At 38.7% G+C, this 72,089-nt stretch overlaps 1 long non-coding RNA gene across 1 annotated transcript; it reads left to right on the forward strand.

Moving 5' to 3' along the window:
* The first annotated feature begins 26,244 nt into the window (after positions 1–26,244).
* Positions 26,245–54,263, forward strand: LOC127216514 (uncharacterized). Its single transcript, XR_007834031.1, has 2 exons — positions 26,245–26,309; positions 54,142–54,263. It is a non-coding gene; the product is annotated as an uncharacterized LOC127216514 (long non-coding RNA).
* The last annotated feature ends 17,826 nt before the right edge of the window (positions 54,264–72,089 follow it).

The raw sequence follows: 72,089 nt of genomic DNA on the forward strand, positions 1-72,089 counted from the left end.
CACTGCATATCAAATATTTATATTGTGATTCTTATAACAGCAGCAAAATTACAGTCATGAAGTAGCAAGGAGAATAATCTTATGGTTGGGGTCACCACAACATGAGGAACTGTATTAAAGAACTGCAGTATTAGCAAGGTTGAGAACCACTCACTGTCATAGAAGGTGGGTGCCTCTCCGCCTGTATTCTCCACATTTTCCTACTGGTGTTTAGAACATTAGGAATATTAAAAAGGAGCTTTCTTGAACACTGACCTAAAGGGATTCTACTACCACTTAGCAAAACTCTAAATAAAAATCAAGTTAGTCAGCCATGCCTTTAGTCCCAGCACTTGGGAGGCAGAGGCAGGTGGATCTCTGTGATTTCAAAGCCAGCCTGGTCTAAAGAACTAGTTCCAGGAGAGGCTCCAAAGCAATTCTGAGAAACCCTGTCTCAAAAAAAAAATCAACTTATTTCATTAAGCAAATAATTTCTCACTGAAATATTATTGAAAGGATCAGATCAAATGATTCCTGTTAAGCATTCATACATAATATAATAATATACAGTACTTGATAGCACCAATAAATTCCATAAATTGCAACTAATTTTACTACTTTTGTGTTGGAAGTTAACGGGGGGGGGCAGCAGTAATGAAGCATAAAATCTTGGAGAATATATAGGACAAGTCTTGTGATAAGAACACACGTAATACTTGATAAAGTTAAATGCTGGGGTTTTTTCCAATATGTACAACTCTCAGTAAGAAATACCTCTCTATAATATACCTACTTTCCACTATGATCTTTCTATAAATATTAAAATATATTTGAGCACCTACACACATTTTTGCCAAACGTATCCCAATGTACTCAATCTTACATGTCTCTCCCTGTAAGTATACAGTGAGCCTCTATAGAGGAAACTAAGACCCTAGCTCTTTCCTTATTACTCAGTCAATATTAGATAAATGAAAATACATATTATAAAGTTCAAATGGAGAATTATAGTAAACAAAATAAATAACAATGCCCCATATCTCTCTTAACACTGAGTTATATAAAATGTGATAAGGGATATAGCAATAAGATCTGAAAAGTCTCCATTTCTGTTACTTTCTTTAGTATCCTACCAATTTTTATGGTAGTTATTACAAACATGGTCTCGGTCACCTTCATTTGAATAAATGCTATGTCTAATGAGAGTTTTAAATATCACTTCTAAATAATTTTGAGAGTTTTGGGTTCTGTCTCAATGAGAAGAAATTTTATCTAGGTCTTAAACAAAAAAGCATCTTTGGAAGTAACCTCCATGACAGTGTTTGCAAAGATAAACCAAGAAAACTAAATCTCCCATGACATTGTTACTGACTGCATGGCTTTGTAAAATGTTACAAAGCATATCATCAATAGTATTAATCTGATTTTAATAGCACACTGTACCCATACAGGGGAAAAATACTAAGCAGTGTAGCTAAACCCTAAGTGCCTTTCTCAGTCTTCATTGAACATGTCCTTTTCTAGTAGCTGACTTAGGACAACAAAAGGGGGCAGCTGTATCAGATTTTTCATTTTCCCATCATCCATGACCCAGCACTCTTAAAAATGGTTGACATGTGTGGCCCCAAGACCATAACAGTGCCTAAATAGGAATAATTAATTAGTGAGGAAAGTGGCAACTAAGTTGTTAATGTCAGAGAAGGCCACACTCTTTGTGTGGGGTTACTCTTCAGGAAAGGCATTGTCCATTCATAGTGTCCCCAGGGTAACAAAGCACCTAATGGCTGGTTCTGGAAGAACAATGGTAAGATGCACTTCTTTTCTTCAGTGCCCTCACCATAAGGGACACAGAAGCAGATGGTCAAAGCACATTGCACAGAGCTCGACAGCAATCCCTTACTGCCATGGTGTATGACTCTTTGTCCTTCCTTTGCTCATTTTCTTTGTTTCTGTAGTGTCAGTTTCAGCCTGTCTGTGGCAGCTGGTCCTATTGAGTTTTACTGCTTGCCTTCTGGAACTTCTAAATCACAGTGTATTTGAAACTTTCTGATTTTATCTCCACTAGGTTGTCAAGTAAAATCTTTCAATGGCATTAATGCTGATAAAGTTTGTCACGGTGATTATGAAATTCAGATTTTTATCCGTTTTTTGAAGTATTATTTTGAATGAAAATATGATCAACCTTTCAGCAAAATTAGGTTTCTTTTTGAAATCACTGACAGTTTTTCTAGTGTGGCAGGCAGCATGTGCCTATAATCCCAACACCTAGGCTAGCTGAAGCCATGTTTGCATGGGGAACCCCTCTCCAAAAACAAACAGAAAGGGTTCTAAGAGAAAATATTTATTTCGTCAAACTAAAGGTTATCTTCTAATGAAAATATCAATATTGTCTATTTTATTATGGTTTGTGTTGTTGAAAAAGACCCTCATTGTCTAGGCCAAGCTGATCTTTCTCGCAATCCTCCTGCTTCAGCTTCCCAGATGCTAGGGTTATGGGTGTGTACAATTATGCCCAGTGACTGTGAAATATACATATATTATTGCTATGAAAGCCACATTTGTATCACTGGGATGGTTCTGATTTGTGAACTAAATGAATGTTTTACTGCTTGTTATTTTGTTTTGTAATAAAGAGCTCAGCCATACATAAGACAGAAAATAATAATTAGGCATAACTGTATTTCCTGGTGGTTGCGTTTGTGGATTCCAGTTACAGTGTCTTCCTTACCATCCAGGTCACCTCTTTTCTTTCCAAAGCCAAATGGTTGTCTCCTTATACTGCTTTTGTTAGGCCAGGTATCCATAGGAAGAGAATAAAAGATTCCTCCTACTTAATAACTTCCACACTCTGTATTATTAGTTCTTTTTTCACATATAAGAAAGCTCCAGTAAACATTTTTCCTTCTGTAATTATGAGGCAGATATAATAGGAATTTTATCTGCCACACTTGATTATGACAGGTACAAGTTCTTTCATCATTCTCTACTTCATCAGGTACTAACTTTAAAGGGCTGCTGCTGCTGATAATGATGATGAAGATGATAATGATGATGAAGATGATGATGAAGATTTCTAGTAACAATAGTAGAACTTACAATAACACTTAGCATGCATTGTGTCAAGTATATCAGACACTATCTTTCTATCTTACGTTATGCAGAATAACTAAGCTGGAGCTCTCAAGGAAAGCTAACATTCAAATATTTGACATCAAAGCCTATAACATTTTTGTCAGATATGTTGACTTCAACAATTGGCTTTTATTTAATGCTAATGTGACTGGGTTGCTATTTGCAAATCATTGCTCAGATATAGGAAAATATTATTTTAATTTATGTAACTAATGTCATCTTGCTTTGCTGTCTTTATTACTATTGATGGGATATGAAAATAATCTAATGAGGCTTTAAGGATTTTGTCTGTCACTTTAAGGATAAAACAGGTTCAAAGAGTGATGTCCTTAGCTCTGCTTCACTGGCTTTCTCCAGTGAGCCTGCCATCTCCCCTTTCCTTACCACTGTTGTCAAGCAGTAAGAAGAATGAATATCTCTTGATCATGAGGATGGGTCTGTGCTCGGTATCTGCCTCTGTCTTTTGTCTTTGCTGGTAGGCTACAACATGACTTATGCTTGATCAATTGCGTGTGTTACCTTAGCCCATTGTTGTAAGGACTCCACATGCTACATCCTCTCTCCTAGTGCTTTGCACCTCCAAGATTTTCTCCCGAAAATGTACAAGGATGATATACATCTCTTTCTGTTTCTCTGTATTTATAGCCCCTCTGCAACAATCCAAAGACAGAGGAGCGTAGGTAAAAGAAATGCTATCCATAAAGTTTGACAAAATAAACTATGTTGACGTGCCATGTCTGTATCCAGATGAACTTCAAAGTTGCAAACTCTTAAGAGATTATAGTCTGAGTCTTCAACCTAATGAGTTTAGCAGTTTAGCTGGCAAAGGCCTTACATAAATCAGTATTTTCCATACTTTATGCTTCTAAAAGCTGTCACAGAGCAAGCTTAATCAATTTTACTCAGTTACATATATTAGACCACATGACCCGATAGAACTCTGTTTTCTTTGACTGATATCACATGATTTATATGCTCTCAAATTGTTACCATAGGAACAAATACAACTCCACTCAAGCCCTCAGCATTTCCTGGGGTCTGCCATGTAAGTTAGACAGGCCTGTAGGATGGCTGTATTGTAGAACTGGGTGGTGGCATACATGCCAGGAACAAGGTTCACCACTGACTCGTGGCCTTCTGTCTACATAATGTTTCTTGTGGGATGAGTTGCTCTCCAAGAATTTCCCCAGTGCTCTTAGGCATCAAGGAACCTTGCAGGCACAGCAGGCATTGTGTTTTCTATTCTGAGTCCTTTTGTATCTTGTAGATTTACTTCCTGTGGGGAATATTCTGAAATCTCATCTATGCCTTTTCTGCTAACTACAAAGCAAAGCTGTTAATGCTGTAGTACCATTAATACCAAATCCTTCCATTTCCCCACAGCACTCTATAATTGCTTACTACTGGGTTCCATAATTTTATCAAAAGAATTTATTTCTCTAGGGAAAAGGTCCCATTTCTCTATCCCTATTATCTAACCTGGTCCTTCTGCTGAGAACCCACAGAAGTGGGATGGAGCTACATAGGCAAGGGTTCCTGTCCACCTTCAATGTCCAGGACATTTGGGATAGGAACACTGCCCTCTGCTTGTGTTAAGTGCTGCATATTGGAAGTGGGTGGTCTGCCTATGTGCACATCATGGCGTTCAGAGATATATAACTTTCTGCTATGAACAAAGTACTCTATTTAAGTAAGTACTCACACAAAGACAGGTGCCAATACTGTGTGTTAATAATTTATTGCTTCTTATGTAACTCATACAATGAGATTCAACATTGATGTAGCCTAATGGAAAGTACACTTGTAACACTGTCAACATGCACATGCCTGACTTGAAAGTGGGTGATGTCCGTTAAAGCCCGCATTGACTATATACTTACTGAATTGTCAAGATGTAGACATTCAGAATTTCCATGGGGAGACATGCCTAAAATAATCTGGGAAGCACCATGGCCATATAGATTTAGTTTTCATTGTTGGTTTTGATCACAGCTGGTGTTAAAGTTTAACAGGCAGCAGTGCTTCAGATTAATATGGAATAGTGAGTCAGAAATCTCACTGTTAACAGTTGCACACTTAACAGTAAGCCTACTGAAGTGTGTTTCTGTTGCCTCCCACAGCTCTCATTACCTTAACACAGTGATCTGTCAGTGACAGGAGCTGATGAAAATTATATAGCCTCCCCGCGTGCGCTAAGCACATGACAGGCCTATGACTGCATGACTGGTTGGTGTTCAAAAGCATTGCACAGAGTCAACAGTATGGAGGCTTTTCTCTTCACTATCCAACCATTGTTGACAAATAAAATTTCACTGATTTTTCCCTTTTAAGTCTGTCTTTACAAAACAAAAATAACCACACACAAAAAAGAAACATAGGTATAACCTCTTTGTTTCTTTGTTTTAATAGAAATCTGTAGAGACAAGGAAGAAAATGTTGAGTGATCAACTTGCCTATCATACAATACTCCTCAGAATCCCTGGTTTTGTGGCAAAAGGTCTATTGTTACGATGTAGTGGAACGTAGTATTCATATAAGGCTGCTGCCTGGAAGCATTAGTTGTGGGAATGGCCACACCATCATCTATTTGTCCAACCTATCTGCAAATTTTGGCTAGCAGCCATAAGTTTGTGTCTAGAATGATTAATTTCTTTAGCAGAAGTGATGTTTTAGCTCCACAGTACTAGAGGCTGTATATTAAATAGAAAATGAAATAGAACAATTTCTGAATTTTAATATAGATTATCTAACAAGTAAACAAATGTATACTTTACATTTTATGTTTATGTACCTTACTAGACATTTGGTTGACTGGGATTCTAAAAAAGGAGTTTCTTGAAAAAATAGTAATTTTTATTAAATTCAAAAAGACTATTATAATACTAAAATGATAACCATAGTGTGAATTTACCTATAATGCCCAATCAGCAAGCTTATTACTGACTTGGGGCTTTGGGGTTATTTAAATCAATTATAATGAAATGAATTAAACCTCTGAAATATTAATAAAATTCCAAGATCTTCAAACATTACCTGAAGCTTGAAATAAAGAACAGTATACTTGCACCTTTACTAATGTCATTTATCATAAATTGTAACTTCAAAATTCTTAATGTCTGGCTTTACTTGAAACCATCCAATCTGTGCCTGTAGTAGATTGTTACTGTAGCCTCAGAACAGTACACTGTGCCTACATCAAAGTGGGCTATGTATAGACCCTTCTTATAGAATCTAAAACAGTTGATATCATAGTATTTAAGAGAAGAATTGTAGTTGCTAAGAGACTGAGAAGCCTAGGTGAAGGGAAGGCATTGGAGGGTTTTCTCATGAACATGACAACATGGCTCCAGGAAAGCAGCCCCCATGTTCTGTGCCACAGTAGGTGACTACAAATATCAATGATGCACTCACATTTTAAATTGTATGTGTATGAGTGTTTTGCCTACATTTATGTCTGTGTGCTTTGCATGCAGTGCCTGCAGAGGTCAAAAGAGGGCATCGGAGTCCCCTTGGAACTGGAGTAACAGAAGGTTGTAAGAGAAACAGAATCTTAGTCTCTGGAAAAGCTGTCAGTGCTCTTAATTGCTGAGCCATCTCCATCTCTCAAACACCCTCCAATCCCTCCATTGCCAAGTTAATGAAGTGATGTTGTCACAATAGGAAATGATGAATGTTTGAGGAGATGTGTTTATCTTCTTTCAATATAATCATATATTGTACAATGTTCACCTCATCATATGACCTGCCATTGTTATGTACTATTTTTCTCAGTTTAAAGTAACTAACATCTTCAAAATACAAAAATTGTCTCATAAACTCTGGCATTCTGAGAGATATATTAAATGATGTTATCAGTAATGAATGGCAAGTTTTACTAGAGTGATATAGACTAGGACATTTTGAACTATGAAACCATATATTATAGTTAATCAAAAGCTAATAATTTTGTGGGGGAGTCATAAAACCAAAGCACTCATAACAGTCACCATCAAAAGCAATGTATAACTGTATTCCTCAGCTGTTTGTCCTAAACCTTAAGGTCTTCTATTAATAAGGCAAAGTAAGAGATTAGGGGAAAATGTTTTTCTTGAATAGATCCTCATTTGGACTTGCTAGTTGGTAGATGAGCTCTTTAAGCTGTCTTTATCAATTTGTATGAGATAATTAAACAATATTTCAACTAGAGCCACAATTCCAGTATCAGGAGTGGGGTTCAAGCATTCTTCACATGCTTCCTCAGTTGTTGTTGCTTCATCCACTGGGCACTTACACTGACTTCCAAACAGAGGAAAATAACACAGTGTACAAAGGGAAAAGGCTTTGGATGTTCAGCACTCCACTCTAGTCCTGATGTTTTCTCCAGACTTTCCCTCTCATGAGCCTCCAGCCTAAGATTCACATACCATTCCAATTCCATATGTACGCAAAGCCTTGTTGACATCTTGTTGCTTACTAAAGTGCAGTGATGCTCTGATGAGTCCTCAGGGGCTCTGGCAAAGCTTGTTTTCCACCACAATCACTACAGGTATATGGCAGAAATGCCTTTATGCCTTATGCTCCATGGATGTGTAGTAGGACTGGGGTTGTGCTGTTATGGTCTAAAATAAAATGGCACATTCCTAAAATGAAAGAGCTCTACCTCTTCAGCCCTATGATGCTGGAAAATCACAGTAACATTACACAGCAGCTCTTTATGGTGGCTATCATTACAAGAGCAGGTATTACCTGGGGTGGGGGTGAGGGCAGGGGTTCCAAGGAACTGTGCCTTGACCTTTGCAGTATTAGATCCAGTCTTAGGTCTTAACAACTAAATTCAGTGTTTTCCCACACTGCCCTGCTTATGTTTTGTAAACATGACACAAACTTGGGTCACTGGGGAAAAGGAACCTCAACTGAGGAAAAAAATCTCCATCAGGTTGGCATTTGGACATGTCTGTGGGCAATTTTCTTATTAATGATTGATATGGAAGGACCCAGTCCACTGAGGGTAGTATCACCTCTACACAGGTCCTGGTTTGTATAAAATAAGCTAAGCAAACTGCTGAAAGCAAACAACAAAGTAGCATTTCTCCACAGCATCTCTTTCAGTTCCTGCCCAAAGGTTAACCTATAAGCAAAATGATCCAAGTTACTTTTTGGTCATGGTGTTTATCACAACAATGGAGAAATAGCTAGGATACCAACTTTGGGCTCTTTGACCTTTATTCTGCTCTTCTGTGGGGATCCAAAGGGAGTGCTGCAGACCTAAGTATTATTGTAATTTAACCCCCAAATCCAGAACCCAGCACCCTGACAGTCACTGTGCTTTCTTTATACCTAACAAACTGTGCGGCAACTTAAACACTCCCTCTCCTACTTTGAACCACACTGACTGCTTTGAAATGCTCTTGCAGGTTTCTGAACAATGAGGTCCTAGTCTTAGAATCTGTGGTTGATTCTGCAGTGGACTTAATTTTTATGGGTAGTTGGCAGCTTTATATGTCATTGAGGTCTTTGGCCTTTTTTCAAAAGGGTTTTTTTTTTCCTCTTTTGTTTAGTTTTTTAATAAGAAAATGTGCACACTAAAGTAATATAAAGAAACATTCATTCACTTTTCACCACCACTTACATTTAAGTAGCTTGTTTTGCTTCTAGCCATTTCTCCTTGTGACTCTTCTTTCACAAATGAGCACAATGTCTCTGTGTAACAGTATATCCAATAATAACAGTATGTCAGGTCACAGAGGTTTCCCTCATAAATTTTAAAGCTGTACAGAATTCCACTGCATGCACACAGCATGTTTATTCAGCCAGACACCCCTGGTTGGCTCTGTAGATTGAGTCCATGGTTTGCTATAAACTAACAGTGCAATGAATAACTTTCTGCATTTGCGATTTTACTGTTGAAGAGGAAACTTTAGGGAACTATCTTACAAGGGAGCTTGCCGAGTCAGGCTGTCTGTTCATATGAGCTCTGCTCTCTTCCCATCTGTAGAGTTTGTATGCACCAGTGTTTGAATGGTCAGTTTCCACACAGGTTTTTTTCTCAAAGTTAAGCTTTTGGAGTCCAATAGACATAGAGTTGTTTCAGTATGGTATTAATTTACATGTATCGCATGATGAGGACACTGAACATGTTTAGGCATTATTCCTGTATACCTTAATAAACTTGTGGTTCCTGGCTGTGATAATATATTTGAACCCCCTGGCTCATCACTCCACTCCTAAGGAAAGTTATAGAATTTGATAGAAGAGCATAAAACTCTTGCTTCAAAAGGGCTCCTTCCCACTACATGCTGTGAAGAAATGCAGCATAGTAGTAGTAGAAGCCAACAAGAACCTAAACAGGCAGGCCCTGACTGGCTTCTCATCTGTTAATGTTAGCCAGTCCCCTGTATCAATCTCAGTTTTCTATGTCACATTTAGTAGTGCCTATGTAATGAGCTCTTATAGAGCCCAAATGTACAGGGTTTGGGAAGCAAATAGATAGCAATTCTTGTGGGATGACTTGTCCTAAGAGTGCACAAAGGCCTGTGTCCCTTCTCACAGGCATCACCCTCTGCATCTCCTCATGTGTATATCCAATAATGTCCTTATAGAATAGGCACCTAACTGAGATATCCCTTATCAGCCCTGTAATCAACCAGTAAAAGTCTTTCCCTAGGTTTTTTGAGCCTCCTTGTCAATTATCAAATATGAGGACAGGTCCTTCAAATTCCAGTTTATGAGTTTATGTGTGTAGGTCAAAAGAAGGGGTAAAGTAACCCAGGGCTTGTTCCTGAAATAAGGTGGGAGGAGAACTTCATGCCAGAGCCCTCCAGCTCTGAGGTGAGACATTAACTTCTGCAGGGTACAATTGAATTAGAGGCTAGCAAACAGTGTCCACTGCTGCAGAATTCTTTACTATCCCAGTGTGTGTGTGTATCAGGGTAGGGACACGCACACATACCTCATGTAGCAATGATCAGTGGCATCTGAGTAGAGTAAGATAAACTAAGCTTGAGGTTTCCTTCCAGTTTAACATATATTTTATCTTTTTGATTACTTTTTTTTACCTTTATGTACTCAAATTTTTCAAGTTTGATTCATAAGTAAGTCCTTCCTTTGAGAGCACATTCCCCATGGAGGGACACTCCCTTAACCTAAAGGCAGGAGGGAGGGCCTAGTCCCTACTCCAAATGACTTGATAGATTTAGATGACCCCCTCCTAGAAGGCACCACCCTCCCTGTAGAGTGGGGGGGAATGGGATGAAAGGGTGGTCAGGGGTAGGTGGAAAGGAGGGAGGGGGAACTGGGATCTATATGTAAAATAAGAAAAAATAAAACAAACAAAAAAACAAAAATAATAAAAATACAAAGTCCTTCTTCATACCCAGGTTATAAAGGATTTTGTGTCTAACACTTAGGGTTTAATATGATACATTAACTGAAAGCACAGCCATTTAAGCTTTATGCTTTCACTGGAGCTCATTTCCATTAATTTTCTAAGACACTGTCCATCTCATTCATGTTTTAAATTTTATTAACATAAATTTATGCAAATTAATCTTTGATTATTGCCTATGCTCTCACATGTCATTTGCAATTGCTTCCCTATTGCCACTGTTATTTCTCTGCATGTGACATTCTTCTTTGTGACTTTCAGCTAGTTTGCTTGTGTTGTTTTGCTGATACTTAAAAAAAGAAATAGCACTTTTATTAGTATGACTTTTTCTATTTCCCACAATGTAAATTTTTGCCTTCATCATTTGTGAACCCCCCTCCCCATTTCATGTTCATGTGTATATAAATTTATAACTTACAGGGTCCCATTGCTACACATTTCATAGCTCTTAAAATTTTGACTGGTAACATATATATTTCCCAGATAGAACATATGCTTGAAACACATGTTCAATGTGATCTAGTTAAATCTAGCCAATGGACAAGTGCATCTTTTCATATTTGTGCTGAGAACACAAAATACCCTGTACCTCACACACTTCAACAGGCAGGACAAACTTCATGAGGGCAATTCTGTGGAAAATGATTAGCTGGTTATTTCTTTAAGACTTACTTATTTTTATTTTATGTGTATGAATGCTTTGCCTGTGTGCGGGTGTGTACTTCGTACAAACCTGATACTCATGAAGACCACAAGAGGGCACCAGATCCCTTAAACTGGAGTTGAAGATGGTGGTGAGCCACTATATGGGTGCTGCAAATTGAACCCAGGTCCTCTAGAAGAGTGACAACTGCTCCTAACGACTAAGCTTTGTCTCCATCTCCACTGATATGTATGGGTTTTAAAATTAGGAATTAACTTCCGTTTTTCCTCTAGTCACAGGTTTCATTGCAACTATTTACAGTTACTGTCTCCATTCTCATTGCTTATAGAAAGTCTTCAACGTCATCTTACTTTTTCTCTTTGTTGTTGTTGTTTTTAGCTTTTAATTTCTAGGTAAAAGTTCCTTTAATTATTATTTTTAATTAAAACAATCTTTTTATTTTACCTACCAATCCCAGTTCCCTCTCTCTCCCCTCCTCCCTTTTCTCCCACTACCACCCCCACTCCATCCCCATAGACTCCCATGGGGGTCAACCAAGTCTATCATATCCCTTTGCAGCAGGACCAAGTCCCTCCCCCCTGCTTTCCCCCAGTCCCCACGCCCATAGGCTAAGCAAGGTATCCCTCCATAGGGAATGGACTCCAAAAAGCCAGTACATATACTAGGGATAAATACTTTTCCCTCTGCCAGTGACTCCACAAACTTCCCAAGCCATACTACTGTCACTCACATTCAGAGGGCCTAGTTTGGTCCTATGCAGGTACCCCAACTGTCAGTATGGAGTCATTGAGCTCCCACTAGCTGGGTTCAGCTGTTTCTGTGAGTCTTCCCATCATGAATTTGACCTCTTTACTCATTGCTCCTCCCTCTTCAACTGGACTCTGGGAGCTTGGTCCAGTGGTAGTTGTGAATCTCTGCATCTGCCTCCATTAGTTACTGGATGAAGGTTTCAGGGGATCATGTCTATTTCTCTTTCTTGGTAGGGTCCGTGTATGTCTCTTTTAGGGTTCTCTTTGTTTCTTGACTTCTATGGGGTTGTGAATTATAGGCTGGTTGTCCCTTTCTTTATGTCTAATATCCACTTATGATTGTATATACCATATTTATCTTTCTGGGTCTGAGTTACCTCACTCAGGATGTTTTGTTGTTTTGTTTTGTTTTTGTTTGTTTGTTTCCAGTTCTGTCCATTTACCTGCAAATTTCAAGATGTCGTTGTTTTTCCACGGACTAGTACTCCATTGTGTAAATGTACCACATTATTTAGTTGATGGGCATCTAGGTTGTGTTCAGGTTATGGATTTTACAAATAATGCTGCTATGAACATTGTGGAGCAAATGTCATTGTGGTATTAGCATGCATCCTAATTAGGATTTGATAACAATATCTAGTTCTTATGTTACATAATGAGAATGTTGATTGCATTATTTTGCTTTGTACCATTAAAGACTTATTGGAATATAATCTGAAGGAAAATTTGAATGTTCCATGTACGCTTGAGAAAAATATATATTCCATATTTTTGGAGCATAAAACTTGACATGGATAGACAGGAGAGAGGGAGAAAGTCACTCAGAGCTCCTAAAGTCTGCCATACATCTTACAAAGAATAGTTGAGTTCTCCTATATATGTAATTTTGTCAATTTTATCTGTGTTTGAAGGAAAGAAAATGGCTTTTTATAAGTTACCATGGTAGGTCTTATTTTATGATAGTCACTTGTGTTGAATCTTGAATATATAGATATTGATAGCTTGTTTTGACATGAAATGAAACCCTTTTGTTATAAGAGATCTTTCATGTTTAACATTTATAATTTTATCCAGTCTATTTTTGTTTTTGTTTTTTTATTTGTCTATGTCTTTGCCCAGCCCTTCATTTCTACCATTTCTAAAACCCTTTGTTTAAATGCAAAACATGTAGTCATGTTTTCTTTTTGAGTCAATTAGAAATTCTAACAAGAAAGGTAAATGGCACACAATCCTGTTAGTTTCAAGTCTATCATATTTTATGATTACCAATCATATTATGTGAAACATTATTTTTCTGTGCAACTTGTTTCCTTTGTTTTTTTCTTTCTCCTTCTATTGGTTTTCTTTTACAAGCCCTCATCATTCATATATCAACTGTTTTAATATGCTAAGTCTCCCACCAGGTGCTGAAGCATGGACCAGTGAAGGCATTGGCCAGTCATCTTTGTTCCTCACTTTTCCTTTTCCATTGCATTAGCTCTGTCTAAACACAAGCCATTTATATAATTTTTTTATAATTTTATATAATTTTTTTGCCATTGTTCTTACAGTCATTATAAAGTTAGATCCACAATTAAATGTATAGGATGGTTGCCTTTAGTGTTTTCCTTGGGTCATGTTTTGGTTGAAGTAGATTCTTTCAATTAAGTATGTATCTGGGAAGTAATCTTGAAAACCAAAAAATTATGGAGCTGAGGGAGACACAGGAGGGAGGTGGGTAAGGACAGAAATAGTGAGATTTTTTAATTTATTGGAAAAGTTTTAAGTATTCTTATATTTTTTCTTCATGGTGTGTCCCCATTTTTCATACTGAATTGTCTTTGCTTGTCTTATACATTGGCATCTTAGCAATCCTTTTCACCTTTTGATTTCTTTTCATAATTTGTGTTTTCTTGACTTTTGCACATCCCTGTGGTCTTTATTGTATTTCAGTTGAAGCTATTCTGTCTTAGGCACTTTGTAACTTTCTTTCAGAGATCATTTTTAAAATGACATTTTGGAGCTAGAAAAATATCTTAGCTGATAAAGGCTAGGCTTACAACCAAAACCTCAAAAACAACATTTTGACAAATTCATCACCATCAGTCTATCCTTCATCTATTTGTGCTCAGATGCTTTAAATATCTGATTAAACACCTTATTTTGCATTGTTATGTGCTTGTTTCCAAATACCTTGGGTCTTATTACAATTCATGCTTTTAGTTTTTGTCTTCATGTGAGGGAGAATAATAAAGTCTCATTACTTATATCCTTTTGACTCTCAGTTCTGGTCTTTTACAGAAACTATATGAATACTATCTGCTATTTTCTGTTTGTTTTCAACTGTCTTTTATTCCTAGACCAGCAAATAGATTATATTTTTTTCCCAGGAATGCCTTCTTCTGTTTCTTCAGTGAAGTGTAGTTTTCATATCAGGGTCTTCTGATCTTATGGCTATCTTTTATTTCAGCAGACAGTTAATAGAAGTCACGTGGTCACAATCCCCATCCTAAGTCTCCAAGGCCATCAACATCGCCTCCCTCCAACATTGCCTTCCAATTCTTCCTCTGCTCATTTCCGGGACTTCCAAACACCTTTCTTCCAGTTCCCTGGGAGCTGTGGTGCGACCCACCAAATCTGTCAGTTGTGTTTCCCTGACACGAGGATGGGAACTTATCTCTTGTGACTGAGGTCCTCCATCTTCTCATTTTCATCCTCACCAAACTCCTGGTCTGGCTCTTATTTATAATATTCTCCCTGTTCTGATACAAAGAAGCTTTAGTGTTAGGGCATTGTTCTTTCCAAACTGGTAGGGGCCACTGTCATGGGGGATCCGAAGGAGATGCAGAAATCCTGGCTGTATTTGTTGCCTTGTCCCAACTGTTTTGAATGTTGGATCACATAGGGACTTTGTTTCAGGGGGTCTTGCTTGATCAAACCATATTAGTCTAGAAGGAACCCTCAGCTTTTCATTTTCTGTGGAAACAAGCTTGGTTATACCATTAATTGTTTAGCTGTAAATTGCAGCAGGAGAGATAGCCCTGAGCTGGTTAGCTACTCTTTAGCTGGCTGTTAAACTGCAGCAGAAGAGAGAGCCCTGAGCTATTCTTTAACTGGCTGTGAGACCACAAACCTGTACCTTGGAATTTTCTGCTGAACATTCTGTTTATTTCTTTAAGAGGCAGTTATTTTCTGTCTGAGAGACCTGAGGTTGTGAGGATGGTGATGGTCCCCAACAGTACTAGGCATGGCATGACTCACTGTGACACTGGTGTCCACTTGCTGTGGGTGAAACTATTCTTCCCAGGCTGCTCTATATGAGACACTGACTTCTAGACTAAAAACCTTTAGACTAATATTCAAATACCTTTAGACTAATATTCAAATATTCTCTACCTGTAATTGCATTGATTTTTATCTGTCTATTCTACCTTACCCCTAAAAAGGAGTTAAGACTATTGTACTCTAATATAATTGCATGAAAAGGGAGCTTATTATTTTAAAGAGATTTTGGTATTTTAACCTGTGGATGCTGACATGTGGAATAATATATTTAATTAGTAAAGAAAAACGGTGTGCTTAAGGAAATGCAGGCAAATGGGAAATATGGTTGGTATTTCAGTGCTTTACAGATTTGTATGTGAGCCTCAATATATCATTTATTTCTCTGGCTTACTTTGTTGATTTGTAAAATGAACTATTCTGTCATAAAATTTGAAATATGTCAGTGTATCTGTCTGAACATGATGTACTAAAACTTAAATTCAACAGAAAGCAAATCTATAGTGATTAAACCGGTCTGAATCTGATTGAACTAGCTTGAACAGGATAAAACCTTCTGAACTGGATAGAATGGATTAAACCGGTCTGAATCAGTCTCAAACTGATCAAACCGGTCTGAACCAATATGAACCGGATCCAACCGGTCTAAACCAGATAGAGCAGGATAAAACAGGTTTGAACTGGTCTGAACTGGATTGAACCACTCTGAATTGGATCAAGAAAGTCTGAACCGGTCTAAACAGGATCAACCCAGTATGAACAAGATCGAACTTGTCTAAACCAGTCTAAACCAGTCGGAACTGGATAGAACCTGTCTGAACCTTGATTTGAGCCTGAAAAAAAATGCCTGAACCAGATCCGAACCAGTCTAAACCTATCTAAATCGTCTGAATTGGGTTGAACCGGATAGAACCGGTATGAGCCGGTCTAAACCAGTTTGAACGGGATTGAACCGATCTGAACCAGATTTTTAATATATAAACTGAATTAATCCAGCAGTATTTCTTTTAACAGTTGTTATTTCCTCAGCAATGAAACAATTTAAAAATAGCAGAACAGCATATAGTATCCAAAGATCCTCTGTGCTTTCCATCTTTACATGACTTCTTTATTACTCTATTTCTTCTACTTCTATATTTTAACCTTTTAAGACATGGTTTAACTGTGTTATCTATCCTGGAATTAACTCTGTATACCAGGTTTATATTGCTTGCCTCTGTCTCCCAAGTACTGGAATTAAAGGCATGTGCTACCACACCCAGTTACTCTACTTCCTTTTTTTTTTTTTTTTTTTTTTTTTTTGGCCTTTACAAGCATGTTTTATTTATTGTTTAGAATAAAACTTCTAATCATTTCACTTTGCTGTCCTGTTTCAAATATTTATTTTGTTTCAATTAATTATTTTTTATTTTACATGTCAATCCCAGTTCTCTCTCCCTCCCTCCACCCTCCTTCCCTCTTACCCTCACTGCCCCCTCACATGTACCCTGACCACCATCCCCTCCCATCCCCCCCACCCCAATTCCACATGTAGTGCAATGCCATCCAGGTGGGGTCATGTAAATCTGTCAAGTCATTTGAAGTAGGGACTAGGACTTCTCTCCTGTCTCTAGGTTAAGGCAGTTATCCCTCCATGGGATACACCAGGAATACATCCTGGTTCCACTGTCTGAGGTCCCTTAGACTGCTCAGTCCTTCTAGCTGAGACCCATATTCAGGGAGTCCTGAGTCAGTCCCATGCTGGATTCCGAGCTATCATTCTGGGGGCCTGTTAGCTCCTCCTTGTTCAGGTCAGCTGTCTCTATATGTTTCTGCAACCTGGTCTTGTCTTCTCCCTCTGCATCTGAATTCTAGTTCGACTCAGTGTTTAGTTATGGGTGTTTGCTTTTGTTCCCAACAGGTACTAGATGAGGGCTCCATGATGGTGTATAAGTTAGTTGTTGATCTCACTATCCAGGAAGAGCATTTATGGTAGCCTTTCCAAAGTTGCTCAAATTGTTAGATGGCAACAGTTTTGTAGGTCTCTAGACCTTTCTTTAGGTTCAGTTTTCTCTTCACATAATGGCTCCATCTTTTATGTTATCTCTCTCTCTTTCTCTCTCTCTCTCTCTCTCTCTCTCTCTCTCTCTCTCTCTCTCTCTCATCTTCTATTCCTAACCTGACTCAATCTTCCTAGTCACACGTGCTTTCCTCTCCTCCCCTTCCCTCTCCATTCACTGTCCCACCCCACTTCCCATGTGCTCTGGGGGACTTCTCCCTTCCCCTTCTGTGATGGATTTTTGTTAATCTCTTAGAATACACCTAGTATCCTAGTTCCTCTGGTGGTGTGAATTATAGGCTGGTGATCTTTGTTCTAGGTCTAAAACCCATAGATGAGGGAGTACATATCATGTTCCTCTTTTTGTGACTGGGTTACCTCATTCCGGATGGTTTCTTCAAGCATCATCCACTCGCCTGTGAATTTCAAGATTCCATTTTTTTTTCCTGCAGAGTAGTATTCCATTGTGTAGATGTGCCATATCTTCTTTATCCATTCTTCAGTTGAGGGGCATCTAGGTTGCTTCTAGGTTCTTGTATTACAAATAATTCTGCTATGAACATAGTTGAGCACATGTCTTTGTTGCATGGATGTGGATCATTTGGGTATATTCCTAAGAGGTGGATTGCCGGGTCCTGTGGTAAACTAATTTCCATTTTCCTGTTCTCCATTCTGATCTCCAAAATGGCTGTACGAGTTTGCACTCGCACCAGCAGTGGAGGAGTGTTCCCCTTTCTCCACATCCTCTCCAGCATAAGATGTCATTGGTGTTTCTAATTTTAGCCATTCTGGCAGGAGTGAGATGGGATCTCAAAGTTGTTTTGACTTGCATTTCCTTGATAGCTAAGGACACTTTCTTAATGTCTTTCAGCCTTTTTAATTTCCTCTATTGAGAATTCTTTTTTCAGTTCTGTACCCCATTTTTTCATAGGGTTATTTGGTGTTTTGTTGACTAGTTTCTAGAGTTCTTTGTGTATTTTGGAGATCAGCCCTTTGTCAGATTGTCAGATTTGTCAGATTGGTGAAAATCTTTTCCCAGTCTGCCATTTAGTCTTGTCCACTTTGTTCTTTGCCTTACAAAAGCTTCTAACTTTGAAGAGGTCCCATATATTAATTGTTGATCTCAGTGTCTGTGCTCCTAGAATTTTGTTCAGGGAAGCCATCTCCTATACCAATTTGTTCTAGGGTACCTCCTGCTTTCTCTTCTAAGAGGTTCAGTGTGGCTGGATTGATGTTGCGGTCTTTTACCATTTAGACTTGAGTTTTGTGCATGGCAACAGACATGGGTCTATCTGCAGTCTTCTACATACCATCGTCCAATTGTGCCAGCACCATTTGTTGAAGATGCTTTCCTCCTCCCATTGTATTCTTTTAGCTGTTTTGTCAAAAATCAGGTGTTCAAAGGTGTGTGGGTTAATATCAGGATTTTCAATTTGATTCCATGGGTCTACTTGTCTATTTTTTGTGCCAGTACCAGGCTGTTTTTAGGACAATAGCTCTATAGTAGAGCTTGAAGTCAGGGATGGTGATGCCTCTGAAGTTCTTTTATTGTACAGAGATGTTTTGGCTAACCTGGGTCTTTTGTTTTTCTATATAAAGTTGATTATTATCCTTTCAAGGTCACTGAAGCATTGTGTGGGATTTTATTAAATATGTAGATTGCTTTTTGCAAGATTGCCATTTTTACTATATTTATCCTACCTATCCAAGAGCATGGGGAGATCTTTCCATTTTCTGGTATCTTCTTTAATTTCTTTCTTTAGAGCCACTAAGTTCTTATTGTATAGATCTTTTACTTGTTTGGTAAGTGTTACACCAAGATACTTTATGTTGTTTGTGGCTATAGTAAAGGGTGATGTTTCTCTGATTTCTTTCTCAGCCTCTTTGTCGTCTGAATACAGTAGGGCTACTGATTTTGTTTTTAGTTTATCTTCTATCCTGAATTTCTGGTAGAATTCTGCACTGAAACCATCTGGCCCTGGGGTTTTTTTTTTTTTTGGTTGGAAGGCTTTCGATGACTGCTTCTGTTTCATTACAGGTTATAGGTTTATTTAAGTTGTTTGTCTGTTCTTGATTTAATTTTGGTAAGTGATAGTTGTCCAGACATTTCTCCATTTCCTTTGAATTTTCAATTTTTGTGGGATACAGGTTTTCAAAGTATAACCTGAAAATTTTCTGGATTTCCTCTGTGTCCATTGTTATGTTCCCCTTTTCATTTCTGATTTTGTTAATTTGCATGTTCTCTCTCTGCTTTTTCATTAGTTTGGATAAAGGTTTGCCTATCTTGTTGAATTTCTCAAAAACACAACTCTTTGTTTCATTGATTTTTTGTATTATTTTCCTGGTTTCTATTTTGTTAATTTCAGCCCTCAAATTGATTATTTCCTGGCATCTACTCCTCCAGGGTGAGTTTGCTTCTTTTTATTCTAACTGTTTCAGTTGTGCTGTTAATTCTCTAATGTGACTGTCCTCTATTTTCTTCATATGGGCACTTAGTGCAGCGAACTTCCCTGGTAACACTGCTTTCAAGTTGTCCCATAAGTTTGGGTATGTTGTGTCCTCATTCTCGTTGAATATTAGAAAGTCCTTAATTTCTTTCTTTATTACTTCTTTGACCCAGGTGTGGTGCAATTGCATATTGTTTGGTTTCCATGAGTTTGTAGTTTTTCTGTGATTTGTGGTGTTGTTGAATTCCAATTTTAAAGCATGGTGGTCTGATAAGATACAGGGGAGTATTCCAATTCTCTTGTGTCTGTTGAGGTTTGTTATGCCACCTAGTATGTGGTCAATTTTAGGGAAGTTTCCATGTGGAGCAGAGAAGAAGGTATATTCTTTTGTGTTTGGATGAAATGTTCTATAGATGTCTGTTAAACCCAGTTGAGACATAACTTCTGTCAGTTCTTTTTGTTTCTTTGTTGAGTTTCTGATTGGTGGTCCTGTCTAATGGTGAGAGTAGTATGTTGAATTCTCCCACTATGAGTGTGTGAGGTTTTATGTGAGGTTTGAGTTTTAGTAGTGTTTCTTTTATGAATGTGGGTGCTTTTGTATTTGGGGCATAGATGTTCAGAATTGAGCCTTTGTGTTGATGTATTTCTCCTGTGATAAATATGAAATGACCGTCTTCATCTCTTGGTTAATTTTGGTTTGAAGTCTAACTTGTTAGATATTAGGATAGCCACACCTGCTTGCTTCTTGGGTCCATTTGATTGGAAAATCTTTTCCCAGCCCTTTACCCTGAAGTTGAAGCTTAGATGTGTTTCTTGTATGCAGCAGAAGGATGGATTCTGTCTTCGTATCCATTCTGTTAACCTGTGTCTTTTTATAGGTGAGTTAAGACCATTAATGTTGAGGGTGAGTAAAGACTATTGATTGTTGATGCTTGTTTGTTTTCCATTTGTTGTTGGCAGTGGTATTGTGAATATATTTGTGCTGCTTTACCCTTGGTTTCTGGTGTAGTGAGATTATCTTTTGCCTATGTTTTTGTGGGTGTAGTTAACGTCCTTGGCTTGGCGTTTTCCTTCCAAAACCTTCTGTAGGACTGGATTTGTAGATACATATTGTGAAAATCTTGCTTTGTCATTAATATCTTGTTTTCTCCATCTATAGTGATTGAGAGTTTTGCTGGGTATAGTAGCCTGGGCTGGCATCCGTGGACTCTTAGTACTTACAAAACATCTATCCAGGACCTTCTGGCCTTGAGGGTTTCAATGGAGAAGTCAGATATAATTTTGATAGGTCTGCCTTTATATGTTATGTTACCTGTCCTTTTTCCTTCGCTGCTCTTAATATTCTTTCTTTATTCTGTATGTTAGGTGTTTTGATTATTATATGTCGAGAGGTCTTTTTTCTTTGGTCCAGCCTATTTGGGGTTCGGTATGTTTCTTGTACTTTCATGGGCATGTCCTTCTTCAGATTGGGAAAGTTTTCCTCCCTGATTTTGTTGAATATGTTTTCGTCACCTTTGAGCTGGGCTTCCTCACCTTCCTCTATGCCTATTATTCTTAGGTTTGACCTTTTCACAGTGTCCCACATTTCCTGGATGTTTTGTGTTAAGGATTTGTTGGAGTTACGATTTTCTTTGGTTGATGAATCTATTTCCTCTAGTTTATCTTCCGTGCCTGATATTCTTTCTTCTACCTTTTTAATTCTGTTGGCTATGCTTGTTTCTGTAGTTCCCGATTATTTGCTCAGTTTTTCTATTCCCAGCATTCCTTCGATTTGCGTTGTGTTCATTTTCTCTATTTCAGTTTTCAAGTCTTGAACCATTTCCTTCACCTGCTTGTTTTTTCTTGGATTTCTGTACTTTCTTTACTTTCCTTAAGAAATTTGTTCATTTCTTCCAATTATTTGTTTGTTTTTCTTCCATTTCTTTAAGGGATTTTCTCACATCTTCTTTGAGGGCCTCTAACATTTTTATGACGATAATTTTTAAGTCATTCCGTTTTGCTTCATCTGCTTTGTTGTGTTCCAGTCTAGTTGGTGTAGATTCCCTAGATTCTGGTGGTGTAATGCTTGTCTTTGTGTTGTTAGGTGTTTTCTGGTATTGCTGTCTTCCCATAGCTTCTTCCTGTAGGTGTTTGTGTGGTCTCTCCCTCTCTCTATGGTACTTCCCCGGTGGGCTTAGGTGGGTCAGAGGTTCGATGTCTGTAGCTCTGGGTGGTCCAATCTCTAGGAGGTCTCTCCACAGGCAGGGGCCCAGAAATGGGGGTCAATGATCAGGGTCCAGCAGAAGACTCGCGATGGGGGTCAAAGATCCCAAAGGCTGGGACTCAGGATGTTCCTTGTGCCTATAGGCAGATCTAGACTGACCTGGCTCTCTCCAGCTGAGGCCTCTTTAGCAGAGGCCCTGCGATGGGAATCAAGGAACTCAGAGTGGTCCTGCAGAGATAGGCGGATCTCTGGGAAGGGCCCCGGAACTCCAGTAGAGGACCATCAGTGGGGATCAGAGACCAGGCAGGTGGAAATTACGGGTGGTTCCAAGTGGATATGCAGGTCTTCTGTGTTCAGAGCACTCCCGGAAGTTCCTCAAAGGTGTCTGGATTGTTAGCTCCATCCTCTGTCCCAGTGCTCAACCAGAGCTGTGGGACAGTGTGCAGGGTAGGGCACAGCATAGGGCGAGTGCAGGCTCTTGGTGGGGGTGGGTGGGGGTGTATCAGAGCTTTAAAAGTACTCTTGATGGGGACAGGACATAGGGGCAGGGGGATCCGGGGCCAACCCAGGGAATTCCGGGGAAGGGTATAGGGGAGAGTCCACCCGAATTGGTCCCAGACTCACCTCTAGCCAAGGCCTGGCGATGGGGGACAAATTAATAAATTCTTTAGGAACATGTATTACAGACTTAGAAGGAGCCCAACATGCCAATAGCCATACTTAAGACACAAAGCCACCTGAAGCTAGGTAGGTGGTGGCCAAACTCAGACATAACTCAAGGTGAGCAATCAGAAATCGCAGTCAGACATGAGATGATAGGATGATATGGACATTGAATGAAGTTTAGCCAGAGAGAAACAGGTCCATGTATAATGCAGTCCAGAAGAATATGGTGCAAGACAAAGAGCATATTTTCTAAGAAACCCTGAAATATGTTCTATATCACTGATATGAGTATCTCATTTCCATAAATATTCCTTTTGTAACTCAAAAGCTGTTTTTTACGCTTTAGCATGGATGTTTCTGCAAGTAAAATGTCCCTAAAACATTAAACAAAGTGGGAAAGAGTAATTTTGTTTGAGCAGGTTCGGGCTGGAGGGAGGCAGAGAGAGAATATGAAATTGATGTGTAGGGAGGTGGGAACCTCTGGAAGGAGTGGGGGGAAGAATTCTGTTCAAAACACATTGTGTGAAAAACATTAAATAAATTCATAAAGTATGTATTGGTGATATGGGGGGGGGGAATCTCCAAATGTAACAAAATGAGTCTTTAAGTTAAAAAAAAAAAAAAGAAAGGGAGGGAAGGAAAGAAAAGGAAAAGGAAGGGAAGGGAAGGGAAGGAAAGGAAAGGAAAGGAAAGGAAAGGAAAGGAAAGGTAAGGAAAGGAAAGGAAAGGAAAGGAAAGGAAAGGAAAGGAAAGGTGATTTGGCAGGATCCACACAGGAATGGGTGCCCATTTAATATGATTCAGTTCCCACTATAAAAAGTGGGTAACTAACTACAGATTAACTTGGACACACAGACAAACTTTGCAGGGTTGAACATCTAATCACCAAGTTTGCATCATGATTCTGTGGCCTGAAGAAAATCTCAATTAAAACGGTTCTTAATTCTGCATTAACCTTGCTGACCTCAAGTGTTTGTTTTTCAGCTTTGTTAGTCTGTGCTATTTTGTCAATGTGACCTTAATCATCTCCAGATTTGCCAGGTGCTGTGGAATACAGTGTTCTAAATGGTTCAGGGCCCAAGATCTCCAAGGTGCATGCTTTCCTGGTTGGGTAAACAGTACTATATTAGAAATGCCTTTTCTGATTTGTTAGCTTAATTAGGGGAGACATAATTAGATTTTGAAAGCCAGTTCAACTTTAAATAACTTGTTTTTTAGAATGGAAGGTAATTCTTAACTTTCCTTCATCTAGATGTGTGCTCTTTAGTTTGCATCTTGATTTTGCTTATTTTCTCTTTTGAACAGTGTAATTGTTCATTAATATCCTAGCTCATATCATTCTCACCCTTTCAATAACAAAAGTTCAAAGACAACCATGTTGCCTTTCAAAAAACCTAAGATTTCTGCTGTCATGTTGCACAGTAAAGACACCATGGTTGAGAACCCATGTATTTAGAGAAATAGTATTTCTCTAAAGTTTCTTTTGCACATTTTCACCAGAATAACTAATAAATATTTGGACACATATAACCTGAGACATTATAGAAATTGTACAGATATTAAAATGTCATAACACTACTAAAATATGCATAATATTCTATTAAAATTTTTCTTTGCATACTAAAATATCATTTAGGTAAATGTGAACAAATATATTCACATGTACAGTGACATATATATATGCATACACACACACACATATATATGTACACAAACACACTTTTCCATTTGTATACACATGTGCTTACTTTATTAAACATTGTAAATTTTTTTTATATTTATCTACCACTTTCACAAGTGAAGCAATAAATATATATTTTTTTATTGTTATATATGTGCTATTATATATTGGTCAACTCTGAAGATATTTCTACTGTAAATCTGATAACAATAATCAGTGACCTTTACTACTACAGGCGGCACCAGTTAGAACTGGTAACTTACCTGAAAAAGAACCAAAGATAAGAAATAAGTGAAGGGATAGTCTATGAGATGAAAACCACTTAAAAGTTTGATGATGAAATGCTTCTACATGCTGTCGCATGCCTTGTTAGAAATGTTCATTGAACCACGTAATTAACAAAGGTCCATGCCACCAGTTCTATCCTACTTACATTCTTCTACATTTGTACATTTGTTGTTTGTAAAAGGCACTTGGCAGGTATTGTCAAGTGAAAAATTTTTAATAGCCAGTCTCCATTAGCTTTGGATATTTGATGAAAATAAAGTGTATAGATAAGTTATATATTCCCTTTTCATATGGATCACATTTGGCTATAGAATTGTCATGCCTTGACTTTAAACTCTACTTGAAATATCTTAAAGCAGAAGAGAGTGGTTGAATCATGTCATCTTTCTAAACTCAGAAGAAGTTTGAGTTCTCAAATCTGTATATCCTTAAATGTGTGGAATGAGAAATCATGAATCTATAATTACTTTAATGGTACAATCATCATTCATATGTTCCCCATGAGACTATAAATGTGTGTTCCTGTAAATGGGAAGATGGCAGGCTAGCAACATTTATCAAAAACCAAAAAATTACTGGCCAGTTGGCTTTGGATAACCACTTTGAGGACTCTGCCCTGGGAAAGACTATTTCTCCTGTTTTCAGCATTCATTAGTTTCCAGTAGCTCATTGTCTAGGGTTGGTGACCCATGAGATTCCCCCTGCCATGTTAGCATGTCTTTTGGTGTTGTTCTTGTTAACATCTTGTTTGGGCAGTCATGTCATTAAGACTTCATGAGTGTAGCTTCCCAGATATTTCTAGAGGACACAATATTACAGCAAACTTTCTAGTCTTCTGGCTCTTACAATTTTCCTGCTCTGTTTTCTGCAATATTCTCTGAGCCTCAGGTACAGGAGTTGTACAAGTAACACTATATGGACTAAGCAATTTGATATATATGTAACAACAGTGTAAAAGGGGGGCCAGAGGCAATGAGTTTAAGAAAACAAGGATGGTGTATGTGAGAGGGAAGGGAGGGGAAAGGGATAACAGAAATGATGGAATTATAGTGCGTCCTGAACAGATGGTGCATATTATAGAAGTCCACCATAGTCAATAGTAGAAGACTGTGAACTTGCACAGGCCCAAGCCATGTCCAGACTACTATTTTGTGACATTTAAAGTGGTAGCATGCTATTCATACTATTGTTCATACTATTGATACTTTGTCAAGTAAAATATTTAAACTTGTTTTAATGCTATATCCAGCAAGCATCCTGACAGTATACAAATTCTGACCCATGTGGCAGGAATGGAGGCACACTGCTAACTAGCTCAGTCATTTGAGAATGTGTAATGTCTTTGTTGCAGTCATCACAATTTGCTATCCTAAGAAATATGTCTTGAAAATACGATCTTTACCCCAAAGTGCTCATTTCACAACACAAGTAAATAAGAGAGAGGCATCCACTCTGAGGAAAGTGGTTTGCCTTCTGAGTTGCTCTAGACAGTGGTAACATGATGAGGTTCTAGCCTACTACTTGACAGGAACAAACAACCAACCACTGCAGGAAATCTGCAGGGAAGGGAGGTTTAGTTTTCACTACCAGTTTTAAGTCAGTGCTACTTACAGCTGCCACAATGTGTCTGAAATTTGGACAAACTCTGATGGTTTTATTCATTTTATTCTGCTTGGAAGACCATTTCTTTAATCTATGAAAAATTAAATTATATGACTTTTTAATGGGAAATCGTGTGGTTTTTTTTTTTTAACTGAAGAAATACCTTTTTATCTTCCAGAGCTTCCGTATGGCTGGGAAAAAATCGATGACCCCATATACGGCACGTACTATGTCGAGTAAGTCTCTACATGTGACACTAAGTTGTCACTAGTATGTTGTGAATTGTGTAGCATTTCATTTATTGAGCATATGTGGCTAACAATCCTCTTTTATTTAACTCTGAGATGTCTGCAAAGACTCCAACAGTGTGACAAGCTACTTCTTGATCCTGCCGCTGGCTGATGTGTCATTCTTTTTCTTTGACTGATGATTCTAAAACATCAATTGAAAAAGTGTGTTCCATGCTGTCCTCAGAATGAGTGATTGCTAAAGATATTTAAGTGAGTGCCTTACGTTTTGAAACCAAACTGTTGGGAGCTAACTGCTTGTGCAAAGAGATGTTCTATTATCCCAGTTTTCAAATTCTATTAACTGAATCAGGATGCCTTCCCGTGAAAGGAAAAGACAAAATTTTGGTGCTTTCTCATTTGTAGAACCCCACAGTATATCTGCAGTGTTCTTTCAGTGTAATGGACTTTCATGTTACCTGTTGAGCTGTACCGCATCAATATATAGTATGAATTGTCTCCATCTATATATTGTTTAACTCAGACTAGAGAATCTAATGACTAACATACCTCACACATATTTTTCTTAAGAAAATAGAATGATATTCATAATTCTCTAAAATTAATTATGTAATTTGCTTTCCATCATATTCTCTTCTGATAGAGAATGTTTGACTCTTACCCATCATGTGGTGCTCCTAGCATTATTTGAGTGAATCACAAAGCCTACGTACAATAATACCCAAGAAGTTCAGTGCTTGCAAAGCCAAATACTTTCCCATTGTTTATCAAGATTGAACTCTTTTTCTTCTCATCATAATCCATGTATAATAATAATCAAGATGGTCAGGGGTCATATATTAATGGTTTGCTTACTAAACTGATTTGTGATAATGTTCAAGCAGTTACTGGCTTTTCTTATGTGTCAAGCCCTTCTTTGTGCTGCAGATGTTCAGATGAGCGAGACCTGTGAACCCTACTGCCCCTGAGTCTGTCCTGTATGAGCATTTGTCTCAATTAATTTGACCTCCCCACCCCATGATCATCTGGAGAAGCCCCAAGTTTGACTCCAAGTTTATCATTTTCATATTCATGGTCAAGGTGAATTTAACTCATCTACTATAAGCACTCTTCTAATATAGAGTTTACCCTCTAATGTGTGGGCACTCAATAGATATAAAAAGTAGGATAAATTCATAGAGTTATGCTTGATTGCAAAGAAGAGAGGGGCCGAAAGGAGAGGGAGAATATCATTTGTAAATACTTGCATGTTCTCCAAGTCCTATTAAACTAAAAATCAAGAAAATACTTGTTTTAATAATAATAAAACTGTATCTCTAAAAAAAATTAACAGAATACTAAGTATAATAAATTTTAGCTTGAATGCTTGATTATATCTGTTTGCCATTTTAACATCTAGGGAAATACTCTATTGCTGAGATCCACACTCAACCTTCCTAAATTGTCTCAGTTTATTTAATGAGAGCACAGTACACCTCAGCATAGGGCGTCTGCAGTCAAAAGTGCTTCCGTATGATAACACAGGACTGAAATGTGTGACATGCCATGTCTTTTTTAATACATTGCCTTATAGAATCAATGCACAAAAATCCTCTCCTTAGTTCCAGTGTTGGCAAACTCCATAAAGATCAGGTAACACACATCTGGCATCAGTTTCATGTGTGAAGGGCTCTACCACAAAGTGTCATTTACAAGAGACAAAAATGCAGGACAGATCTGGTGTGCAACTCCTATTTTGCTGACCCCTACCTTCTTCTAATTCTTTAGATTATTTCTTCTCATTTGTCATCATGTGCTTTGAAAATAATTTCCAATGTGCAGACAGCCTCTGCCTTAATCATTTATCAGAATATGATAAGCACCCACACATCAGAAAGCTGTTACTACCTACCTGATCCTCATGTAAGGGCCTGCAGAGGGTAGACTCTAACAATCAGTCATTGACTTGGACATAGGCTATGTCCCTAAAAACAAACTCTTTGTTAAGCTCTTACTTTGAATTGCATTTTTTTGTTTTTAATTAAATTATACTCTTCTATTTCTCCACTTCGTTTTCCACTTATCACAGCTGTGGTTAAAAAACTGTTCAGAGTTCAATCATGCTTGTCCAATTAGGTCAGAAAAATGAGTCTGATAATTTTAGGTTTCAAGTGATTGTAAGGTCATATATACAAGTCACAGTGAATCAAACTAGCTGAACTTCCCTCTAGGAGATTGAGCTGTGCTATTTTCCATAGCCTTGTTATTACAGGACTCTAGACAGTATACCAGTATTAGTTACCAGATGTGTGAATATGTGTGAATATAAAATTGAGACAAGTAAGCAGATAGTCCAAATATGCCGTTAACATTAAATAGAACATTAACAAATTGTTTTTCAGAGAAATATTTTCTGAAAAATTTATCAACATGTTGTAAATACACACACACACACACACACACACACACACATATATATATATATATATATATATATATATATATATATGAGAAAGTGTGTATGCTGCCTGAAGTAAAAAATATCTTCCATCAAAATGAGAGACTTTGTCATACAATTTCATTTGAGTATATATATTTATATGATTTTTTTTTCAACTGTGTGTCTTCTCCACTATGTTGTCATTAGCATAGGTGTGTATTGGTTCTGAAACTAGTCCTGCTCATGAAACTTATCAAACAAAGGCCATGTGGCATTTTTTAATCTATATACTGTGACTACTGGGGGGTGGGAAAGTCATGTACCTTTTTATAGTATTTTATACAGGAAAGTAGTGCATTTCTAGTCTAAGTTAAATTATCAATGTTTCTAGTATAGATATAAATAATATGAAATACCATTTTGAGATTTCTCCCAGAGTTAGAGTGTTTGTCAAGCATGTTCAAGGTTCCACTACCACACACACACACACACACACACAAAACTTATGTCGATATAACATTCATTATAATTATAATGATAACTTTAATGTAAGCATATTAAGAAATCATTTTAAATTGTTAAGATTTAGTTAATTTTTAAAAAGCAAGGTTATCGAGTGCTCATCTCTAAAGAGCTTGTTATATATGCATACAGTAACAATAAGTGAAGTAAGGACCATGAATTTGAAGGAGAATGGGGAGGGGCTTATGAGGGAGTTTGGGAGAGGAAAGGGAAGGAAGAAATATTGTACTCAAAAATGAAATTAACAAAAATATAGATCTTTATAAATCTATACCCAAGAAAATATTGGCTCACTAATGCTGCTAATGACAGAGGTGTCAGTGGGCAGCGGATTCTTTGTAAAGTTCCTACTTTTAATGACTATTCATATATATCCATTTGTACAGTTAAAAGTACTGGTTGTGAAATAATGAAGAGCACCTTCTTTATCCAGTTGTTTAGGTTGAAAATCACAACCACATCCATAGACACTGGAGGGGCAGACACCTGAGCAGTCAGCAACTCTTCATCTAGACCAATAGCTCAGGGTAGAAGCTGTAGAGTGGACTCTGCCCTCAACCAGGAATGGCAGGTTGAGCCCAGTGCTGGGTATTGAGCCACCTGCACTTAAACACATTTTCATGGCAAACAAAGTGGCCAGGCCAAAAGAAATTCTAGTATCAATAGTAAAGCACGTATGCACAGGTAGGTTTTGGCAAAGCCATGACCACACAGGTTTTGACCCCTATTAGCTTACCCAGTATGTTATAATTTTGCCCTGAGTAAATTCATTTTTAAAAATTATGGCTAAATTAGATCCAACAGCCAAGAGGAAAAAATCCCCATCATCATGGTCATCATTATCATCATCATCATCCCATCAAAATAACTACCATCTGTTCCATGTGCCTCTGCCATATTTATCATCCTCTGCAGTGATGACAAAGCAAGTGGCCTCCAGTTCACAGTCAAGGAAACTTTTGAAAGAAGCTGAGGGACTTCCTGGGGACTACACAGGGATAAAATGTGGGCATAGACCATTTGGCTGGAGAGCCCAGACTTCAAATTCTTGGCAATAATGCCTCTCAAAAATTTCACACATGCAATCCACAATGTTCCAGACAAGCCTCCAGGTCTCTAGGAACATGAGGCCTCCTGCACAAACATGATGATTTCCCTCTAGGTCTAGAACAATTTCACAGCAAGATGCTCCAGGCTAGGAGGCTGCACTGCTTACCCAGCCCTGTAAAATGAGATGCTGACCCAAGCATAGTGAGCCACCAGGCCCACACCTGCTATTGTGAAGAGGGTTCCCAAGCAGCATGGCCCTGGAAACAAGACCTGAAACAGAAGATAAAGCCCCTAGTGTTGTAGGTCAGGGAGCGGCAGCACGTGGAAATGTATTTTAAGTACACTGGGCCCTACTCAACATCATGTCATCTGCAAGTCAAGCAGGAAGATTGAGTTCTATTCTAAATGCCAGACAAAAGAAGTAAGGCCAGGTTTTCCTGCTAGAAAACCAAATCCAGGCTAGTGCCACACTTAGTGGTGTATTAAAATGTCCCAAAGCTGCTAACTAGAAATGTAACCATCACCACTGTTCATAAAGAAAGGGAAAAAATTAATGCAAAAAGTGCAAACTGTAACACTGAACAGCTGTGACTTTTCTACAAATGTGGATCTCTCCTCTTTTGTGAAATTCTGTCTGCTGGCTACATTCTGGTTTTAATGGCAGTTACACAATTTGCTTAAACAGCTAATCCAGAAGACAGTTTCCTGGGATAGCTTTCCTGCAAGCTGCCTCCTCTGGCATAAAAAAAGAAGCCAGCCACAGAACAACATTTAATCTTGGGAACTGACAGATGTGATTTCCATGCAAAGGTTTTAAACATTTTTTTATGTGATGTCACACATCCGCTGCAATAAAACATTATCTGTGTGCAATTCCCGAAAGAGCTGCCTGATGTTGTCAGTGTAACACTGAGTGTTAAGGGTAAAGTGTGTCCACTTCCTGGTTAATGAGTATTTGTCATGATGTAGGAACTTGGAAAGTGGCTCGAGATGATTCTATCTGAAAATCCTAACATATGAATGCTGCTCACCTGAGTCATTTTCTAGATTTTCCAAGGGAAAATAAATCTCCAAGCTTAAAGTTTTCTTTAAAGTACACATGTAATGCATGCACAGTTAGAAATAAACAAAGAATATGCTTTAAAATCTTGCGTTTTAATTGTCTGATAATGAAAGATTTTGCTTCAGATTATTCACATCCAGAATATTTTATTTAAATTAAAAGCAATCTTATTTTATATACCAATTCCAATTCCCTCTTCCTTCCATACTCCCATGCCCCCCCATCTCCCCATCCCACCCCAGGGAGTAGGAGGTCTCCCATGGGGGATCATCAAAATCTGTCAAATCATTTGGGGCAGGACCTAGTCTACCCCCAATCCCCCTGTGTACCCAGGCTGAGAGAGTATCTCACCATAGGCAATGAGCTCCCAAAGCCCATTTGTACACTAGGGTAAATACTGGTTCCACTGCCAGAGGTCCCATAGACTGCCCAGGTCCCCCAACTGACACCCATGTTCAGGGTGCCTGGTTCAGTCTTATGCTGGTTCCCCAGCTGTCAGACTAGGCTCTGTGAGCTCCCCCTTGTTCAGGTAAGCTGTTTCTGTGGGTTTCTCCAGCCTGGTCTTGACCCCTTTGCTCATCACTCCTCCCTCTCTTCAACTGGATTCCAGGAGTTTGGCTCAGTGTTTAACTATGGATCTCTGTTCCTGCTCCTATCAGCCACTGGGTGAAAAATATCCAGAATGTTTTTGGCCCTTTTAAATACATATTCATGAAATAAACGTTTTCCCCAGTGTATAAATTAATGTAATTGAAAATGCAGAACAGAATTGATGCTGATGAAAGGATTAGTGTCTAGGGTGAACTCCAAGTTTTGGGAACAGTTTTTGAACTTCTCAATTACTGTTTCTCAGTAGTAGCATGTATGTGCTGCACAGTCAGTTACTTAGTGTGTGAGTCCTACAGCTTCTTGGATGTGAGATCGTGTGTAGACAGATGTAGATAGGAGGAAGGGTTAAATAAGAACAGAGAAGAGCAGTGGGAAGGGAGAAATGTTTATTGTGTACTCAGTCTTTGTAGGTGACCAAGCTAATTCTTCCTCCCCTAAGACCTGTGGAGTCAGTATCATTATCCCATTTCATAGATCAAGAAACCAAGGCACAGATACTTTTAGAAGATTGAAATACTAGGACATAATTTGAACTGAGGCATTTTCATTCCAGGGTTAACATGTAGCACAGGCTTGTCATAAGTGTCTAAAAGATTGTTTATATCTTATATTTATTAATAATAGACTCATGTGTGTGTTCTTCTTTTGGAAATACTTGGTTTTCCACTAATTTCATTATTACAATATATCACACAAAGCAAACAGTTCTACTGGAAAACTTGATTTGTAAAGAAACATGTAACTTACTGTCATGGCCAGAAAGGTACCACATTGAATAACAATAGCATTTCTTTAGTGTCATTGGAAATTACATAAGCCAAATGATACTGATAAAGAAGGACTGAAAGGGGGTGAGGCTTGAGGTTCCAGTGGCAGACACAAGTAAATTGTTGTGCATAATTGTTTGGCATGTATGTCATCAGAAATAGCCGGGAGTCTGTGATGATAATGCTAGAAATAGCCTTTGTAAGGCACCAGCTTAGCATTCAGCAGGCTTCCACATTAATTATCAAGGTGACAATCATCACATTTGTGAATGAGGAACCAAATCTCTGAGTTTTCCGAGGGCACACAGTCAGTAAGGCTGAGCTGTGCCACACAGAACAAGATGGGCCCCAATAAACAGCTGTTTTAGATGCTGTTCAAGTTTTATACTTTACGAAGTATTTTCTTGTACGTATTAAATGACCCTGCAGCAAAAAAGCTTTGGATTCAAACAAAAGGCACAACCATGATGGAAATGATTGCATATACTTTCTATGGGTATATACATGAAATTATATATTCTTTCTATAGGTATGTACATGAAATTACATATTCTTTTCATGGGTGTGTACATGGAAGTCACAGTGTCTGCGCATTCTATAACAGCTGCTTCTCCTTCATTCTTCCCCTCTGTCCTCCCTTCTATAACCATGGCTGTTCTTTTTTGCTCTCCCTGCTTGGCACATGTGGACTTTATGATTTTGTATACCAGTTCTTTCAGGATAAAAACGCTTTCTGAGAGAGCTGTCCACAATGACTCAGTGAGGCATACAAATGGTATTTCCCCACAAATAACTCTCATAATTTTAATAGATGTCAACTTGACAGTAAAAGACAAGAAAATATTACTACTCTAGCATCAATTTTGAGAATATTTAAGTGTTTTTTGAGAATTCCATACATAGTTATTACATCATTTCCACACCTACCTTTCTCCTCCTATACCCTCTCACTCCCTCTCAAGTTCATTCCTCTTCTTTATCATTTTTATATGTAGTAACATATGCTATCTACTGTTATTGTGTAACTATATATCATAATGATGTATAAAACTATTTGCTGAATCTATTCAGTGTTGCTCACATATACACGTATTTAGGGCAGACTACCTGGTACTGCACCTGTCAGGGAGCTCATCCCATGGAAAACTGATTTTCCCTTTTAGCAACCATTAGCAACTGTAGCTCTTCATCTAGGAATTGGACCTTGTGAAATTTTCCCAGCCATGTTGGCATGTCAGCTGATGGTATCATTATGAAGGTCTTGTTAAAGAAGCCATATTGCTGAGATTCCAAGGTTGTAGCTCCCCTTTCATGTCTAGAAGACTATCCCTCAGCAACAGGAATCCTGGTTGGGTTCTTAGGGTTTTTCTTCTCCCTCTTCTGTGGTTTGTCCTGAGCCTTGAGTTTAGGAGTTGTATCATTTAGGGTTGAGCACCACACAGTTACTTGTCAAAGATGAGTATGCATAACCACATTACATGTCTTTAATATTTTTAATGAAATTAAATAAAGCCCTCATCTAGGTATGTTTGGAGAAGTCAAATGCAAGCAAATATTCTAATAGTGACAGAGTGAGCCTGGGTGGCAGCTGGGCAAGGAAAACTTGTGCAAAGGCAGCTATATGAGATACACAGACCCTGACCCTCATCAGGCCAGGGACAGAGATCAGGAATTCCAAGGATAGAGAGAGCAAGACATTGTGCTGTGTTCAGCATTCTCCCTCCTAGCCTATTCTTATTTCTTCTGTAAGACCATGAGAACATGACAGTGGCCTGGTGAAGAAAGATGGGGAGGACAGTGGACACCGGGGGGCTGTTGCTCAGACAAGTTTCAAACAACTTTTTTAGATGGATGTGAGCTGTTCAGGAAGTGCCAGTTCTGCATAGAGAAGACTTAAAGACCAATGGGGTATTACAGTCCCTCCTGCACAGGGAGGGACCCACACTCCAGACACCTGACTGCTAATGGAACACAAGTCATGATGGCAGCATCTTTCCTGGGATAGTTCTGTTTGCTTCTTACCAGTGCAATGTGAAACAGCTCTTCCACCTTACAAATTCTCTCCAGATTGAGTGAGTTCTGCCTTTCGTGCAGGAGTTACAGATTATCTATTGCTAACATTCTGTCGTGACAGACTTCAGCGTTATTTCTCACTCTAAGAATCAGTTCTAAAGTTAACACATGAAATGAAAATTGCATAGAGTCAAAATTATCCTGAAGTTCCCCCAGATTGTGTGATGTTGCAGACGTGCATATTGAAAGAACACCACTGCGTTGGAAAAAGAACTCTTTCAGGAATTAAACTGGTTCCCAGGTATTTGGTCCTTTTGGTCTTACATAGAATACCAAAAGAAGAGGGATCACATTCACCTTGGAGGATGGATGTCAACATTATCAGAGGTCTGAGAGAACCTGAGCAAACTGAAGAAACAGGAATTGATTCCCCTTTAAAGAGACTATAGTTGAAAGCAGTGGCCGATATATATATATATATATATATCCACCCCATCCCACATGAAAACTGTCATTCTTCATTAGTTTAGAGATGTTTTTGAAAACCCCTTTTCTGTGTCGTGGTGTTCAATGTTGTGGGTATAAGTTACAGCCCTGTGCATATGATGTTTGAATACATGGTAATGTCAATACAACCCAACTTGGATGAGTTTGAATAAATGGGACAGGGTTCAGCACAGAGTTTCACAGAAGCCCCCTGGCCCTGGTCTGATAAATGAGTGGTTTCAATGGATTTATTACTAAGGTTTCCTGCAGTTCAAGGAATATTCACTGTTTCTGTGTTGGCATAGATAAACTTGGCCATTTTCCTGTATTAAGCCTTATTTTTTTATCATTACAGCTACAGATGGAAGCACACTTAAAAAAATTTTAAGTATCTGCATTCAAGTTCTGCTTTTGCTTGGCTAGATGGTAACATATATCACCATTACTTTATATTAATTTTTATAATGGTAGTGTTAATGGAAAGAACACTTCCCTACGTGGTGAGTAGTTGTTATAACAGACTATGGAGAAAAACAAAAATGGACTTGATATTCAAGAGACATATGACTGATAAGCTTGCCATTTTAAAGGAAAGATAATACATTTATAGATAAAAATTGAGGGTAAAAATAATACTTTCAAGGTATATTTTTTATTTTAATGTGGGTAAATGTTTCATCTGCATGCAAGTCTGTATATAACATGCTTGGAGAACCCACAAATACCAGAAGAAGGAAACAGGTCCCCGGGAACTGGGTTACAGACCTTGTGAGGGCTGTGTGGGCACTTAGAACCCAATCCAAGTCCTCTGCAAGAGCACCAAGTGCTCTTAGGTGTTAAGCCAACTCTCCAGCCCCAAGAAGAATAATCTTACACTTTTTGCACAGAGTATATTAGAGAGGAAAATGTCTTTCCAATTTTTTAAAGCAACATTGTTAAGCACTATCTTTTTCTACAGATTAACAGGTATTTTCATCTTTAACTAAATGAAATTATATTAGGACAGACTGAGCTCTTGCTATAATAAAAAGGATGAATCCCCCCAGTTTTTAATATCAAATTTCATGTTTACTATCAACCTAGGGAAAATGAGCTCTCAAACTATCAAGTGTAGTTTAGTGATTTTATGTAAACTTAATCTAGAAGAAACTCATCAACCTGGTTATTAGCCCCAACTACTAAGGACACTGGGGCAAGAGAATGGAAAGTTTGAGGGTATATCTGGATATCAAAGTGAGTTTAGGGGCAGGCTAGACAACTTACTGAGACCCTGTCTCAAACTAAAAACGAGAAGGTGGGGTTACTGCTCAGTGCTGGGGCATTTGGTTCAGGCCTGTATGGTCCTGCTTTTATTGTCCACTACCACGAAGGAAGAAAACTAAGCTCACTATTATATGTTCAAATGCTTGTTAAGTATAATGATTAATAATAAACCTATTGAGTTTATATGATAATGCAAACACCTTAGTTCAACTGTACATCAAACACACAGTTGTTTATAAAGGCTCACAAACTTCTCCCATCTCTTCCCACAGTGAGTGACAGGTAAGATCCAGGAGAGATTGCCCTTCTTGTTTTCTGTAGTACTGTGAGGAATGTAGTTTGATAAATTGACTTTGTATGTCATCTCCTAGAAGGTCCTCTTGACTTAATAACTATTACTGATGATGATGGCAGTGGTAGTAATGGTGATTGTAAGGATGCAGGCAGTCCTGCCTCTGTCACCTGGCAGAATGCACTGACTGGTTCCATTAGTACTAGTCTGCAGGCAGGTGTAAAGGGCACCTTTAAAAGTCAGACCCCTGCCCACTTATGCTCTCTTTTACTTTCCCTTCCTCTCTTTCTCTCCTCCTTTCAGTTGGCCACCAGGCACCCCCCTCTTCTTCTCTTCCCCTCTCTCTCTCCCCGTCTCTCCTCTTCTGTTCCAGGTGCCTCTATGTCTCTTCCCTTCTCCCTGACTTCCCTTTCTAAATAAATTCCTTATTTAAGCTCTATCTGCCTGGCGTGTTGTTTCCTCCCACCTCGGTCACCCTCACCTGCTATGAACCTGCCATGCTCTCCCATGTGGTTGGCCCCATACCTTGGGACCCCACTCACTTGAGACCCTCACCCAGGACCACTCACTTCCCACCCCTTCTCCAGCCTTTATTCTTATAACTGTAACAAGAGAACAACGGTGATGATGGTGATGGCCATGGTGATGTTGGTGATGGTAGTGATGGTGATTGCTTAGACATATAGCCTGCACTGGCTTTCAGTTTGTGATTCCCCTACTTCTGCCTTCATAGTGTTGTAATCATAAGCATATGTCAACATGTCCTGTTAGTAGTTATCATTATTAATCTGGTGTGCATTAGGTATTTTACAAAAGTCATTAAACCCTCATTATAATGACTTATGACAGATGCTATTATTTCTATTTTTACAGACAAACTAAAACTTAAAGAAATCAAGTCATCAAGCAAGCAGGAGACAGAACTGCAATTTGAGACAGGATTAAGAAACTTTCTGTCCATATCTCATACTTAACTCCCAAACCTAGATAATCCAAACATTAAATTAGCTTAAATTTGCACACTGCTTCATCTTTAAACATGTCCATGTCTTTAATTTGTTTATCAAAATGTCCTATGAAGTGAGTAGGATGGAGTTTGGGATCACGAGGGACATTATCAGAGAAAGCAAATGCCCTACTTCCTCTACATGTCTCCACAGCCCTCTCTCCAGGTGAAGCCATAGCCCCCATGCTCTTTTGCTCTCAGAAGTGGTAAAAATGTAGGGCTGATGAGATACCCTCCCACTGCCACTCATTTACAGCCACATTTAAACAGTGACCTCCTCACCACACCCAACAGGAGCTTGATGCCTAGAATCCACACGATGGAAGACGATAACCAACCCCCACAAATTTCCTCTCGACTCTACATGTATATTGTGGCAAAAGCACCCAATTCCCACAAAACAAAAAATATCAAAATAAACACTCAACTTTGTAGGAGGCTTTAGAAGTAAAGCTGAGACTCCCATGGCAAATGCCCTTATCTCTGTCATTCCTCACAGCCCAGGGTCTGCTAATGAATGCAGCACATGTAGCATGAGAAGGTCACCATTTAAACTCAGTAACCATTTGAGTGGCAGTGGGACAGGTGTTCCAAAGCCCTTGAACACCCCCTTATTGGGTGATATTTCCATTGCTTTGTACCACTAGAACTCAGAGTGTTCTTTGTGAAGTTTGCTATGAGCATTGCATGCTTTAGTTTTTGGTGATTATCCCCCTTTCCTCCACATACACACACATTTCTGATCTTGTTCAAAAATAATAACTCAAAGACATGGTTCATATTCAACACACAAAGTCAAAAAGGACAAAGGGGTGATATCATGCCAACTAAAAGGCAATCTTTGAAAGAGAAACTTCTAGTTTGAAACATGCTACATGAAGCTGAATCTCCTCGATCATCTTGCTGCCATTTCTCTCCTGACTTTTCAGTGTATAAAACATGCATACATGCTTGTATTTCCTACTGAAACATAATCATACACTGTTTCTATATGTATAGCTCCTGAGTTCTCAAGATATTATTAAATATATCAAAATAATATTCTGTGATTTCACATTTGTGTTTTCAGAACAACTGCAAATAATTTACAAGGTAGTTGAAATTTCCAGTTTCATAATAAAAGTGGAAAATGAATGAGACTCACCTTGCCAAAATATGATCAGATATAGTCTGTCTGCTCATCTGTGAATAATTTGTTTGAACAGTAAATACACACTTGTCTAGGAGCCATGTGAATCGATGTTCTTGAATTTTGGCACTGTGCAGAGCTGGACTGATTTCCTGCATTACCTGGCAGATATGCCAAAAAAAAAAAATGTTTACCCATTTAGAGGAAGAGGTGAGCTAAGGGCATACAACCACAAAACCAGGGGCTGATGATGACCAGAGTGGATAAATATTAGTCACTCTCTCCCTTTATTTTCTCATTTCAATCAATTGAAGCATCTATGAATCAAGTTGAAATCTGAACAGGAACTAAGTATCTTGAAAAGTAGGGATGTCCTTCTGAACACCCTTTTCATCTTTCATAGAGCTATGGGATGGAAATCCCATTGCAGTGGTGCACATTTGTAGTTTGAAAAAAAATGAACAAGCAAATTATTTGGGAGCAAACTGTCCATTACACACATACTCCATCCGCTATGCTTTGATCTCCTGGAAGTGCTAATTATGTAAAACACTGCCATGGCTCTTGGCCCCAATAAACAGTCTGTTAAAAACAATAGTGATACAAGATAGAGTAGGTGGGCAGGTGGATGGGGGATGGGATTGTGGGATGGGTCAGTGGGTTGATGGGTCACCACCATCCTGTTTCTGATGCACCCAAGCTTTATTCTTTGTTCCTATTCATTTTATTTCACACACACCCCACTTTATGTCCCCACTTAGACCTTGTTGCAAAGTAACTGAATTACTCTACATAGATTGTAAGTATCCAGGACACAGTATTTTCTCTTTAAAACTCATCAAACCTGTTTTGTTGTTTTTTGCTTTTTTTTTTTTTTTAACTTTTGTTTCTAGTCCCTCCTGCATCACATTCCACAGTATGAAAGAAAGAACTATATGATTGATTTCCCCCTGGTTTGTGTAGTTATGAAGACTCAGTGATCAAAAAAAGATTATATGTACACACACACACACACACACACACACACACACACACACACACGAGATAAATATTGGACCGGAAAACCTGACAAGTTTGACTTTTATATGGAACAGTAATTATCTTCATGTCCTTTGCCTTCAGAATATGCCATAGTCTTACCCATAGTCTTGGCCACCTCTACCTACCAGCACTCTTTCTGGGCTTCTTGGATAATTTCAGATGTTGATGATGCTGTCTTTACAATTTCCTAATTCTTTGAGCCACCTTAGTGGCTCTCCCTAGAGTTGGTCCCTAAAGGATGCCTGTATTCATGGTTGTTGATGGCTATCCTTATAAATGGCTGTATATTTTCTAGACTTCCATTTACTTCAGCTGAACTATTACTTAAAACTTGAGTAACATGGATAATTTATTGAGGAATTACAGTCCACTTCAACATAAAGTATATTAACTCACACTTTTTAAATATTTTTTGTTTGTTTGTTTTGGTGTGGCCAATTATAAAGTAACAAACTCAGTTCATTTTACCCAAGATTGCTTATATTTTAAAACAGAGAATCTCACATCTAGGAAAGCTCTTTATGTCCTAAATGGATGCTGGTTAGTCTTCCCCCAGAGACTGACTGTTTAGTCGGGCTGCCAGGCAACAGTAGGAAGGGTTCATTAGTTTTGTTTCTTGTGCAAAAGATCTTGCTATTGTGCAGTCATTAGTTTCATTTTAGATAAACTCCATTCTGCCGCCAAGTTTTTAACTTAGCACTTTTCAATGTAGAAGCAAAATGTTCAAAACACCTTTAAATATAATGACCACCTCCTGTACTCAGTGATAATATTTGGATGGCTTATGAGATTAAGGAGGTCTGAATAGAAAACATTTTAATGCATTTCTATTGCCTCTAATATTTTAAATTCAGAATAGATTCTTCTCTTATACATTACAACTTGATCACCATTCCCCTCCCTCTACCCCTCCCAGCTGCCTCTACCCTACCTCACCACTCTCCAGATCCACCTCCAAGAGACTACAGACAAACACAACACAACAAAGTAGAATAAGTCACCCGTTCTCAACCTCCCTGTTGAGATCTGTTAATACCATTCCTCATGTTGTAGTGAACCCAACCATAAAATTATTTTGTTGCTACTTTATATATGCAATGTTGTGGCTTTTGTGAATTGCAAATATCAGATATTCAGAAGATCTGACCTATAACCCCCAAAGGGGGTCACAACCTATGTTGAAAATCACTGCAATAAAACAAGGCAAAAGCCTTGTTCACCAAGCCTTCACACCAAGGCTTGACTAGGCAACCCAACAGGTGGAACAGTCCTAAGAGAAGGCAAAAAAAAAAAAAAAAAAAAAACCATAAACGATATATGATATATGTGCTCTCAATGCTAGGAGTCCCACACAAAACCAAGCTAACAGCCACAGCATGGAAGCAGAGGGTCTTCTTTGGACCCTGCAAGCCCCATGCTCGGCACGTGAGTCTCTGCAAGCCCCATGCTTGGCACGTGAGTCTCTGTGAGCCAGCGTGAGCCCTGCTTAGTTGATTCAGTGGGCCATGTTGTTCTGCTATCCCCTATCTGCTCTGACTCCTACAGCCTGTCCTCCCCTCTTTCATGTATTGCCTGAGCTCTGAGGGCAGGAGCCCAATAGAGACGTCCAATTTAGACTTTCTCTCTTCATAATGTCTGGCTGTGGGTTTCTATCTCTCCTCCCATCTGCTGCCAGAGGAAGCCTCTCTGATGACAACTGGGTAAGGCACCAATCTATGAGTACAGCAGAATATTATTAGGAACCATTTCATTGATTTTTCCCCCATTAGTGTTTGGTTCTAAATGACCCTAGGTCATCTAGTATAAGGAAGGCATGGGCTCTTGTGGCTTGAGCCTCAAGATAAATTGGACATTGGTTGGTCACTCCTACAAGTTCCATGTCACAACCATGTCAACACTACTGGCAGGCAAAACAGATTGTAGGCTGAGGGTTTTGTGACTGGGTTTGTCTGTGTTTCTATCTCAGTAGCCTGCAGAATACATTCTTATATGAAGAGATTAGAAAGTGGTGGCAAAGAGTTCATGAAGGCTGGTGCACATCTGCATGTCCAATGACCCATGTGGATGTTGTCCTCTGCAATGGAACCCTACTGTTAGTTTACAGAGAGCAATTCTCTGTTCTATCACCAGCCTAGGCTGTTGTTTGGGAACCTCCAGGGACCCCTTTGGCCAACAACTCAATTAAATGAAACCACTGATAGCCTTGAGTCGCTACAAGAAATGACCAGTTAAGACTCCTATCCTCAGTTACTAGGGGTCCTCACAAGGATCACCCACATAGATTACATGAAGTTTCCACTGCACTACATTTCCACAACACTTCCCAAATATCCCCTGATTCCAGCGATCTCCTTCTTCACTCTCTCCCTTCATCCTCCACCCAAACCCTGATCCCTCCCACTCATGTCCCCACTCAACCCCCAGTCCATCCACAAAACCTATTCTATTTCCTCTTCCCAGAAACAACCATGTATCCCCAAGACCCCTCCTCTCTACCTAACCTCTCATTCTACAGATTGTACCTTGGTTATCATTTACTAAATGGTTGATATCCACTTATCAGTGAATGCATATTATATTTGTCTTTCTGGGTCTGGGTTATTTCACTCAGTATGATTTTTCTAGCTTGATTCATTTGTCTACAAATTTCATGTTGTTATTTTTTTTGTAACAATTGAGTGACTTAGTTGGGGTTTCTTTTGTTATGAAGAGACACCATGACCACAGAGACTCTCATGAAGGAAAAACATTTAGTTGGGGCTGGCTTACAGTTCAGAGACTTAGTCCATCATCATCACAGCAAGAGGCATGGTGGCATGCAAGCAAACTAGGTGCTGAAGAAAACCCTGGCAGTTCTACATCTGGATCCACAGGCAGCAGAAACTGTAACACATTGGGCCTGCATTGAACATATGAGAACACAAGGCCACATGGGCCAACCATTCAAACATATGAGTTTACGGGGGCCATTCCTATTCGGACCATCACACTGAGTAATACCCTATTGTGTAAATGCACCATATATTGTTTGCTCATTCTTCAGTTGAGCGACATCTAAGTTATTTCCAGTCTAGCATTATGATAATTATGACATCATAAACTTAACTATGAAATGTTCCTTTGGTTTCTATTTTCTGGAATAATTTGAGAACTATTGCCATTAACTCTTCTTTGAAAATCTGGTATAATTCTGCACTAAAACCATCTGGCACTGGGCTGGTTTCTCTGTGTAATAGCCTTGGCTGTCCTGGAACTTGTTGTGTACACCAGGCTGGCCTCAAACTCACAGAGATCTCCGGCTTCTGCCTCCCGAGTGTTGGGATTTCAAGTGTGTGCCATCACCACCCATCTAAATTGGGAGATTTTTAATGGCTGTTTCTATTTCAATAATAGGATTACAGGTCCATTTAAACTGTTTATCTGTTCTTGACAAGTTTGGTGATATCTATTGAGAAAATTATCCATTTCAGCTCTATTTTTTTTTCAATTTTATCTAAGTATCTTAAAGGTCCTAGAAGCTTCATGACACTTCACATGGCCCTGTCTGCTAAGAGAATCGATGTTTTGTTTTGTTTTGCTTTTTTTCCAGTTGTTTACTTAGTGAATAGTAATGGCTTAGTGATGAGTCTCCCTGATATATAAAACGCACACTAACAAAATAATCTAAAGATATAACTGGTGGAGAGAAGAGAATTCATTTGCATGAAAATATAGCTCAGCCTGTGTTACAAGCAGTTTTTCCACCAACCTGGTCAGCCCCAAATAACACACAGAGTTGCTGTATTAGATATAAAGCTGTTGGCCTATTACTAGAGCTTCTTATTATCTAGCTCTGTCTTAAGTATTAACCCATTTATATTAATCTAAGTGTTTCCACATGGTCCGGACCTCTTATATCAAGTCCATACATCTTGACTATCATGCCATATGTCTACCAGAATCCTCCTTGTCTCCTAGACCTGCCTATCTAGAATTCCTATTTGCCAACAGTACTTTATTCCTTAAGCAGTAAGAGAAACATATTTACAGAATGACATCTCACATCATCTCCTCTTTTCTGTCTAAAATAAAAAGGAGTATTATAACTTTAACAGGGTAAAATATATAACAAAACAGTTATCAAATAAGAATTATTTTTAACAATATTTATTTTTCTCACCATTTTTATTTATTTTTCTTATTTTACATATCAATTCTACTTTCCTCTCCCTCCTTTCCTCACTCTTTCCCATCCTCCCATACACCACCCCAACCACCCTTCCATCCCATACCCCCCACTCCACAGGGAGGGTGGTACCTTTCAGGAGGGATCAACAAAATCTCTTAAGTCATTTGGAGTAGCTACTAGGCCCTCACTCCTGCCTCTAGGTTAAGGGGGTATCCCTCCATGGGGAATGTGCTCCCAAAGTCCTTTTGTGCACCAAGGATACATTCTGGTTCCATTGTCAGAGGTCCCTTAGACTGCCCAGGCCTTCTAACTGAGACCCATGACCAGGGGGTCTGAGTTAGTCCAATGCTGGATTCGAGCTATCAGTCTGGGGGCCCATTAGCTCCTCCTTGTTCAGATCAGCTGTCTCTGTAGGTTTCTGTAGCCTGGTTTTGTCCTCCCTGTCTGCATCAGGATTCCAGTTCAGTTCAGTGTTTAGCAGTGGGTGTCTGATTCTGTTTCCATCATCTACTAGATGAGGGCTCTATGTTAACAATATTTAATCCATTAACATTTAACAGGAAAATATTCCATCACCTATCTTATCTGTTTGAGTCTAAAGTCTTATCTGTAACTTATCTTTAATACTAAGAAAAACCATAACCATAACTATCTGTCTTCAACTCTATGAAGGACCACAGAAGGATAATATATAAACTCCAGAAATGACAGAGACATCTGGCTACCTGGTCAGTCACCTGAAATTCTTCTGTAATGTTCTATCTTCAGCCTATAGGCCATAGTGTGTCTGGCAGACTCCTCAGCAAAGCAGGAAACTTTAAACTGTCCACCTGTGTTGGCAGTTTGTCAGTCACTTTTCTCTGTGTCCTGTAGAATGTCTGGCAGACTCTTCCATGAAGAAGGAGCCATTTACCAATGTCCATCTTGTTTCAGCAGTCACTTTTTTGTGGATCCTGCATGTCCAGTCTATACAGCACAATGTCAAACAGTCCAGACAAGAGCAGTACCTTGTCCAAATAGCTAGTCTTGCCATATTGAAAATAAACTCCATAATGTCCATTTCCTTTCTGACACAGGTGGTGTTGCCAGGAGCAGTTGTGCCTCACTATTAAGAAAAACACTAAACCATTTAAAATGCCATATTCTGTAGATCTTTGAAAGGTTTGAAAAATGCTTATCCATTTAAAATATATCTCTATGTAGAGAGATACCATAAAAGAGGGAGCCATTATAGGTGTGAAGAGAAAACTGACTCTAGAGAGATGTCCAGACCTACAAGACTAACCCCAACCAACAATTTGAGCAACAGTGGAAAGGCTACCATAAATGTCCTTCCCTGATAATGAGATTGATGACTAACTTACCCAGCATCATAGAGCCCTCATATAGTAGCTAATGGAAACAGAAGTAGACACCCACAACTAAACACTGAACCAAACTGGAATCCAGATGCAGAGAGGGAGAACAAGACCAGGCTACAGAAACCTACAGAGACAGCTGAACTGAACAAGGAGGAGCTAATGGGCCCCTAGACTGATAGCTGGGAATCTAGCATTGGACTGACTCAGACCCCCTGATCATGGGTCTCAGTTAGAAGGCCTGGGCAGTCTAAGGGACCTCTGACAATGGAACCAGGATGTATCTTTGGTGCACAAAAGGACTTTGGGAGCACATTCCCCATGGAGGGATACCCCCTTAACCTAGAGGCAGGAGGGAGGGCTTAGTAGCTACTCCAAATGACGTAAAAGATTTTGTTGACCCCTCCTGAAAGGCACCACCCTCCCTGTGGAGTGGGGGGGGATGGGATGGGAGGGTGATCAAGAGGCATGGGAGGAAGGGAGAGATGGAGCGATGAAAAGAGAGAGAACTGCGATCAAAATGTAAAATAAGAAAAATAAATAGATAAAAATATAAAAAAAAACTCTATATAGCTATAAAAAACTAACAAACCTAACTATAAATTTTGACTATTATAGGCAACTATCTATATTTTTTATCTAATTATGCACTACATTTTTAAATGAGCTATATAAGCATAATACCTAAACAAGGGGAGAAATATACTTATCACAAAATTGACCTTAAGTTTGTATCAATAAATGAAAATCCATTCTAAAACAAAGTATTAATTTTTTGCCATTATCCTCTTTTTACCTTTAAAAAAAAGATTGGTTGTGATCATTAACCATTTATAACCAACCCCATATAAATGAAAACAAGCATTTATAGATGATATTTTGGGATTTAGGCATCATTCTTTCCAAACTGCTTCCTTTCGGTAGGGAGCATTGTCTTTGGGGATCCTAAGAAGATGCAGAAATCCTGGCTTTAGTGGTCTGCAAGGTTATTTTGTCCCAGCTGTTTTGAATGTTGTATCACCTGAGACACTGCTTCAGGGCTTGATCAAACCTTGTTAGTCTAGAAGGAATCTACAGCTTTTCATTTTCTGTGGAAACAAAAATAGAAATTTTTTTCCCCAGTAACCTGTCCTTAGACTTAAATTTGGAAGTTAAAGCATTTTTAAAATACATAAATTGGATTAATCCCACAGCATTTCTTTTAACAGTTGTTGCTATTTCCTCATCAGTCAAACAATACAAAGACAACACAATAGCATGTAGCTTTCTATCTTCATGTGGCTTTTTTATTACTCTGTTTCTTTTACTTCCTTTTTTTTTTTTTTTTTTTTTTTTTCATTTTTTGAGACAGGGTTTCTCTTTGTAACCTTTGCCTGTCCTGGAATTAACTCTGTATACCAGGTTTGCTTTGAAATCATAGAGATCTGCTAGCCTCTGCCTCCCAAGTGCTGGAATTAAAGGCATGTGCCACCACACCCAGCTACTCTCTTTCTTTCTATTTTTTTTAAGCCAGTTTATCCTGTTTCTTTTTCTCTCCCAAGGCTACATATATCTTAAAACACACTGTAAACCTTTAGAGGTTTTTCTTTATCTGAATCTGTCTTTACTGTAAATCTTTATCTTTTTCTGGCCACAAGTCTTTTATCTGCTAAACAACACTGCTAAAATGAAAGCCCCAGCTGTTTCAGCCACTTTCTATCCAAGATGGTGGGGGTACATTTACTGCCAGCAGTGAGAGCTGTGCTCACCACCCTGGTCTATGCTACCATCAAGCAGCATGCTGCTGGCTTGGAGATGTGGTCACTGCCACTGCCAGCTGTCATATACACCATTCAATTGTTAGCAGGGTTTGCCTCTTATGTGGAGTCCCTTAAGGACTCCCTTAAAGTAGCCGCCCAAATCTTTGCTTGTCTGTAGCAAAACAGAGCCTAACCCAGAAAAATGCTGCTACCAAGAAGACTTGTTTACCTCTGTTATTTTGTTTTAAAATCCTTTCTTAAGGTTTTGTTAAGTTTAAAGGGGAAGTTCTTAGTACCCACGTTGCAGGCGTCATTTTGTTACTATCACTTTTCCTGCCAGCCTGGTCCCATAGCCTCATCAGCCTGAAATAACACACAAAGAAACTGTATTAGATATAAAGTTGTTGGCCTGTTACTAGCATTTCTTATTGGCTAGCTCTGTCTTAAATATTAACCCATTTCTATCAAACTAAGTGTTTCCACATGGTCTTATCTTACCAGAGAGAGGTTCCAGACCTCTTACTTTTCTCACGTCCTACTACATCTTCCAGAATCCTCCTTGTCTCATAAGTTCTGCCTATCTTGCTTTCCTATTTGCCAACAGTGCTTTCTTCATTAACCAGTAAGAGAAACATAGCTACAGAATGCCATCTCCCATAAAGCCTGGCTGGAGTGCAAGATAGACTCAGCTATGATTTTCAGTGCTGTCACATGGATACCTTTCTTAGCAGTGATTTTGCCTTCTATGTGGATGACACAGTCCTAAAGCAGCACCATTTATAAACAGGGAGCGAAGAAAGTAAGATATGAATGACTCAAGCTTCCCACTTATGTTCACAAAACACATTCATATGCCCTAGGTACAGTAGGAAATAACAAGTAGACAATTATGGGAATAAAATTGCCACAAGTGTAGAATTAGGAAGAAATCATTCAAAAGGCAGCATTCAATTTTGATAAAAAAAAAAAAGTTCAAAGCAACATGGATTAATTTTTCTATTCATCCAAAGTTTATATTTTGAAATAACATATTTAAAGCATCAAGCTTCAATCCTATACTTTTAATTTTTGGCTTTTTAAAACACTATAAACAGAGTTTTATTACATATAAACCCTATTTCACAAATCTTTTGTTTCCTTGTTTTCAATCCCCTGCCATACCACATAGATCCCTGCCTACAGCTCTTACATAGTGTCTAACAAAGAGATTTCTAAAAATCAATATTTGATGAGTCTTGCTAACTGGCATCTTGAAAGTATTCATATCTGGGCACTTCTCTGCAGAGGTTAATTCATTTCTAACCTAGTTAATATGCACAGCAATTCTAAAATTTCATATTATTTCAATGTCAGATTTATATATGAAAAATTCTGAAGCACACAAAGTATAAATGATGCCCCTAAGGTCACACACTACAGATGTAATAGAACTGGGAAGCAGATGTGAACAGCCTGTCTGCAGAGAACAAACTCTCTTCATGTTGTTGATTTTAAGATGTATTTTATGTCTGTGTTTTTGAGTATATGTGCATGAACATCAAATGTGTAGATGCCTGAGGAAGTCAAAAGAGAGTGTCAGATTCCCTGGATCATGAGTTATAAATGGTTGTGAGACACCCAATGTGGCTGCTATAAAACTGCCTGCATTCTCTGTACATGAAGCAGGGGCACTTAACTAGTGAACCATCTATCTCTCCAGCCCCAAGACAAAGCTCTTCGTTATACTATCCTGCCTTCTTGTAGAGGGCTGACCCCAGAAGGGCCCTCTGGGGCTATTATTCTCCTTTAACTTTTAAATCATTAAGTAATATTTATTCATTTCAAAGTATGTTTTATTCTTTCTGTCCAAACCTAATGGCAATGAAAACACCACAAATTCTTGGGGCTTGCACAAAAATTAAAAATGTGTAGACAAAGAGGTGCATTGTATGTGTTTGCTATCAGTAAAGTTGAATCTTGGTACTTGAGTGGAAAGAAGTAACAACACAGAAGTAGGGGACTCAAAAGAGGAACCAGAGAAAGCCATGGGAATTCTATGATTCCAGGAAATTCACACTTTCTAGGTACATACAGAGGTCCTCAAAGAGACAGAACTTCAGAGAAGCCACAGTCAAAAGAGTGACTGTCTCCCTAGAGCTTCCAGACCTCACCCCCCACTGTGATGTTCGTTAAAGTCAAAATAATTCTAATAAGGGTAAAATTAGACATGTGTGATGAACGTAACCTAGGAAAACAGAAATAGAACAGATCAGATAGGGTATAAAAAGTCAGTACTTCAGTTGATTTCAAGATTGTCTTCTCCAGTTTCTTCATGTGGGCACTGACTGCTATGAACTTTCCTCCTAGCACTGCTTTCAAAGTGTCCCATAAGTTTGGGTATGTTGTGCTTTCACTTTCATTGAATTATAGGAAGTCTTTAATTTCTTTTTTCTTTCTTTTTTTCTTTTTTTTAATCTTCCTTGACCCAGGAGTGATGCAATTGCTCATTGTTCAGTTTCCATGAGTTTATAGGGTTTCTGCAATCTGTGTTGTTGCTGAATTCTAACTTTAAAGCATGATGGTCCAATAAGATACGGGGGGTTATTCCATTTTTTTGTATCTGTTGAGGTTTGCTTAGTTGCCAAGTATGTGATCGATTTTAGAGGAGGTTCTATGTGGTGCTGAGAAGAAGGTATGTTCTTTTGTGTCTGGATGGAATGTTCTATAGCTGTCTCTTAAACCCAACTGAATGGTCACTTCTGTTAATTCCTTTCTTTCTTTGTTAAGCTTCTGTCTGGTGGTCCTGTCTAGTGGTGAGTGGGGTGTTGAAGTCTCCCACTGTAAGTGTGTGAGATTTTATGTGTGATTTGAGTTTTATCAATGTTTCTTTTACGAATGTCGGTGCCTTTGTATTTGGGGCATAGATGTCCAGAACTGAGACTTTACCTTTTCATGTGATGAATATGAAATGATCTTCTTCATCTCTTGATTAATTTTAATTTGAAGTCTAATTTGTTAGATTTTAAGATAGCTACACCAGCTTGTTTCTTAGGCCCATTTGTCTTTTAAGTTGAGATGTGTTTCTTGTATGTAGCAGAAGGATAAATTCTGTCTTTGTATCCATTCTGTTAGCTTGTATCTTCTTATAATAAAATTAAGATCAATGATCTTAAGGAATATTATTGACCATTGATTGTTTATTCTTATTAGTTTTTTTTATTTGGTGGTGGTGGTACTGTGTGCGTTTTTTACTCCCCCACCCCAGGCCTTTTTGACTTTGGGTAATATGGGATTATCTATTGCCTATGTTTTTGTGAGTGTAGCTATCTTTCTTGGGTTGAAGTTTTCCTTCCAGTATTTTCTGTAGGGCTGAATATTCTCTGGCATATTTTGGAAAACAGTTAATATCCTCATCATGTTGTTGTTTAACAAATTGTCATTGCTTTTTTGTTTTGTTTTGACTTCTTAGTTTGTTTATTTCACTCTTTTGGGGACTTGTCACCCATCTGCCAAATAAATATATGGATACTTAGTCTTACTTATGAATGTCTGACCTTAGAATGGCTTATTTCTAGCCAGCTTTCCTAACTTAAATTAACCCATTTCTCTTTAACTACATTAGCCTCTTGCCTTTGGGCTTTTGCCTTTTGTTTTGTTTTTTGTTTGTTTGTTTGTTTTGTTTTTTGTTTTGTTGTTGTTTTGTTTTGTTTTGGGGTTCTTTGGGGGAGGGTTTGTTGTTGGTTTTGTTTGTTTAATTCTATATTTCTTCTCTTCTGATTCTGTGGATGGTTGTGTGGCTGTGGCTGTCCCCTGGTATCCCTCCTCCTCTTCTCCTTTTCTCACTACAGTTCTTTTTCTCATCTTGTATTTACTCTCTCTGTCTGCCAGCTCCACCAGTTTCTCTCTCCTGCCTAGCTATTGGCCGTTCATTTGTTTGCTAGATCAATCAGATGTTTTAGACAGGCAAAATAACATAGCTTGACAGAGTTAAACAAATGCAATATAAAATGTCCCCAGGAAGATGTATAATGCTGGCTAGAAATGCCTCTGTGATAGGCTTAGGATGGGGCTGGGGACATAGGAATGGCATTATAATGCCTTCGACAACAACATCATTAATAGTAATTGTAGTAAGTAATAACTATTCCAAAAACATAAGACAGCACTTCACAGTTGTTCTTCCCATCTGTCTGCTCTTGGCCAACACCCCTCTTATCTTCACAGCACCCCATGAAGGAGATGTTAATGTTCCCACTGTATAGTAATGGTAGTGTTGAATCAGCTTGCCAATTTACAACAAAATGTCTAAGCTTTACAAGAGAAAGGTTTATTTCTTCTGAGTTTCAGAATTAGCTTCTCTGACCAACTGTCCCTATTATTCCAAGCCTGTAATGACATGGTATATCATAATGAGAGATGCAGAGGAGGCCATTTCTCCCTATGGCCAGGAATTAAGAGAGGGAAACCAATTCCTTGTAGGGAATTCCCCCAATGTCCTAGGACCTCTCATTCCCTCTTTCTTATTCTACCACTTCCTAATAGTACCAAGCTTAGGACCATCCAAGCTTTTTACACACAAGCCTTCAGGGCATTCAAGGTTCAATCAGTAGGAAAGATACATATGATTAAAGAAAGTTTAGAAGTTGTCCCCTGATGCAACATAGAAGGTTTGATCAAGCATCACACTATGGATGTATTGAATTTCCTTTAGAAAAATGACTTTGAAAGAGGTATTTGCCTATTAGACTTGCCCCAAGTGGGCAAAAGCAAAAGCACTCATGGTAAAAGAGTCAAAGACAAAGCTACAATGTCATGTAAAGGAAAACTTAAAGGATTTTGCTAAAAATGGTAGCAGAGGATGGAAAGGAGAAAGATCCTCCTACGCCAGCCTGACTCTGTATTTACAGAGTAGAAAGGCTTTGAAGCTGCTATGCTATGGCTCCTTCATACACAGAGCATTATTTCCAATGGAAAAGAAGTTTTCCAAAAAGTTGTTTTGAACCCCATGGAGTAGAGAGAAAGAATCACTAAGAAAGAATGTTATTAGAATCATGCCTTTTCCTTTAAATTAGAATGAGTGCATAGGAGCAAGACTCCAGTGGTTTTTAAGGTCCCCCACAAGGACATTCATGATGGCAGTGATGGAGGTGACTAAAATACTGATGGGGTAGTTAAGGTGATATGAGTGATAATAATAGCTGCTAGTAATTAAACATGTCAGTGCTAAAAGATGATGTACTAATATGGGCTATTACATTTAACCCTTTTAACCACTCAAGCAGACAATATTGTGCCTATTCTAGAGAATAGTTTAGCAAGACTCGGGTTTAACAAGTTACCAAAGGTTACTCAGCTACTCAGGAGCTGGAATTTGAACGCAGGTCTGATTGATGCTAAGAATGTGTGGCAGAGAGTGTCTGCCATGCTTCCCTCAAAGAAATCATTAGAGACAATGCAGTCATCCTTTTTGCCAATTACCTTTCTGCCTCGCCAGCTATCTGACTTGTAATAGGAAAGTGGTGAGGTTCTATTTTATCCCCTCTCTTTTCTGATGTGTATTTTAGAAAGTACAATAGATGGGGGGGGGGGAGAAAAAGAAAGTGTGCATGTTTAGGCATGTTAACTATATATACTGAAACCACATATTGGAAAGAGAAAGCATGTAGATAAGAGACTCACTGCAGAAATAGACATAATGACTAAATTACAGAATTTCACTGTACTGGGCATGTGATCTATCTCAAATAAGCCACTTGACCTGTCTGTGTACCTAAGTCATTATCTATGGTAACCACATGCAGTTAACTGTCAGCCTTTCTTATGATCCTTCTCACCTTCATGCTTTCAGAGCACTTAAGAATTGAGATATCTGTATATGCCAGCCCTCTCCCAAGGCATCTATGTCCTGGAAATGGAGATGGAATGGCATGGCCACCACTATTACCCAAAGCTGCTGCCAGATCTCTAAGATGCAAGCAACCTTTTATATAGTCCTGGCTTGGCTGGGCTACAGTTGCCTCCCATCACTGCAGGTCTGTCTACTAGTTTGTCATCTCACAGTGTAGAAGATTTCAGCAGTGAACATTCTACATAGGTATTCTGTAACTTCTGAGAAGTTTCCTCCTGAATCCTGGCCTTTCAATCCAGGTCAAACTGCTAATGGTGTGTGCTGTGGGTCAGTGAGATAGTTCAACAGGAAAAGGCACTTACCCACAAAACTTATTACATGTGTGTGATCCCCGGAACCTGTATAATGGAAGGGGAGAACCAACCCCCACACCTGCAAGTTGTTCTCTTGTGTATGTACATGTGCATTCATCTTCTACACACAAACACACACACACACACACACACACACGCATGCGCACACACATGCAAACATACACATGCACACACACACACTAATGCACACACGCATATACACACAAATACACACAGAGAGAGATACAGACACACACTAAATGCATGAATTATTCTTACTGTTAGTTTCTGCTGCATTGTTAGTGAATTCACCTCTCACTTATCCTGTTGCTCTTGAGATTTTTATAAAGCTTAGATGACACACTTTTTTGGAGATACTCTGTTGTTTCATTTGTTGACCATTTCTTTTAATGCATCAGATTCCTCACAAGAGCACAGTAGGCTGGAAAGTACACACTGTCTGGTCCCTTTGGCTATCTCATGCATATGGTAAATATAACAGCATTTGGTGAGAGTCATTGAATGCTCTGAACTGTCACATAATTGGCATTGCGCACAGGCCAGCCCCCTCAGACGCCTGTGCATGGTGGTAAGATGTTTGCCTATAATCAGATAAGGTATCCCTTAATCACCTGCTCTCCATAGGGCCATGAATATGTTCTCCTAAATGACTTTGCCCCACTGTTAACCTAATTTAAAATCTTCTTTTTTTCAGCCACATAAATAGAAGAACACAGTTTGAAAACCCTGTCCTGGAAGCAAAAAGGAAGCTACAACAGCATAACATGCCCCACACAGAACTTGGAACAAAGCCCCTGCAGGCCCCAGGTTTCCGAGGTATGGTATCTGGCAGCATGCAGGAATGTAAGGAAACGTTGCTGGATAGACACATCTGTAGGAGGGCCTGATGAAAATATCGAGTTTGACTTCTCTAGACCCTTCCAGCAGCTTTATCTAGGTGTTCACATTTTTTTAAACTAGTGCATTTAGCTTCCACAAACTATGCTAAGGCCACTGGGCAGTGCCTTGTAGGAATTTTACTTGTTGCCTGGTAGGACATTGGGAGTGTGATAATAAACAGCAGAGTCTCTGTAAAATCAAGCATGGGAATGAGGCTTGTTTTCCTTTGTGACAGTAGGCCGCTCATCAGTGACATTACCTAGGCCCAAGCCCATCTTCCCCAGTACTGGTCCGGAGAGGTCCCGAAGTGTGAATGACTTGTCTTACTATGTGCCAGGCCACAGAGGGAGACCCTGGCCACTCGGTATGTCCCAGGGATGCTTACAGACCTGACTGTATCTGGAACCACCTAGCAGGATGAGTAGTTGCACACTTTTCACCTGCTTTGCACTTCTACAAAAAAAAAAAAAAAAAAACAGGGACTTTGTGTGTGCACAGCTGACATCTGCTTGGTAGTAAAGTTCATATCACATGCCTGCAACACTCTACAATGAATGTAAAGGTTTCAAGCGAATCTACAGATAGAGTAAACTCCATCAAAATGACTCATAGTTTAACAGCTTACTCTATGAAACTGAAAATGTAACAGTAAGAGTATCACTCAGATATGTAGCTGAGTTCTCACTTATAGTTTGGCTACTTTGAGTATCAGATCATACCACCTTCCAGAAGGATACGAGATGTTTGTATGAAAAGCTAAATGTGGTGGTACATATTATTCTAGCACATGGGAGGCTGAGGCAGGAGGACTAAAAGTCTACATTCCCCTGGAATACAGAGCAAGACACATCTCAACAAAGTAATTAGAATAAAATACTTGGAGCTTCATGGTCTAGGAACTGAGCTAGCCAGGCAAAGTAAAATACTTCTCACGGATGAAATTTAAGAGATAATTAATTCTGTTTCCTAGTTTGACTATAATTTCAAAGCATTAAATGTACTTGGAAGCATATTTATTAGAATTCATAGTTGAAAAATATGAGTGGCCAAACTCATTGAGTGGATTCAAATACTATTCAGATTATTTGTGTATATGATTTGAATATGTCAACATATTACAAAATGTATCACCTTTACATTCATAACTATATTTAGAAATATTGGCTTGCTGTTTGCTCACTTTTAGAATGTACTAAACACTCTCTGGCCAGGAGAGATGTATCTGCTTGAAGTGTAAACAAAATTTAACTCAGTTCCACACCCAGGTACACACTCTAAAAGCAGCTTCGACCTTTAGTATATACCCAAGATGTATTGCTTCTCTATTGGGGTGATCTGCACATGTTTAATGTCCTTTACCAGTTTGTCTGGTTTTCTACCTCATGCAATCAAGGTTCTGTGAAGAAGCAGCTACTCACACACCCCTCCACCCTGGGAGCTTTCCTAACTAAAGAGTTGTGTAAGTCGGGTGTTATTTGAAGACTTTCTTGCCAGTTGGCATAGCCCATTTGAACCTCAAGAGGACTGATTTCAAGAAAGCACATACTGATAAGTTGCTATCCAACCATTCAACCTTTCATTACTCCCTGGATGCATGGGATGCCTCTGTATTTGTAGGATGCTCTAATTGTCTGGCTCTTTCTAAGAGGTCACATGCTTGCATTTACCATGTCAGACTCCCACATTCCCAGGGATTGCTGCTCAGTGGCTGGCTGTTCTTTGAAGCTTGCCTTAATGATGTTTTTCCTTTTACCTTGTATTGGCCAATGTAGAAAAGCCGCCTCTTCACCCGGGATGCGTCCCAGTTGAAGGGAATATTCCTCAGCACCACCCTCAAGAAGAGCAACATGGGCTTTGGATTTACCATCATTGGTGGCGATGAGCCGGATGAGTTCCTACAGGTGAAAAGTGTGATCCCCGGATGGCCCTGCGGCACAGGATGGGAAAATGGAGACAGGTAAGCTCCCTGGAGCTTTGGAATTGCCATGTGGCAACTCTTTTCTGTAAACAAAATGTGGAGATTCCTTTGTGGTTTTAACCCCAAAGGCAAAGGTCACTTTGGTTTGAAAAAATAGCAAGTCCTATGTTCCCTACTTTAGATTTTTGAGCTGAAATCACTTGCAAATAACATGGAGAATTGATTTTCGTCTTACTTTGCATTTCTGCTAGCTCTGTTCACTGGTCCAGCAGATTTTTGAAACAGCCCTCTTCTGAGTCATCACATACTCCTTCTTAGGAATGATATCAACATCTCACACTTTACTAACATATTCAGCCACTGATATTTTTAAACCTGTATTAATTCTTCAATATTCACATGCTAAATTTTCAGGTTGGATTTTCTCATAGAGAAAAATTTTAAATGACATTACTTTTTATATGTACCTATACAATGTTTTAAAATATTTTTCTAGTCATTATCAGTTAATTTTCATATATAATTACTTGGATGTCTATCTAAATGACAACTGAAATTGACTTCCCATGAAAATAAAGAACCAGATTGTTAAGGACAGAAAAAAAAATATGGAAAGTTCCCAGAGTAGAAAAAAAATGTAATGAACTAGGTCTGATTTCATAGTCTGATTTGTGAGTCTCTTACCTGGCCCATGACTTTTAATGAGCTCTATAATTTACAAATAGTAATTTCCTTATGTGGGAAAAATTGATTAAATTTGATCATATGTATAAAATGGTGACTCAAAAATTCTTATAGTGTTATTTTTAAATCCCTTTAGACAATATTAAAAGTATTGTAATTATACCTGCAAAAAATTATAGTCTGTCACCATTTTTGCATTGTTTTCCACACTGATTCATTTGATAGTCTCAACTTTCTGAGTGGATCCTGTAAGACACACAAGTAAGAGAACTATGTCAAACAAAGTTCTACCACTGTTGTGATTATATATTTATGAATTGAATTGTTTCCATGAATCCAAAAGGTATTTGTATGTGGAGAGAAAACATAAAATCAAGGTCTTCATTTGAAATTGCTTATTTTTAAAGTTGCCAAAGCTTTATAATTATCTGTTAGTTTCTTTATTCCTGTCATTTTTCAAGATTCCTATGTGAATATGTATTTTGGTACCTCTCACTAGTAGGGAATAATGTATACAATACACACTGGATCTCCTTAAAGATGTTATACCTTCATAACAAGTTCAAAATATCAAGACTTGGGTGTGGGCCCTGCTAGGTCAATCACACTGTGTACATCTAGCCACACTTAGATATACAGCTATACATCTAAGAGCACATAGACAGCACACATTGGATTTGATGACTTTTGGTTTTCTTTTTAAAGGTGGAAAAGTAAATGGGTCATATCTGGGAGGAGTTGAGAGATGTGATGAAATACACCGTGTATTTTTGAGCTTCAAACCTCATCACATTTTGAAAACATTATTGTTTTTTTTAATCATGTGTATGTAATTTTCTATAAGAATTAATGTCCAGCTTTGGGAGTACATTTCCCATGGAGGGATACTCCCTTAACCTAGAGGCAGGAGAAAGAGCCTAGTCCCTACTCCAAATGACTTGACAGATTTTGTTGAACCCTCCTGGAAGGCATCACCCTCCCAGTGGAGTGGGAGGAGGATGGGATGGGAGGGTGGTCAGGGGGCATCGGAGGGAGGGAAAGAGGGAGAGGAAACTGGGATCGATATGTAAAATAAGAAAAAAAAATAGATAGATAAATAAATAAATAAGAAAACACAGACTGAAAAACAAAAAAAAAAAAAAAGAATTATTGTCCAGAACCCACACTTCCAAGCTGCCCTCTAAAAACCATAAACACTATAACTCTGTTAAAAAAAATTCTTATATTATGAAGTTAGGACAAAAGCAAGTTATGGGATTCATATTGTTTTAACAGAGAAAGGATCCCTTTGGTGCTTAAACTTCTGCAAAATATTTGATAAATCCATTTTTTTTCTGAGATAAGGACCTAATTACTTTTCTATGATCTATCCCAAAATTCATGTTTCAAAATTAGAAAGAATTCTTCCTGAAAGCAGAAAACAAACATAAATATTTTGACAGCAAGTCTTTTGCTTCTCCTTGATTCTCTAATTTGTCACACTCCATGGGCTAAGACTCATTCAGCTGCAAAGCTAAAGGTTTTTTTTTTTTTAGAATTTTTCACATTTTTTTCATTTAAGACAACCCAAAATCAGCTCCTAATAGAGAAGAAAGTACCAGAGACCTAAGTCTGTTCAGCATCTCCTAATTAGTCTGCTCTTCATACATTGAACAAACACTTCTCCAGCATCTCCGTCTGGTCATTGCAATGCACCAGGGAATATGGGAATATAATTCTTTTAAAATATTCAAATATATATTCACATATAATTACAGGATAATTTCAACATATATTTGTATGTATGTTTCTACAAAATTTAACAAGTTATGATAGAAAAAATTGTTCTTTAGTTCAGCAAATATTTACTGATGGTCTGTGCATGTCAAACATTCTGCTACTTAATAAAGTAGAAAGACAAATGTTTCTATCCCCACAAAATTTGCAGTATAAACAGAAACAATGAGTGATATGTTGGTGGATGTTTATATCGATGTAATAAAAATACATATCTAAATAATGAAATGGTACAGAGGAAGGTGTCAACTTTGGAAGAAGTTTTCCTGATGCTCTGAGAAATCCTCACATAATGATGGTTTTAAATGATGATTAAATATTTGCTGCTGGGCAAGTGAGGAGAGCTGTTGGAAGACATGCATATGTAAAAGTATTGGGGAAAACTGAGAGAGGTTTGCAAGACCTCAGTGTATACTTGTGCTTCTGCTTGGGTGTACATTTGTGGTGAGGTATAGTAGCAAAGTTCTATAGACAGTCATATATCTTAAAGTTCAAAAAGATCATAGACATGCATATATCTTTACCTTAATGTCTCTGGAATAAATTTTCAACCAATTAAGCACAGAGCCTCACTCTGTGGCTAATGTTGTTTGCAAACTTCCGTATCTGTAGATCTAACTAACTGCTGAGTAAATAACAGGTACTCATTTTGGTTTGTTTTATTCTTGGAAACTGAACCCAGTTGTGTGTGCTATGCAGGTGCTGTCTGCAGCAGCAGGTGTAAGGGATGGATGGGTGGATGGATGGATGGATGGATGGATGGATGGATGGATAGATACATGGATGGATGGATGGACAGATGGATGGATGGGTATATGGATGGGTGGGTAGATGGATGGATATATGGATGGATGGATTGACAGATAAATGGATGGGTATGTGGATGGATGGACTGGTGGATGGATGAGTAGATGGATGGATAAATGGATGGGTGGCTGAATGATGTTATAAATGAAGAAGTAACATTTGAATATTGAATATGTTGTAACAGAGCCTAGGCAACGATGTTGAGTAAGGAACTCACCACAAAAGCAAACGTAAACCAAGTTATGATCTTCTGCATGACATGTCACAAACAAGTATATTTGAGACAAAATTATTCTATTTTTTAAAAATAACTGTATATATTAAATACACTTTAAAAATAAAAAATCCACTATTTAAACATCATTGATGTTTAAAATGAGTGCTCTCAATTGATATTGAAATAAAATGGAAATAATTTCATCAACACTTTTAGCTTTCAGTTACCACTAGTTTAGGGAAACATGTCAATAGCCTGTGTAGACACGTGTAATATGATAAATAAGAGACACAGAGAATGATATTGGTGTTCAAGCTTCAAGCTGAATATCAGAGAAGCAAAATAGCCAAGCCAGTAGATCTTACCTCTACGCAGCTGAAAGGGCAATCCTGTCTCCACAAATCCTCAGAGGCAAAAGGTTCTCAACAAGCCTCAAACTGCAGGCTCTCTCAGCATGACTGGAAGAGTTAGTCTCAGAATGCTTCCCCTATCCTCAGTGTGGCTGGAGAATGAATGCTAGCTCTGAGACCCTGTTCCTGTGTTAAATACATGTCATGAGTCCTGGGATTAATGGTGTGTGCTCTATGGCTGCTGGGATTAAAGATGTGTATCACCACTGCCTGATCTCTATATCTTGAGGCTGGCTTTGCTTTCTGAGTTCTCAGGCAAGTTTTAATACATCATAAATAATATATCACCACAGACACAAGGAAAACAACCGTATGAAATATTTTCCTAGGGTTGTGTACCATAGCAAAAATGTTGAGCAGGGAATTCTTTCTTAGTTGGGAGTGACTTCTGGAAAGGAGTTGAGGACAGGAAAAAATGAGGGTAGTACCCCTATAGCACTTTTTGTCAACTGAACCAATTTCCAGTGGTTCTATAATGTTTCAGAAAGTTTCTCAAAAGACCTGTGTGATGTCCAAGACACATCTAATACTGACTATTAGGTATTCTACTTCTTCTGGAAATCAGGGGTGCCACAGACCCTGATAATATCCTTTAAGTACTTCAGTATCTTTGCTGCCTAAGTAAGCACTCTTTAAATAGAGGCCATGGAGTCTGAAAGGTATTGTGCTACCATCTTCTTTGAAAAGCTTGTTCTCTCCATGCCCGGGCTAATGATTGACTCAGAACTCTAATATGTGAAAAAGAAGAATTCTGGTCCACCCAAAATGTTCTCCTAGAGATCAGGGTGGAATTATGATGTGACAGTGTTAGTTTTTTCTTGGCTCTTTTTTACAATGCTTTTCTGTTTTATTAATAAGATCACAAATAAATACCCTGAAGGATAAGCATGCTAGAATCCCTTAGTCCATGGCATGTCTTCATCAAGTAGATCAATAATCTAGTTGTTGCTCTGTGTCTGTGTTTCACCATCCTTTGGTAAGGTGTGTGTGTGTTTGTGAGTGTAGTGTACATATATGTGTGTAGATGCACATTTCACAAGGTAAACATCAAAATGCCTTCTATGTCATGTACTAATCCCTCCATTTTTCTTTCAAGACAAGGTCTCTTACTGAACCTGTTTCTCACTGTTTCATCCAGACCAGCTAGCCTACTAGTCCCAGGGATCCTCTTGTCTGCAAATTATAACACTGAGGTTACAGGTGCACACTGCTATATCTGGCTCCTTAGATGGGTTGAGAATCTGAATTCTAGTCTCATATTTGGGCAGCAAGTGATTTACCCCAATGAACCATCTACACAATCTGCTTGGTAAGTTTTTTTTAAAAATGTGGCTGATGTCCACAGTCCTGCTAATTTCACATTCCAAGAAATGGTACTTGGAATGCATGTTTACACCCTTATAATTTTGTTGAAGCAATATATTCACAAACTGAAAAAGTAGCATGTAAATGTTTATAGTGAACAGAATATTTCTTTACCTATCCCTCCCCATCCTCCAGGCCTACATCCAAGATACAACTAATTAGTTTCAAACATATCCAACCTTCTGATGCTGCAATAGAATGTTATCATCTACAAAGTTTGTATTTGAGAACCTGCAATTGAATTACTTAAAAAAAAAAAAACATAGACGAAACTCTCAAGTTTTAAATAACTTTGAAATTTTGTGTTAGGTTATCCTTGACTACATGGTTTATGAGCTGATCTCTGGACATGCCTGTTCATTTCTCTCTTAGTAACTATCTTCACACACAATTGCCTTAACAATTCAGACATGAATTATGTTTATGGCATTGAGGAGGAGATAGTGCTTTGCTATCTTATACCACCTCTAGTCTTACATGGTTTCCTTAGTATTTTTACTACTTATTTTTTTGTTGTCATGTATTTCTCTGCTGGTTCATTGAGCTTATTTACCATGCCATCAATATAGCTTCTGTCACACATCTGTGTGAAGTTTCACATTGCTGTTGGGCGGTGGAGGCATATGTCTTTAACTCCAGCACTCAGGAGGCAAAAACAGGTGGAACTCTTGTGATTTCAAGGCCATCCTGGTCTACAGAGGGAGTTCAAGGAAAGCTAGAGCTGCACAAAGAAACCCTGTCTCAGGGGAAGGTATGCGGCAAAGTTTCACATTACCCTTTTCCCTTGTTGCAATGGCTTTCTTTAAATTTTCTCACTCTTCATAATTGAAGAGATTATATCATGTGTAAGAATATTTGTTGTAAGCACAGACCCTGAATTTGGATGGCCAACACTCACATAGTCAGGCATGGTTGCATGTGACTGTCACCCAAGACATTTTTATAGGGACAGAAGCAGGCAGATCCCAAGACTTCACTGGCAAAGCAGCTGAGTCAAAAGAATAGTCTTCAGCTCAGTGAAAGACCTTGTCTCCAGTCAGTGAGTTGCAGAGCAATAGAGGCAAACACACAATGCCCTGCCTTAGTCTTCTCATGCATGTCCATTGGTAAATAGGCTTGCAATCTCTCTCTCTCTCTCTCTCTCTCTCTCTCTCTCTCTCTCACACACACACACACACACACACACACACACACACACACAAACACAAACACGTCCTACCCTCCAAGCAGCTCTGAAGAGTCCATTGGGAAGAAAGGCAGTTTATCTCTCCTCCCCATGTGGTCTGGTTCTACAGCTGACACAACTTTGCATTATGCCTCCCATTTTGTGTAGTCCACTGTTTCCCACAGTACTGTTCTCCTAATCTGTGGGACTTATGTGTCATTTCTCTAAAGCACAGTTCTCATGTGTCCTATGAACCCAGTAGTCCATATTCAAAAGTGACCTTTGCTTAAAAAAAGTGGCCACAGCTTTATTGGTTTATTTCCAGGTCTTCTGTTCAATTTGTCTACTGGTCTGTTTTTATGGAAGCACCAACTTCTTTACCACTACAGCCCTGTAGTATAATTTGAGTATTGTGAAACATCCAGTTGTGTTCTTTCTCCTTAGAGTTGATTTTTGGTTCCATGTGATTCTTGAGTTGTTTTTCTAGTTCTGTAAAGTATAATAACAGGATTCTGATGAATAAAAATTAACTTTAGTAATATAGCAGTTTCCATTATATTAACTCTGCCAGGTAAAGAGCATGGGGAGTCTCTCTATTATCCAGTTAGTGCAGTCTTTCTTTCCTTTTTCAGTGACTTGAGATTTTCTCTATGGAGGTCTTTCACTTCCTTTTTAAGTTTATCCATGAGTACATTATTGGTTTTGTTCTGGGCTATTTTAATAAGGTATTTTTCCTAATTTATTTATCTGTGAGTGCATTATTGGTATACATGAAAGCTACTGAAAGTTCTTTGGCATGTATTTGAATCTGACTTTGAAGACTTAATTTTCTATAGGGTTATAGAGCAGGAGCAGAATATGGAATCTGATAATGTTTGAGTGTGGGTGTGTATTTGAGTGTGTGTGTGTGTGTGTGTGTGTGTGTGTGTGTGTGTGTTTGAGTGCTTGTCTGTACGCATATGGAGGCAAGGGTCAACATCAGGCATCCTCTATTGCTTTTCCACCTTATTTTTCAAGACAGCATCGCATCTCTCACTGAACCCAGACTTCATGACTTCAGCAAAACTGAATATCCCCCAAGCCCAAGGAACCCTTCTGTCTTCACATCCCCACAGCAGGAGTTCAGGCATGTGATGCCACACTCTGCATCTTACATGGGTTCTGGAAGATCCAGATGGATGTCCCCATGCTTTACCAACTAGTTTATCTCCACAACCTCTACGAGCTTTTTCTTTGGTTTTCCTCTGAGACCCCCTCGTGGTCTATCTTGGGATATATGGTAGAGGTTCTGCATGCCGACATACAGCAAAACAGGCCTTCTATAAACATTTACTATATGTTTTATAGTTGCTAGCTTTTGGGAGCATCTGTGGGTCAAATGAGATTCTATCTTGTCCACATTATTCTACCCAAAGAGAACATTAGTACAAGAGTTAACAAACTCTTCTTAGATGAGTCAAATAGTAAATCACAACAGTTCAACTTTGCCATGTAGAAAGTAGCCCTAGATAACACATTAACAAATGAGTATACAATATTCCAATAAAAATTTATATGTATAGGCAACAATGGTTTTTGCTGACATCTGCTCTATAATTTATCTTCTGAAGCTAGAATGTATCAGCTGCCACACTTTTGGCATCCTAGACTCTATGTATTTCATCCTGTTGTCTTGAACTATAAGTCTTACAATCTGAAATGTCCACTGGGTTCTGAAGACCCCTCTCTCACCTGATAAACAGTATGTAGCATCCCCAGCCTTTTCTTCTCTCCATGTTAAGAATTGCTTTGAATAGTTTGCTCCAAAAGACAAACTTTTGATGTCAAGTATAAGGGCATTTTCCCCATAGAAAAAATAATCCTTATATTTATCTTGTATATTAGACATGTAAGCAAGCTTCTAGAAGTCAGTCTGGGGCACTGAATTGTGAGATATTTCTCACTTTTTGGGAGTTTGAACACAGTTTGAGAAAGCTCTATTCATAGCTGTATTACCTGAAATTACAGTTATCCCATTTGCTTATGGAGCAATGACTAATAATAGACCTGGCACGCTGTGTAAGTGGGTACTTCCTATCTCCTTACTATTGTGCATTCAGTATTGGTATCATCCAACCAATGATGACCCAATGGCTTCCCTCTGCCCTCTCCAATGTTCCTTGGTTCTGTTGCTATATATTAGAGCCTCTTTAACAATTTTAGTTCCTTAGCAGTTATATAAATCTATAGGTGTTAATTGAATAATATGAGAAGAGCTAAAAAGTATTTAAAATATTTTATACAACTTATTTTCTCACTACCTCCTGATGAGCTTGTACTCATAGCAGTATCCTTTTGAGTTTTAGACATACACTTTGCTAGTCTTTTCCTCTCCTTTCTCTCTCTTCCTCTCTTTCTCTCTCTCTTTCTCTCTCTCTCTCTCTCTCTCTCTCTCTCTCTCTCTCTCTCTCTCTAGTAAGTACCTATAATTCCTCATCAAAATAGGGGGCATCTTGTAAAATGTCTCCCATTCATGCTATTATGTTAACTAGCGTTACCCTTCTTCAGATCTTGTTTAGGTTTAACCACATCGTTGAGATTTCCTGGCTTCCCAGGCACAAATAAATGACACTATCTTGCAACAGATTCACTGATCCTCTAGATCTTATGATATTTCCACCCCTTCTTCTGTTATGTTTCCTGAGTTTTATGTTGAGCCATGTGAGGTTATGTTATAGGTGTATCAGCTGGGTTTGATACCTCAGTCATTTTGACCATTACAAATTTCTATGGTTTGCATCTGCTAAAGAAGATTCTTTGATGAGAGATAAAATCTGTTTGTCTTTGGGTGTAATGCTAAGTATTTGGCATGAAGTTGTTGATTATACTGGTTTAAGAAAGTGGCAGTAGTAGGTTCTCCTCTATGGCCTCACCAGCAACAAGCTGACTGCATTTACAGTTACAGACATAAATTCCCTACTCTTAAGGGAGCATCAAGTCCAATTAGGGAGCTGATGGTTATTCCCAAGATATATATTCTGTTGTGCCCTTGGGGGATATCTTGTTGTGACTGGTTTGTTTTACAGATGGGCAGGACTCTTGTTTTCTCCCTTGACAGATTGAATAACACCTTCAAATATTATGAGAATTAGACTTCAGGGCTTTTATGTGAGCTCAAGCTCATTCCCTCCAATCCCTGTGTTTGAAGTGTGTGGTATCTTCAGCTATAGGATCTTACCTTCAAGTTCTGAGAGACAACTAGAGGCAACTGTAATAGCCTATATGATTTGAGGGTATCTTGGGCTACCCTGACCAACAACTCAAAAGGAGGTTTCATATGCTTGTTACTGTTACTACAGGTCTTTCAGGAGAAATACATATTTTAACATAATTTCTTAATCTAGTAAAATGTTCAGACTCAAGTCTATGTTAGATTCTTCTTAAAATAAATAAAATAAAATACTTGGCAGTTGGTGTTGGATCCAAAGGAAATTCCAATTACTCGATCTCCAGAAGCAGTTTGTATATTTACAAGTGGGTTCAACCTGGGCTATGGGAGGATTTCTGACAGTTAGATAAAAGCCAGCCTTCCAGGGAACTTGTAAAGTCAGTCCTCTGCCCGTCCTCCATAAGGAGTCATTTCCCTTATCTCTGGCTGATGGGACAGATGGCTGCCTATGGCACCTGTCAGCATATCAAAGCCCAGGCTGGCCTCCAGTCTCCCTAAGTATCACAAGACAAGTGCCTGTCACACATTTCAAAGTCCACTACTCCTCCATCCAGCTCACAGGCTTCCCTCACACCCCATATCTATCTATCTATCTATACATATCTATATCTATCTATATCCCTCTATCTATCCCTGGCCATCCCTTGCTCTTTCTTACTTCCACTCATTCTCGCTTATTCTCATATACTCTATCTGGCTATGCTGTATTCTCTCTTGCTGTCTTGCATATCTACTTTCTTCCTCACATTCCCACTTCCTTCGTTTTCCCTCCCACCCCCTCTCTCCCTCCCTCTCTCTGTCTCTCTCTGTGTCTCTTTCCCTCTCTCTCTGTCTGTCTCTGTCTCTATCTCTCTGTCTGTCTCTATGTCTCTCTGTCTCTCTCTCCTACAATAAAAACCATGGAATGCAGTTTCTCTACTGTGACCTATCTCATACAACTGAAGTAGTGGCTTAACTGTTAAGACTATGTACTGTTCTTTCAGAGGCCTTGAGTTATGTTATAGTACTCATTTTGACTCACAAACATCTGTAACTCCAACTCCAGAGGATCCTACCCCTCCAGTCTCCATGGGCAACCACATTCACATGTACTCCCCCCATACACACACATACACTTAATTAAAAATAAATACTCTTTAAAAATGAATTATAAAAAGTCATGTAGTATAACATCTTTCTGCAGTTTTAGACAGTTTTATTCTCTATAAACACCTGAAGAAAGTATTTTCAGCCTGCTGACCAATAACAACATCTCCAGAGGAGAAGAAATAAGATATGCTTGTTTAGCCCATTGATATATTTATCCTTGATCTCTCCAAATGTACTTGAACTTTAAAACCCTCCTTCATTTTGTCCAGATCAATAACAAGACACTTTGCACTTAGACAAGAGCCACACTGGATGTCTTCTGTCCACTATGCTCCTTTGGGAATAATAAACAAGGGATACAGATGTCACAATTGGCAATGCAGTTGATTTTAGCCACAACCTGACCCCTTGGGGGAATGTTTTAAAAAATGATGGACTAATTCCTAAATCATGCTATGCTTCCTTGATAACTTATCTTTTTAAAACAGCATCCTTGCCATCCAAATGCTATTGTGATAACTAGCATTTTTTAAATATTTTTTTATTTCAATTAGAAACAAGCTTGTTTTACATTTCAATCCCAGTTCCCTCTCCCTCCCATCCTCCCCTATCATCCTCACCAAACCCCAGCCCATCCCCTTTCTATTCCCCAGGGAGGGTGAGGCCTTCCATGGGGAGTCTTCAAAGTCTGTCATATCATTTGGAGCAGAGCCTAGGCCCTCCCCCATGCATCTAGGCTGAGGGAGTATCCCTTTATGTGTAATGGGCTCCCAAAGTTGATACCTAGACTTTTATTAGTTATATATGTTCCTTTCACCTTGTACTGTTTCTTTCTGCCCTCTTAATTCAAAAGCTGGATAAAAGCTCACTTTGGAGGCACAATACACATCATATCCTTGTTCTCACAATTTTATTGTCATATTTTAATACACACACACATACACACACACATATATATATAAATATAAATATATATATATATATATATATATATATATATATATATACATCCAAAAAATCCCACAATCCCACAGTGATTAAGACATGATATTCATGATAATTTCACATATTACATTCAGGAAAATTGATGCACATGTCTCACTATTAATTTTAAGTTATTCTGCACAAAACCTTTCTACTAATTTGTTGTGCCATCACCAGGAGCTAAAACAGAAACAAGTAAGGCAGCAATTCATAGCAAGAGTGTAGCTCAGAATGGAACTTGGCATTATAATCCTAGGAATAGTAAAATTAAATTGGCATTTTAAAAAAAATCTGAAAGTTTATGTCTTAAATTTAATAAAAATAGCTTGGAGATTTTAGATTTAACATTATATTTTTATATTTGTATCTTGGAGAAGATTATTAGCTGTGGCATATTACTGAAAGGTGTTCAACTTAGGGTAGTCAAGCTTGAAGTGATCATATTATTCCAATTATTTTGGGGGGGTTGGTTTTTGATGTTGTTGTTGGTTGGTTGGTTGGTTGTTTTGAGACAGGGTTTCTCAGTATTGCTTTGGAGCCTATCCTGGAACTCTCTTTGTTGACCAGGCTGGCCTCGAACTCACAGAGATCCATCTGCCTCTGCCTCCAAGTGCTGGGATTAAAGGTGTGCGCCACCAATGCCTGCTACATTTGACTATCTTTTCCCATTTAGTTTCTTTAGGTCTTAGGTTCAGAATCACCAATTATTTGTTTATAAATAAACTAAAATTATGCAAATTTGAGGCAAGATTGCTGAATATATTTTTACAGACAATATGAAATCCATTCAAGTCTTACTAGCCTCTTCTAGCCTGGTGGACTTGAGCTTTTCATGTACTGGAAGATGACCTGCTCCTTATAGAGGGGCTTATATCCACCCCCCCCCCATATAAACTAGAAGCTCTCCTTATAGAAGGGGCTATATCCACCCCCCAGGTGAACTAGAAGCTTTCCTTATAGAAGGGGCTTATATCCACCCCCCCAGATGAACTAGAAGCGCAGTTAGAAAGGACAGTTAGAAAATGTATAAGGCAAGGTAATTACTTCTATAAGAGAGATAATCCTACCTGAATTAAATATCTGCATAGGATTTTGGCACATGTCCTTACAGACAGGCACATGAGTCTCAGGCCTACATATACATTGCCATGCAGAGATGTGATCTTTGAAAGTGAGAAAACAGAAGAATGCCATCTTCCTTTTTTCAGCTTACTCTTAGGTCTCAGTTCATGAATTTAAACTTCTTAGCATTCTCAAAGAGAAGATGTTGCTGAAGTCAACAGAAGAAAAATTACCATGTGGACTTTTGTAAGTGTAATTCTGCTGGTTTTTCCAAGCTGCCATGAAATTAGGGATAAGGTAGGCTGGAGTATGCAAGCATCCCAAGCACTGCAGCTGTAGAAACATTATTCCTACACCCAGTGTAATTAATGTGCCTCTTACATACTCCAGCTGAGGAGTTGCACCAAGTGACAAGAGCACGCATGGCAAATCTAAGTGTCATCATCTAATTTGCCACTGTGTCAGAAAATCCAACTCTGTGAAGGGAGCTTTTGCTTTAGTTAGTGGGAAGAACTAGTACCAGAGAGGGAGGAGTCCCTGTCAAAACAAAAGCGAAGTCATCTCCAGAGGCCAAGAAGGATGCCCAACCCTTTCTCTGCATCATCGCCTGGAAGGTCCTTTCTCCTTCACACGTACTGACCAGAGAAGAAGGAAAACTGGGAACATTTCCCCTGTTTTCTCATGAGAGAATGAGCGTATTCAACATGAAAAAGGAAGTTGCTTATTGTCACATCTCTAATGGAATATGAAATACCCAAATCTAAGGAGGATGTACAGTATATAACATATACTTTATAACCATATAACAGGTTTGGCATTTTTCAGAGGAGTTGTTCATGGACTTGTATACAGTTATGAAACTGAATTATTGGGCCTTAAAGGCTCTGAAATACCAAAGCACTGAGAGAGTATGTGTATATGTGTCTATTTGTGTGTCTGTATGTGTATGTGTGTCTGTGTGTATGTGTCTGTAGTTCATGTGTATATTCGTGTGTGTGTCTGTGTATGTGTGTCTCCTTGTATGTGTGTATCTTGTGTGTTTCTGTATGTGTTGTATGTCTGTGCATATGAGAGAAAGTATATGTTTGTGTGTCTATGGGGTTATCTATGTGTCTGTGTATGTGTGGGTCTGTGTGTCTGTCTGTCTGTCTGTCTGTATCATTCTGTCTGTATCTGTGTGTGTCTATATGAGTGCGTCTCCACGTAAATGTCTCTGTGTGTGCATGTCTATGTGTATGTGTGTTGGAACTGGAAGCAACAATAGCATGGACACAAACACTCACCCTTATGCTTGTGGAAATCCTTAGAAACAAGATGCCAAGATGATTTGATCACTGGCACTTGCCTAAGGTAATATCACTGGTGACAGGTGTAATCTGAGAATTTATAAAATAGAGAGTCAGGTTCAAACCAGCAGATATGGGACTATTTCTGGGGCTCTCTTCAACACCTGCATCTTTGAGTGTTTTTTTTTAATTTGGTTTTCTGTTGTTGTTAACAAAATGCAAAGGTCATTTTGTCTTTAAAAATAAAAAATTAATAACTACCTGTCATTTCCTAGAGAAAAAGTGACATTTTTCTATGAAGAGGAGACATTTTGCCCAGAGGCAAGTGGAGGTAGTTCCTAGGATCCCTGACAGTGATCTTACACAAAAGCAGAACATGGTCTAGTGCTGCTGGCAGACATAACATCTCCTTGCCTATTCAAATGCTAAAGAATACAAAATGGGTTTTCCATGGCAATTGTCCTAGCCTCTTATAGATGTCAGCTGCAACATTATTAATTAACAGTATGAATGCATGCATGCCTTACTGAGAAAAACAGGCTATACACAGACAGCCCCAGCAAGTCAGAAGAAGTCCAGGGTTGACTGAATTTTATATCTGGATAATCTTGCTTTACTTCATAATCCACCTGCAGCACCTCAGTACACCATCTCCTACTGAACATCCAAAATATAAATCCGTAACTCATTTGTTAATTCAGAAAACCCCATAATGGGGTGTCATGTGCTTTTCATGGCTTGACTCCAACCCATAGTTCTTCCTTTCAATGGGACTACTGCACCACAATAGACCCCCCTCTTACCCCTACCATAGTCTCCACAAGGTGGAGAGGGAGGAAGAGTATGTTCAGATTTTCCTTGTGTGGATGCAGTATTTGTGTTGGCTGGATTACAGCCATCCCATTGATAAAGGGAATATTTACCATCTCTCGTCTCAATTCAAGCAACTCATTAAAACTGCTTTTGCTTACAAGGAGAGAGAGTTTGATTTCCAAATTGGACAACTGCTCAGACAGGGAACTTGATTTTTCAGTCAGCTTAGGAAATAAGTGGAGGACAGAGTGATGGTGGTCGAGAAGGCAGGGCAGTGGAGTCGCTGCTGCTCAGGATTTGGGATGATGAGGCCAAACCATGGGGCTTCTATAGCTGGAGTGATCATGGGAAACAGTGCCTGCCTTGTGTCAGCTGACTTCCACACACCCTTTGAGAGCTGGGCAAGGAAACCCCAGCCACATAGGGTGGGAGCACCCCAGTGCAGCAGTAACCAACAGAGGGGAAAGATATTGAATGAGACAAATAGTATAGTTACCCAAGTATGAATATACAGATCCAGCCCCTACAGAGCTGGCTATTGAGTCCCTGTCGCTTCTATGCCCAGTCACCGCCACCAGGTACATAGCCACCACCAAAGCAGAAGAAGAATACAACTGCATCCTGCTAAATAAAGGTCTCCCCACCCCCAATTCCAGTGATAATTTGGTTCCAGCCCACAAAGAAAGGGGAAGAAAAGACTTAAATCAGGTTTAGGCCTTCCTCTCAAAACAGGAAAAGTCATGGGAGAGGGCAGGAAATGATTTGGAGCAAGGTCAAGAATCTTTAGTCATCCAAAACAACAAATATTGTGTGTGGAGGGCACTCCACCACTGAACTACAGACTAGATCCATTTCAATGAGTGGGTATCTTCTGTTATTGCAGAATATTAAGTAACACATTTTTCAAAGCTTCACAGAGCTCAAAGCCTATGAAATATTTTAGTATCATCTACATAATAAAAGTATCCAAATAGTGAAC

This window comes from Phodopus roborovskii, unplaced genomic scaffold, assembly GCF_943737965.1.
Source record: "Phodopus roborovskii unplaced genomic scaffold, PHOROB, whole genome shotgun sequence".
NCBI classification, from domain to species: domain Eukaryota; kingdom Metazoa; phylum Chordata; class Mammalia; order Rodentia; family Cricetidae; genus Phodopus; species Phodopus roborovskii.